This window comes from Mustela lutreola, chromosome 4, assembly GCF_030435805.1.
Source record: "Mustela lutreola isolate mMusLut2 chromosome 4, mMusLut2.pri, whole genome shotgun sequence".
Lineage (NCBI taxonomy): Eukaryota > Metazoa > Chordata > Mammalia > Carnivora > Mustelidae > Mustela > Mustela lutreola.
Window position 1 is genome coordinate 191,151,183 of NC_081293.1, and position 71,813 is coordinate 191,222,995.

Sequence of the window (71,813 nt, forward strand, 5' to 3'; positions counted from 1 at the left end):
ATTTTTTTAAAGATTTATTTATTTATTTGACAGATAAAGACACAGCACGGGGAGTGAGAGAGGGAGAAGCAGGTTTCCCACTGAGCAAGGAGCCTGATGCAGGGCTCCATCCCAGGATGCTGGGATCATGACCTGAGCTGAAGACAGATGCTTAACCGACTGAGCTACCCAGACACCCCTAAATTAGACTTTATTATATGTCTATATGTAAAGGAAAAAATCATAGCATATTCAGTGTTTGGTACTATCTGCAGTGCCAGGCATCCACTGAAGGTCTTGAAACATATACCCCACTGATAAGGGGGGACTACTTTACATTTCATGTAGACTCAGAGAGAAATGTATAATCCAATTTTTAAGAAAATGGAGCTGGACATCTCCTTACACCACACACGAAAATAGATTCAAAATAGATGAAGGACCTCAATGTGAGTAGGAATCCATCAAAATCCTTGATAAAAAACAGTTTTTTAAACTTTCAGTAAATTACAATGATTGAAAACAACCCATACGCAGAAAAACATTGACATTTATCCCTACATAAGTAAGGATAGAAAGAAAAAGACACAGAACAACAACAACCAAAAAAAAAAAAAAAAAAAGAGTGTTCAATGGTACAGAAGGGTTAATTTTAAAATTTAAAAATTGTGTTTTATTTCCATAGTTTGGCTCTCAGAGACATTGTTGCTAGAAACATTCAGGTGCACGTGCCCCTTCAGATCACTACATTTGTATCTTTAGGGTAACTACCCAGTAGCACAATTCCTGGTTCATAGGGTAGCTCTACTTTCAACTTTTTGAGGAATCTCCATGTTGTTTTCCAGAGTGACTGTACCAGCTTGCATTCCCACCACGAGTGTGGGAGAGTTCCCTTTTCTCTGCATCCTTGCCAACAGCTGTCATTCCCTGATTTGGAATTTTAGCCATTCTGACTGGTGTGAGGTGGTATCTCATTGTGGTTTTGATTTGTATTTCCCTGATGCCGAGTGATGTGGAGCACTTTTTCATGTGTCCGTTGGCAATCTGGATGTCTTCTTTGCAGAAATGTCTGTCCATGCCGTCTGCCCATTTCTTGATTGTATTATTTGTTCTTTGGGTGTTGAGTTTGCTAAGCTCTTTATAGATTTTTGGATACTAGCCCTTTATCTGACATGTCGTTTGCAAATATCTTCTCCCATTCTGTCAGTTGTCTTTTGGTTTTGTTAACTGTTTCCTTTGCTGTGCAAAACTTTTGATCTTGATTAAGTCCCAATAGTTCATTTGTGCCCTTACTTCCCTTGCCTTTGGTGATGTTCCTAGGAAGAAGTTACTGAAGAGGTTGCTGCCTGTGTTCTCCTCAAGGATTTTGTTGGATTCCTTTCTCACACTGAGGTCCTTCATCCATTTTGAGTCTACTTTCATGTGTGGTGTGAGGAAATGGTCCAATTTCATTTTTCTGCATGTGGCTGTCCAATTTTCCCAATACCATTTGTTGAAGAGGCTGTCTTTTTCCCATTGAACATTCTTTCCTGCTTTGTCGAAGATTAGTTGACCATAGAGTTGAGGGTCTATTTCTGGGCTCTCTATTCTGTTCCATTGATCTATGTGTCTGTTTTTGTGCCAGTACCATACTCTCTTGATGATGACAGCTTTTTAATAGAGCTTGAAGTCTGGAATTGAGATGCCACCAACTTTGGCTTTCTTTTTCAATATTCTTTTGGCAATTCAAAGTCTTTTCTGGTTCCATATAAATTTTAGGATTATTTGTTCCATTTATTTGAAAAAAATGGATGGGATTTTGATAGGGATAGCATTAAATGTGTAGATTTTAGGTAGCATAGGCATTTTCACAGTATTTGTTCTTCTAGTCACTGAGCATGGAACACTGGGTGTGGTGCATAAACAATGAATTCTGTTATATTTTTCCATTTGTTTGTGTCTTCCTCAATTTCTTTCATGAATACTTTATAGTTTTCTGAGTACAGATTCTTTGCCTCTTTGGTTAGGTTTATTCCTAGGTATCTTATGGTTTTGGGTGCAATTGTAAATGGGATCAGATCCTTAATTTCTCTTTATTCTGTCTTGTTGTAGTTGTATAGAAATGCAACTGATTTCTGTGCATTGATTTTATATCCTGACACTTTACTGAATTCCTGTACAAGTTCTAACAGATTTGGAGTGGAGTATTTTGGGTTTTCCACATAAAGTATCATATCATCTGAAAAGAGTGATAGTTTGACTTCTTCTTTGCCAATTTGGATGCCTTTAATTTCGTTTTGTTGTTTGATTGCTGAGCTAGGACTTCTAGTACTATGTTGAATAGCGATGGTGATAACAGACATCCCTGCCATGTTCCTGACCTTAGTAGAAAAGCTTTCAGTTTTTCTCTATTGTGAATGATATTCGCTGTGTGTTTTTCATAAATAGCTTTGATGATATTGAGGTATGTACCCTCTATGCCTACACTATGAAGAGTTTTGGTCAAAAAAGTATGCTGTACTTTGTCAAATGTTTTCTCAGCATCTATTGAGAGTATCATGTGGTTCTTTTTATTTCTTTTATTAATGTATTGTATCACATTGATTGATTTGTAGATGTTGAACCAACCTTGCAGCCCTGGAATGAATCCCACTTGGTTGTGGTGAATAATCCTTTTAATGTACTGTTGGATCCTATTGGCTAGTATTTTAATGAGAATTTTCACTTCTGTGTTCATCAAGGACATTGGTCTGTAATTCTCTCTCTCTCTTTTTAAGATTCTATTCATTTATTTGACAGACAGAGATCACAAGCAGGCAAAGAGGCGGGCAGAGAGAGGAGGAATCAGGCTCCATGCTGAGCAGAGAGCCCAACGTGGGGCTCAATCCCAGGACCCTGGAATCATGACCTGAGCCGAAGGCAGAGGCCTTAACCCACTGAGCCACCCAGGCTCCCCTATAATTCTCTTTTTGATGGGATCTTTGTCTGGTTTTGGGATCAGGGTAATAGTGGCCTTATAAAATGAGTTTGGAAGTTTTCCTTTCATTTCTATTTTTTGGAACAGTTTTAGGAAACTAGGAGTTAATTCTTCTTTAAATGTTTGGTAGAATTCCCCTAGGAAAACATTTGGCCCTGGGCTCTTGTTTGTTGGGAGATTTGTGATGATTGTTTCAATCTCCTTACTGGTTATGGGTCTGTTCAGGTTTTCTATTTCTTCCTGGTTCAGTTGTGGTAGTTTATATGTCTCTAGGAATGCATCCATTTCTTCCAGGTTGTCAAATTTGCTGGCATATTGTTGCTCATAATATGTTCTTATAATTGTTTGTATTTCTTTGGTGTTGGTTGTGATCTCTCCTATTTCATTCATGGTTTTATTTTGGGGAGTCCTTTCTCTTTTCCTTTTGAGTTTATCAATGTTATTAATTCTTTCAAAGAACCAGTTCCTAGTTTCGTTGATTTGTTCTATTATTTTTTTAGTTTCTATTTCATTGATTTCTACTATGATCTTTATTATTTCTTTTCTCCTGCTGGGTTTAGACTTTCTTTGTTATTCTTTCTCCAGCTCCTGTAGGTGTAGGGTTTGGTTGTGTATTTGAGACCTTTCTTATTTCTTGAGAAAGGCCTGTATCACTATATATTTTCCTCTCGGGACTGCTTTTGCTGTGTGCCATAGATTTTGAACCATTGTGTTTTCATTACCATTTGTTTCCATTAATTTTTTCAATTCTCCTTTAATTTCCTGGTTGACCCATTCATTTTGTAGAAGGATGCTCTTTAGCTTCCATGTATTGGGTTCTTTCCAAATTTCTTTTTGTGATTGAGCTCTAGCTTCAGAGCATTGTGGTCTGAAAATATGCAAGGAATGATCCCAATCTTTTGGTACTTGTTGAGACCTGATTTGTGGCCCAGGATGTGATAGATCCTGGAGAATATTCCATGTGCAGTAGAGAAGAATGTGTATTCTGTTGCTTTGGGATGGACTGTTCTGAATATATCTGTGATGTCCATCTGGTCCATCGTGTCATTTAAGGCCTTTATTTCCTTGTTGATCTTTTGCTTGGATGATCTGTCCATTTCAGTGAGTGGGGTGTTAAAGTCCCCTACTGTTATTGTATTATTGTCAATATGTTTCTTTGATTTTGTTATTAATTGGTTTATAGAGTTGGCTGCTCCCATGTTAGGGGCATGGGTATTTAAAACTGTTAGATCTTCTTGTTGGACTGACCCTTTGAGTATGATATAGTGTCCTTCCTCATCTCTCATTATAGTCTTTGGCTTAAAATCTAATTTATCTGATATAAGGTTTGCCACCCCAGCTTTCTTTTGATGTCCATTAGCATGGTAAATTGTTTTCCATCCCTCCACTTTAAATCTGGAGGTGTCTTTGGGTCTAAAATGAATTTCTTGTAGATAGCATATTGATGAGTTTTGTTTTTTATCCTTTCTTATACCCTGTGTCTTTTGATTGGGGCATTTAGCCCATTTACATTCAGGGTAACTAACTATTGAAAGATATGAATTTAGTGCCATTGTATTGCCTGTAAGGTGAATGTTACTGTATATCATCTCTGTTCCTTTCTGGTCTACTACTTTTAGGCTCTCTCTTTGCTTAGAGGACCCTTTTTAATACCCTTTTTAATACTTCCTGTAGAGCTGGTTTTGTTTACAAATTTAAAAATTATTTTAGGTTTTTTGTTTTTTGTTTTTTGTTTTTTGTTTTTTGTTTTTTGTCCTGGAAGCTTTTTATCTCTCCTTCTATTTTCAATGATAGCCTAGCTAGATATAGTATTCTTGGCTGCATGTTTTTCTCATTTAGTGCTCTGAATATATCATGCCAGTTCTTTCTGGCCTGCCAGGTCTCTGTGGATAAGTCTGCTGCCAATCTAATATTTTTACCATTGTATGTTACAGACTTCTTATCCCAAGCTGTTTCAGGATTTTCTATTTGACACTAAGACTTATAAATTTTACTATTAGATGATGGGGCATGAACCTTTCTTATTGATTTTGAGAGGGGTTCCCTGTGCCTCCTGGATTTCGATGTTTGTTCCTTTTGCTGTATTAGGGAAATTCTCTAGAGCCCCTCCTGAATGTCAAGTGACAAATTTTAAAACAACAACAATGGGGCGCCTGGGTGGCTCAGTGGGTTAAGCCTCTGCCTCTGGCTCGGGTCATGATCTTAGGGTCCTGGGATTGAGCCCCACATCAGGCTCTCTGCTCAGTGGGGAGCCTGCTTCCCCCTCTCTCTCTGCCTGCCTCTCTGCCTACTTGTGATCTCTCTCTGTCAAATAAATAAATAAAATCTTTAAAAAAAAAAAAGTAAAACAACAATAATAATAGTACAAATTAGACACATAGTAGAAAAACACAGGAAATTTAAAAATATAATCTTAAAACTATCAGAGATACAATGAAAAAGGATAATAATAAAGAATGACAATGTATTTCTCATCAACAATAATAAATACCAGAAATAAGAAGCTAACAAATCAAAATATTCAAAGTGCTAAGAGAAAATAGCTGTCAACGTAGAATTTTTTACCTACTCAAATTCTTATTAACATAAGAGCAAAATAAAAATATACTCAGGCATCCAAAAGCTAAAAGAACCTCACTCATATGGAAATAATCTTCCAAAGATTCATAGAAAGCTGCTAAAAGTCTTTACCAAGAAATACATGACCAAATCAAAGGGAAGCATTAACTTAGAGGAAATAGTATGTCAGAATATGGAAACTTCAGAAGACAATTAAAAATTCCCTCATGCATGTATCAAGAGCAGAGCATTATTAAAGGAACACTAGAGGGGAGAAGGTCCATATGAAAGTTTAAAATATGATAGTAGAAATTAAAACATTCAGTGGAATGACTGGAAAACAAAGTCAAAGATGAGCACCTGGGTGGCTCAGTAGGTTAAGTGTCGGCCCTCAGCTCAGGTCATGATCCCAGGGTACTGGGATCAAGCCCCACATCAGGCTCTCTGCTCAGTGGGGAGCCTGCTTCCCCCTCTCTGCCTGGCTCCCTGCCTACTTGTGATCTCCCTCTCTGTGTCAAATAAATAAATAAAATCTTAAAAAAAAAAAATCAAAGAAATCTCTCAAAAATTAGAACAAAACACTAAAGAGATAAAAAATGTTAAGGTCTGACAATGAATATGAGGAATTCAGAAAAGAAAGAAGAGAGAAAAAAAGTAAAGGGAATCATTAAATTAATGACCAATATAGGGGTGCTTAGGTGGCTCAGCAGGTTAAAACTTCTGCCTTTGGCTCAGGTCATGGTCCCAGGGTCTTGGGATCAAGCCCTGCATCGGGTTCTCTGCTCTGCAGGAAGCCTGCTTCCCCCACCTCTCTCTCTGCCTCTCTGCCTACTTGTGATCTCTGTCTGCAAAATAAATAAATAAAATATTTTTAAAAAATCCATGACCGATATATTGCCCAAGTTGGAAGATATTGTTTTCCAGATTGAAATCCCATTTTAGTGGGTAAAACAGACATCCAGCAAAAGACATTATCATGAAAATTCAAAGCAAAGGTATTTCCTAACTCCAGAGAAAGGTATGTAATTTACTTTCACAGAAACAAAATAAGGGGAAATAAGATGTGGTGGGGAAAGGAAATAGGACTTTTTTTTCTAATAAATAAAACAAAAAGTACATAGAAGTATTTGACTTAACTGCATTATTTTTTTCTGTGTCAAGGTAACCCTTTACAAGATCAGTAACTGAGGTGAGCTATACCAGGAACAAAGAGAGACTGATTTACTTTTATTTATTTTTAAAGATTCATTTATTTTATTTCAGAGAGAGAGAGAAAGGGAGTTTGTGAGCAGGGTGAGGGGCAGAGGAAAAGAAGAAAGAGAATCTCCAGCAGACTCCCCATGGAGCACAGAGCCCAATCGTGGCCCAATCCTACAACCCTAAAATCACAATCCCCACTAAAATCCACCAAAGCTTAACTCCAGAAGCTTAACCAACTGTCCCACCCAGATGCCCCAAATAGACCACCCATACTGGACACTAACCATGGTCGTATTCACACAAGCTCTTTGTTTAACCATTGCAGTCATCTTGATTATTTAATACTCAGGTTGCCTCAGAGTCCTACTTAACATCCAACATGCTATGCCATGGAGTGCAAATTCCTTTTACAACTGTAATATACCAATAAGCCTTTATCTTTAGAGTTTCTTGAGGTAGGATCCTGTGTTTCACTTCTGTACTCCAAGTGCCTGGTATACAATATGTGCTCAAAAAAATGTATTAGTGTGCTCATGTTTTACCCACTCAAAAAATTTCATTAAAAGGAAATCATAAGGGACGTTACAAAATAGAAACATATGACAATAGAAGTACTACATATCAAATTTGAAGGGCTTCCGTAACATGGTACTAGCAGTATATGTATACACTTCTTTCTTTAAAAAAAAAAAAATTAAGAAAAATTGAAAATCATTTTGTTAGGTGTTCAACTCAAGAATCAAAAACAGTGACAAAACAAAAGGAAGATGTAAAGTTATATTAAAGTGAGTGAAGAATTTAATGCAATAGAATTAAAGGAATAATGAAAGATAAACAAAACCCATAACTGAATCTTCAGGGAAGGGGGTGGGAAATCTAGTAAAATAGCAAGTGTCTAATTAGAAAACAATGAGAAAAGACACAGAAATATTAGAAAAAGAAGAAAAAATGCAGTAACTATGGAATAAATAATGGAGATCTACTCCAAACTCATATGTGTAATATTATGCTAAAGAATTTTGAAAACGTACATGAAATAGAAATTTTTCTAGAAAAAAGAAATAATTAAAATTAGTCTCCCTTCCCAAAACTGACAAACTAATTAACCAACTAACTATTTTTAAAAATTGAATTTGTAATCAAATGTCCACCCTGCTGCCCCGCCAAAATAGAATTCCTCTTTATCCAATATAATAGAACTTTCAATCAGACACTATTATGTACAAAAAGATTGCATTTCCAAGCCTCCTTTGTGGGCAAATGCTGCAGTATGACTACAGTCAGCATTTTGTAGTTTATGGGAGTCCTACTTTAGGGTCACTTCATTGTCTTTCATCATCTTCTTTTGCCCTTCTTCCACACTACCTCCCTGACTTCAGGTGTCATCAGCTGGTGAGGCTGAGGTGTGGACCTCAAAGACATGGAGCAATAAGCTCAAAGAACCTATCCCTGGGGCGCCTGGGTGGCTCAGTGGGTTAAGCCTCTGCCTTTGGCTGGGGTCATGATCTCAGGGTCCTGGGATTGAGTTCCACATTGGGGGGGGGGGGTCTCTGCTCTGCAGGGAGCCTGCTTCCCTCACTCTCTCTCTCTGCCTGCCTTTCTGCCTACTTGTGATCTCTTTCTGTTAAATAAACAAATAAAACGTTAAATGAAAAAAAAAAAAAACTATCCCTGAGGACTCAGTTAAGTGAAGTTACCATGTCAGTCACAGATTACTTATTTCCAGACTAAACTCTTCCCTTGTGTAAACACTGTTGTTGCTATTGTTGCTACTACGTGAAAAATGTCTTTAGACTGCTTTTAAAAACAGTAAAATATCAAAAAGGATTTTTAAGAACAAATATGAGCCAAGTATAACATACAATAAAGGATTTGTTGTTGTTGTTGTTATGTATAGTTGACATACAATGTTATATTAGTTTCAGGGGTCCAACATAGAGATTTGTCTAGTCTGTACATTACTTAATCCTCACCATGAAAAGAGCAGTCACCACCTGTCACCATACAACATAATTACAATATTAGTGACTATATTCCCTATGCTGTACTTTTCATCACTGTGACTTATTTATTTTGTTACTGGAAGTTTATACCTTTTAATTCCCTTCATCTAATTTACCCAACCCCCTACCTTCTTCCTTCTGGCAAACACCAGTTTGTTCTCTACATTTATGAGAAAACTAAAGGGGTTTTATTTAGGGCAAAATGTTTATTATTCTTTCATTGCTTTTACAAATAATTTCAAAATAAAATGTGCAGAAATTAGATAAATGCAAAATACCTAATACAATAGTCATCGCTAAGTTACAAGATTGAGTATTTTTTATTTTTATTTAAAATATTCTGTATTTTTCATACATAAAAATTATTAATATCAAAACTATAACTGACCACATAGTATATTTTCATTGAATCCCTGTAAGTAAAGAGAGTCATAAGCATTCACACTGGGAAGAAAAGAAGCTCAGGGTTTACTACATGATGAAAGATAATTGTGCCATGAACAAAATAAAACAATCTTAACAACAAAATTAACCATGGGGATCTCTAGAATATAATAAATGTGAAATGCAAACCTTGATTATATTATCACATCATCAAGGACAGATTACTTTTTGCCTCTGGATTTAGGATGAAGAAGGCATTTTTAAGATTTTATTTTTAAGTAACACTCAACATGGGGCTCAAACCACAACCCCAACATCAAGAGCTGCACGCTCCACCAACTGAGCCAGCCAGGCACCCCTGATGAAGACATTTTTTTTTTAAATAAAGAAAGAAGAGAATGTCTGATCTTCACCTCAATCCAAGAAAAGAATGAAAGATGTGGCAGTTTCTGTGGCAGGAAACAGAAACCAAAGGAAGAAAACACTCCTTTGAAATGCCGTGATAGTTACTATGGAAGACAATATCCTCAAAGTTTTGTGTTTTGTTTTGTTTTGTTTCCCCAGAGCCTCCACTTAGAGCAAAACAACTCTGAAAAGTATGAACAAATTTGGAGGATTCACACTATACAATTTCAAAGTTTATTAAACAGTTATAATCATTGGTAGAGTGCATTATTCACAAAAGGGTAGGTACATAGACCAGTGGAACAGAAGAGACAGTTGAAAAGTAGACCCACACAAATACAGACAACCGATTTTTTACTATGATGCCAATTGTTTACTATAATTGCCAAGGCAATTCGATGAAGAAAGGATATTTCTATCAACAAACAATTCTGGAGCAATTGTTATTCATATGCAAAACAAAATAAAATACCTTGACACATTCCTCTCCTCTTATACAAAAGTTAAATTGAAATGGATCATGGATGGACCTAAATATGAAAGACCAAATGATACAACTTCTCAAAGAAAATAAGAGAAAGTTTTTGTGGCCTTGAGTCTGGCAAAGTTGAAGAAAAATTGATAAAGTAAAACTTATCAAAATATCAAACTTTCATTCTGTAAAAGATATTGTTAAGAGGATGAAAAGAAGCTATGGACTAAGAGAAAATATTTGCAAAGCATTTAGGTCATAAAGGACTTTTAACTACAATATATAAAGAATTTTTAAAATTCAGCAATAAGCAAACAACTAGATTTTTAAAAATAGGCAAAAATCTGTAAACACTCTACCAAAGAAAATATACTTTTGTCTAATTAGTATATAAACAATGGTCAATGCCACTAGTCATTAGGCGAATGCAAATCAAAATCACAGTAAAATATGCCACTTCTAAAACATCTTTAAAAAAACCCAAAACAAACCAAAAAAAGCCCTGCACACATAACACCAACAATGCTAGGAGCGAGTTAAGAAGCAACTAGAACTTACATACATCGCTAGTAAAATTAAAAACATGGGGGACCTGGGTGGCTCAATTGGTTCAGCATCATACTCTTGATTTTGCCTCAGGTCATGATCTCAGAGTCCTGGGATTGAGGCCCACATCAGGCTCTGCACTCAGCAGGGAGTCTGCTTGAAATTCTCTCTCTCCCTCTGCCCCTCTCCCTGCTCACACACTCTGTCTCTCAAATAAATAAATAAATCTTTAAAAAAAGAAGAAAGAAAGAAAGAAAGAAAGAAAGAAAGAAAGAAAGAAAGAAAGAAAGAAAGAAAGAAAGAAAGAGTATAATTACTCTGGAAAATAGTTCAGCAGTTCCTTTAAAAGTTAAGTGCTTGGTTGTGGTACATAAACAATGAATCTTGGAACACTGAAAAAATTAAATTAAATTTTAAAAAAAAAGTTAAGTGCTTACTGTACAACCCAGAAATCCTATTTCTAGGGATTTGCCCAAGTGAAATGAAGATGTTGCATGTGAATGTTTATAGCAATTTATTCATCATTGCCAAAAACTAGAAATGACTCAGATGTCTTTATAAGAGAACAGATAAACAAACTGAAATAACCACACAATGTAATTCTACTCAACAATAAAAGTAGCTGAACTATAAATTAACTTAAATGGTTAAATCTTAACTACATTTTGCAAAATAAAAGAAGCCAAACCCAAAAAGCTAGATACTGTATGAATCCATTTATATGTCCTCTGGAAAAAGCAAAAGTATTGGGACAAAAAACAAATTAGTGGTTGCTAGGGACTTTGGGATTGGGCTGGGGAGACACAGATAACTCTAGGGTTGGGGCAGGATGACTAGAGCATCCCATAATGCCTGAAAGTAAGGAAATAAAAATAAAAATGGAATCATAACAAAGACATAAGAGCGTACATGAAAGAGTTTCCAATTACCAAAGCTTGAGAAATTTGAGTAACATTATAAATAATAAATATTAGATTGTAACAGAATATAAAATCCATGAGTATATACTAATGCAAATTAATGTTTGATTAAATAAATGATGGAAAAAACTCTTTTTTACAGAAGAATTCTAATTAATACAAGTAAAAGGAATGAAGAAAATAAAAAATTAGAACAGCACAACAATGTAATAATTGTTGCAGTCAACATCTGCTAATGAATGCTGACATTAGTGAAGAGGGGTTTAAGGAAAAACAAGATATTTGCATAGCTGCAAAGTAACTCCTCCAGAATATTACTGTGAAGGTTTTAAAATATGTCCACAAATTCTTTGAGTTTCCTCCTTCCAGAAAGCAAAGTTTAATTCCTCTCCCCTTGAGTATGGGCTAGATTTCAGTGACTCACTTCAAATGATGAGATTATAAGGGGGGGGTGGTGAATAATCATGGTGGAGAAAACTGGCAGATAGATGTCATTTTTACCAAGGATGCTCAAGTTTCCCGTCACTACTACTAAGACATTGGCATCATGTACCTCCTACAATGAGAAGGGTACTTCACCTTTGGAGTATTCCCCCAAATCCATAACTCCAATGTAATCATGAGAAAACATGAGACAAACCCAAACCGGACTGCTCTACAAAATACCTGGGCCAGTATTCTTCAAAATGGTCATGGTCATGAAAGAAAATGAAAAACCAAGAATCTATTACATATTGAATGAGACTAAAAATACACAATGATTAAATGCATCATGGAATTGTAGATTGGATCTTGGAATAGGAAAAGGACATTAATGGAAAACTGGGAAAAATCCAAATAAAGCCCATAGGTTAGCTACTAGTATTGTTGTAACCGTGCTAACTTCTTAGTTTTGGTCATAGTGCCACGGTTAAGTCAGATAAAAGCATTATGGGCAGCTAGATGAAGGGTATATAGGAATTCTCTATACACAACACATATCTATGTCAAAATTATTTTGAAATAGTAAGTTAAAAATATACCAAATAAACTGAAATTTTTAAAGCCGTTTTCTCTGTCCTTAATGGTTCAAATTTTTCTTCATGAGTTTTCCTTGGTTAAATACACACTTGGATATATTTAGCAAACTGGGTATGTCATTCAGGTTCTAGTAATTCCACTGGCTCTGCTTCTAAAAAATCATCTCTTTGCCTAGAAAGGCCACCTCACCCCACTTCAGACTGCCCCTGGGAGTTCCTATCAACAACATTCTTTTTTCCATTGTAGGAAGAAACCTCACCATAAGCTGTGACAAACAGAGCCTCTTTTTTTTTTTTAACATTTTATTTATTTATTTGACAGAGAGAGAGATCACAAGTAGGCAGAGAGGCAGGCAGAGAGGTGGGGGGAAGCAGGCTCCCTGCTGAACAGAGAGCCCGATTCGGGGCTCCATCCCAGGACCCTGAGATCGTGACCTGAGCCGAAGGCAGAGGCTTAACCCACTGAGCCACCCAGGCACCCCTCAGGTAATTTGTTTTGCAAAGAATTTCTGTCTCTTGAAAATTAGCATCTTCTTGCTTTACTATTGTGATATTATGATTTATAATAAGAGATACATTTGGTCTCTGTGCCTTTTTTCTGTCAGAACTCCTAAAACCTTCAGAATTCCCAAATCCATAAGCATTATAAAGGTGTTTTTGGTTGTTGATGAAGTGACTTGAAAACCACACCTAAACTGGGGTGGTTGTCAGGAGAACCAATCATTGACTAGAAGCTTGGAATTTTCGGTCCCACCCCCTTATTTCCAGAAAGGAGAGAGGGGCTAGAGTAGAGACAATCACCAATGGCCAATGATTTAATCAATCCTGCCTATAGAATGAAGCCTCCTTGGGTTCAGAGAGCTTCTAGTGAACATGTGATGTTCACTGGAGAGGGCATGGAAGCTACATACTTTGCCCTCCTCATCTCCTCCACCTGAAAGTTCATTGGTAGCCTTTATCCTATCCTTTATTATAAAGTTTATTATAAAACTGGTAAGCTATTTTCTTGAGTTCTGTGAGCCACTCTGGCAAATTAATGGGACCTGAGGAGAGAATCCATGAAAACCTCTAATTTACAGCTGACAGGTCAGGAGCACAGGTGACAACCGGGATATGTGATTGCCATCTGGTGTGGGGTCAGTCTTATGGGACTGATCCCTTAACCCATGGGATCTGATGCTATCTCCAAGTAGATAGTGTCCAAATTGAGTTAAATTGTAGGACACTGGCTGGTGTCACAGAATGACCTGGTGTGGGAAAAAACACATACACAAAAAACAAAAACCCACACATATAGTGACCTGAAGTGTCAGAAGTGAAGGGTTCTGTTTAATTAGTAAGGAAAATTTCACAGATAGAATGCTGGGTTGCCTTTTTTTTTAAACTCAATTATTCTTCCTTTAAGTAGTGAAGACATCATAAAAGACTATCAGGAAAAAAAATGTTAACAGTCAAGTCAAACCTGAATTTAGTCTTTGGCTTAAAGGATCCACACAAAAGGATCCACAGGTCCAGGAAGTATAAAGTATAAATAATGGGAAAGAACATGGACTCTGGCACCACGTAACTTGTGTTAGAATCGCAACTCTGTCTCTCTCTAGGTGTGTGACTTTGGCATCAGTTTCCACATCTGAAAAGGTAGGTAATAAAGGCACAATCTTAAAAAAAAAAAAAAAAAAAAAAGTATATTCTTCATTGGGTTGCTGTAAGGCTTAAATGTGATTATAGAAAGTATTTGAAAAGTGCCTAGCACATAATCAGAACTACATGTCTCTATCTCTGTGTCTTTGAATTTATTATTATTATTATTATTATTATTATTTTCAATCAGTTCCCTGAGGTCACAAGTAAAATTAGTTAAATGGTGACTTGGTGGGAACCTGGGTCACTCAGTCATTAAGTGTCTGACTGCAGCTCAGGTCATGGTCCCAGGGACCTGGGATTGAGCCCCATGTCGGGCTCCCTATTCAGCTGGGAGTCTGCTTCTCCCTCTCCCTGCGTACCTCCACCCCTCTCATGCTCTCTCTAGCTATCTCTCTCTCTCTCTCAAATAAATACATAAAATATTTTTTAAAAAATGGTGACTTGGTGGGCAAATGTTCAGCTTAAATGGTGCTAGTCAAAGCCATGGCCTTCAATGCCATGTTAGTGGTTTATAAACAAGCATCCTCCCCAGCCCCATAATTGAACCACTACCAACAAGTCCAATGGGCATGGAAGAGGATTAAAAAGCAAATCCTTCCATCATTTGCATCTCCAGATTTAGAGCTAACAATTGTGAGATAAACAAATGGAGTGAATTTGGAAATGATGCATCCAAGACTTACTCCTATGACATAAAGAGTGGGAGCTATCAAAGATCTGCCTAACAAATGCTAGAGAGACATTTTCCTCCAGACACAAAAGAGGGGTAACAACTTAAGATGACCAAAACCTGCAATCCCCCAGAAAATGAACTGTCACCATTTCAGATCTTACCGATTTTAACAATTATAGGCACTGAATGCATCACTGGTATCATTGCAAATGGGTTCATTATGACTGTAAATGCAGCTGAGTGGCAGAATCCTGTTTTTCTTGAGTGTATCCAGAATAGCTCTCCAAAGCTTCATGATGCTAGAGTTTACCTTCAGCTCAACATTCCCACGTTTTTATAATGAAGACCTTATATATGACATGTTCAAAGTAAGTTTCATGTTCTTAAATCATTGTAGCCTCTGGTTTTCTGCCTGGCTCAGTTTCTTCTACTTCGTGGAGATTGTTGATTTCTCCCACCCCCTTTTCCTCAAGTAGAGAATTTCCAGATGGATGCCCTGGCTTCTGTGGCTTTCAGTGTCTATTTCCCTGGGCTACGGTGGGCTCTTCCCTAAAGACATCTACAGCGTGTATCACAATTCTTCTATCCCTTCCTCCAACTCAAGAAAAAATACTTCACTGAGACCAATATGGTCAACCTGGTTCTTCTCTATAACTTGGGGGTCTTCATTCCTCTGATCATGTTCATCCTTTCAGCCACCCTGCTGATCATGTCTCTCAAGAGACACACCCTACACTTGAAAAGCAATGCCACTGGCTCCAGGGATCCCAGCATGGAGGCTCACATGGGGGCCATCAAAGCTACCAGCTACTTTCTCATTCTCTACATTTTCAATGCAGTTGCTCTATTTCTCTATATGTCCAACATCTTTGACATCAACAGTTACTGGAATATTTTGTGCAGATTTATCATGGCTGCCTACCCTGCTGGACACTCCATTCTGCTGATTCGGGACAACCCTGGGTTGAGAAGAGCTTGGAAGCAGGTTCAATCTCAAGTTCATCTTTACCTAAAAGAGCAGACTCCATGACTGACACCCAAAGAGTACAACAGCACCCAGCCCAACAGCTCTACCTTTCCCCCACCCATACCCCTCTCCTTCTACCCCCTTTCTTTCCCAAACCTGATTCTTTTATCTTCTATGAATTTTTTTAATACAGAAAGCTGATTTTCACTTTTATCTTTTGCTTCATGTGCACAATCACAGTGATGCTTGACATTCTTTACCTGAGCCTTTCATTTCTACCTCCCCTTGCTTCATCTAAAGCAGTGATTCTATACATTAAATCTCTGGGAGAGATTTTTTAAAGTATCAATGTCTAAGCCTGACCCCTAAATTAAGTCAGAATTTTTGGTGTTAGAATTGAAACAATTCTTTCAAGTTCTCGAGTGATTATTTTCTAAAACAAAAAATTTTTAAGATGGTCATACTGGCTTATAACAAGAGAAAAATTAAGACTACTTTGAAGTGTAAGTTTTCACCTATCAGATTAGCAAAGATCAGAAAGTTTGGTAACACACTATGTGTGATTATGGAGACCAGGCAATCTCATAAGTTGATGGAAATACTAACTGCTGCTTCTTCAAGTACAGTTTAGTGATACTTCTGAAGGAACATACTTTTAATTGGCAATTTTACTTGGGGGAGTTTATCTTATATTTCAGTACATAAAAATTGACAGGTACCAGTTATATATTGCAATATTTTGCATCTAAGATGGCCATATTCATTATTAAATATGGAACCATATTGAGGGTAGCAACCAAGGTTGAATCACCAATCTATGATAAAAACTTAACCTACTTTCTCTCCCTATCTGTAATAACCGGGTTAAATTCCTCCTGAAATAGAAACATTATTTCTTTCTCTCTTCAATAAGATGCAGAGACTCTTCTTAAAGGGTCTTGTTTTCTGAACTTCTATGTCCTTGGGACTCTAAGACAAGATAAATAAGGTAAAAGAACAAAATGTAAGGAAGACCTTGAAATTTTGAAATGTTCAATACGGGAGAGAGATGTCAGCACTTGAATCTATTCAGGGCAGGTCTGGACTTTGGGCTGCTTTATTACTGCTTTATTATTTAGGACCTGTAGTGGAAAGAGCCACCCTGAGAGAAGAAAGGGTAAACTACCCTCCCCCATTTCATAACCAGTCTACAGTCTGTAGACATGGACACCTCTAGGGCAGTCTTCACTGGGCCAAGTACTCCTCACATGTACCAGCAAGTAAATATGACTTGCTATTGAAACCATGAAAGTCTTCCAGGAAGGAACATGACTGTTTCAGTTGTGAACATTAGATGTTCATCACTATTTGTCATTTAATCCTTATCAAGTATTTTGTTGTTTTAAAAAAAAATGTTTGATATTCAAAATGATTTCATCCTTCTTTGCACATTAACAAATGGATTCTGGAAAATATACTGGATGCTAAGAAAACTGGTAAACCTGTTTTGTAAACATTCTCAGGAGCTGAAGACATTAAGTCAGTGAGTATCAAAGCATAGTTATCAGGGTCTCTGGGTGGCTTGGTTAATCGACTGCCTTTAGGACAGGTCATGATCCCAGGGTCCTGGCATTGAGCCCTGCATCAAGGACCCTGCTTCTTCCTCTCCCTCTGCTTGCCATTCCCTCTGCTTGTTCTCTCTCTCTCTTTCTCCCTCTGTCAAATAAATAAAATCTTTAAAAACAAACAAACAAACAACAACAACAACAAACAAACAAAAAAAAAAAAAACCATAGTTATAGGCAGCTGGAAATAGACCATCAAAGCCATGACTGGTGAGAAAATATTGATGGAAATGATTAGATTACTCACTGAGCAGCTCCCAAAACCCAGTAACAGATAATTGGGGAAATACATATCACATGTCACAATTGTTTGTCACTATTTCTGGTAATGTGGTAAGGTTTATTTTCTTGTGAAATAACCCTGATTGCTACAAAGCTGTCTATTAAAAGCATCTTAACTCAATGCCTGGGTTTTGTTTTGGTTTTTTATGAGACTGTCAATATTAACAAAAAACATAATACTGTTACTCATTTCTAAAACTCCACCCAAAGATTACAGAATTAAGAAATTAGAGTTATTTCAAATTTATTTTGTAAGTTATTATTATTATCAAAGTAAAATAGCTTTTGTCAAACAGACAAGCAAATAAATCCTGAAAAGGTATTTTGTGAAAAGTAAGTCTCCTGCTCACCCTGATTTCCACTTCCCACAAGCAGCAGTTCTATTGATTTCCGGCTTTAGCTTTTGTGGTGGCTACTTTTATAGCTTCGAATGCAGACACACACACACACACACACACACACACACACACGCATTGTTTAACCCATCTGTAAACAACACCCATTAACTCATCACTGTAAAAGATGAGGACAGAAGTGTCTCTTACATTGTCCTCAACTGTTCCCTGGTCCTCTTCCCAAATTTTGAGAATTGCATTACTACTTTTAGCTCCTATTCTCATTGCTTTTAAATTATTGAGTGATCATCTTACATTTCAATGTTTTGTTCTAATATTTATAATCAATGCCTATCAACTCAGCATTAAATAGTGTTGGTGCTCCTATCCTTCCCTCTACTACTTTTCCCTTTTCTGCCTTTTTTTTTTTAAAGATTTTTTTTAATTTATTTATCGGGGTGGGGGGGGTGGAGAGAGCGAGCACAGGCAGACAGAATGGCAGGCAGAGGCAGAGGGAGAAGCAGGCTCCCAGCCCAGCAAGGAGCCCGATGTGGGACTCGATCCCAGGACGCTGGGATCATGACCTGAGCCGAAGGCAGCTGCTTTTAACCAACCGAGCCACCCACCTTTTCTGCCTTCTAACTTCGAAAAGCAACATGCTCTTTTTACACTGTCATATGCTATTCTGTAACTGTAGTTCAGTCTTCTGTGCTTTACCTTTGAATTTATTTTAAATGTAGAAAAATCGGGCTCCTCGGTGGTTCAGTGGGTTAAGTCTCTGCCTTTAACTCGGGTCATGATCTCAGGGTCCTGGGGTCAAGTCCCTTGTCAGGCCTCTCTCTCTGCCTGCCTACCTGCCTACTTGCGATTTCTCTGTGTCAAATAAATAAATCTTTAAAAAATTTTAAAAAATAAATATAGAAAAATCAATAAACAGCATTTCTTTCTTTAAAAAAGGTTGTATTCACTTATTTGAGAGAGGGGGAAAGAGAGAGCGGGAAAGCGGGTGAGAAGAAGAGGAGGAAGCAGAATCCCGGCTGAGCAGGGAGCCTGCTACAGGACTCCATCTCAGGACTCTGGGATCATGACTGGAGCCGAAGGCATAGGCCTAACCAACTAAGCCACCCAGGCACCCCAATAAATAGCATTTCTAGTGCTATTACAAAAGCTATTATTGAACTCGGGACCAAAAAGTGCTTTCCATTAAGTTCAATGACACAATCCATAGATCCAAGTAAAAGGAGACTATTTCCAGCATAAAAATCAGATACATTTTATTTTCTGACACTTCATCGTTCACTCAATAACATGCAAGAGTTTAGTTTAGATTTATGATAATCCTGCTCAACTGCCTACCTTTATGTTGTTTAGACCACCCTCATCTCCCAGAGATAGTATATTCCTTACATCTTCTCAAAGGAATTCTGTACTTTAATCATGGTACTCTTGGCTGGATATAATCCACTAAGTAATTTCCTCAGAAAGGTCCTTTGGAAAATGCGAAATGTTTTCCTTTTTTCCTCACTTTTGATTGGTAGTTGATTGAATATATAATTCTAGGTCTAAATAATTTACCTTAAGTAATTAGAAGAAATTTCGTTATCTTTTCACATTTGTCATTACTAACTGGAAGTGTGAAAGCAACCTGTGCCTTTTTCTTTTTTCTTTAGAAGTTTTTAGAATCTTCTTTTAATACTTAGTGATTTACCAGGGTTGCACAATTGCATATAACAGAAATCTGACTAAAGTGACCATATAATGCTTTTTTTTTTTTTTTTAACGGACCAAATTTTATTTTTTCACTGTTCCAAGATTCATTGTTTATGCACCACACCCAGTGCTCCATGAAATACGTGCCCTCCATAATACCCACCACCAGGCTCACCTAACGCCCCACCCCCTCCTCTCCAAAACCCTCAGTTTGTTTCTCAGAGTCCACAGTCTCTCTTGGTTTGTCTCCCTGTCAGATCTCCCCCAATTCACTTTTCCTTTCCTTCTCCTAATGTCCTCCATGTTATTCCTTATGCTCCACAAGTAAGTGAAACCATATGATAATTGACTTTCTCTGCTTGACTTATAATGCTATTTTTTAATATAACTTGGGTTCTAGAGGCTGAAAAAAATGCTCTAGGAAGTCACCAATGACCCAAGATCTTTCAAGCTTCCTCTCCAGACAAATCATGCTGCTGAAGTTCATATTCATGGTCACAGGATGGCTGCTACACACAGGCATCATTTCTACATTCTAGGCAGAACTGGGTCATACGGACACCCCCACAAGGAAATTTGTAGAAGTTATTTTTTAATTTAAAGTGCACACTTCCACTCTAATCCACCCCAAGCAAAATCAGGGTACTAATAATGAGGAAGAGGGAAGAATGATCTTCTCTAAAGATATAAGTTCAATTTTTTTTTAATTTTTTATTTTTTATAAACATATATTTTTATCCCCAGGGGTACAGGTCTGTGAATCACCAGGTTTACACACTTCACAGCACTCACCAAAGCACATACCCTCCCCAATGTCCATAATCCCACCCCCTCCCCCCCAGCAACCCTCAGTTTGTTTTGTGAGATTAAAAGTCACTTATGATTTGTCTCCCTCCCAATCCCATCTTGATGTCCATCAACAGATGAATGGATCAAGAAGATGTGGTATATATACACAATGGAATACTATGCAGCCATCAAAAGAAATGAAATCTTGCCATTTGCGACAACATGGATGGAACTAGAGCGTATCATGCTTAGCGAAATAAGTCAAGCAGAGAAAGACAACTATCATATGATCTCCCTGATATGAGGAAGTGGCGATGCAACATGGGGGCTTAAGTGGGTACGAGAAGAATAAATGCAAGTTCAATTTTTTTTTAAGTGTTCTTCTTTGATTTTTATTTCTTCAGGGGTCACTTATTTTGAATATTTATCTTGCTCTTTCTCTTTTAGGCTGTGAATTTTGTTCTTATTTCTGATAATCCTTGATTACTAATTCATGAAGGAAAATGAAAGGCTGCCTTTTCAAATAATAAGTAAGAATTATTTCCCAGTAGGACATTCTTTTGAATGGAAAGGCTGATTGGGACCTCCGTTTTGCAACTGGGCCATTCAGTTCATCGGGATTAGCTTCTGATGGTTTTTTGGGGGGGTGGGGGTGGCTGAGGTTTTTTTGTTTTCTATGTGTGTGTGTGTGTGTTTTAGGTATGTGGGTAAAAAATCAGACGTTAGCCTAGAAATCTAAATGTCATAATAACAAAAGAATTTACTCTCTGCAGACAACTGTACTGGAAGCCCTAGTTCTTCCTTGGAAATGTGTTCAATTTCTCTAAAAAAGAATTGTCAGTATGGGGGCTGCCAACGGTTCTGTGTGCAGTGGTGGGAAAGGGTTGAAACACTGAAGGAGCTACATGACAGACAGAATTATAGCAATTATAGCAATTGTATATTCTATAATTCAGAAATATAGCAATGACTCTGGTTTTACACCCTGCCTGCCTCACTCCTACTAGCCAAAGCTAGTAGCCAAAGCTAAGAAACATACATCAAGGGACCTCAAGACTATCAGCAAGCTGATCAGCCACCATATTCCCAGAGGTCCACCATATGCATATCCTGTGTATCCTCTATGTCACTTCATCCAAAATATGTTTCCGTTGATAGTTCATATCCAAGAGATGCGACGAAATCTCTAGTCTGCCCTTGGCCATCCCCATACCTCTTTCTTAATTATTATGGGATTATGATATTTTTTTTCTCAATGGAGTCTCAGAAGAATGGAAGCTTAAGTGCATTTGTTTGGTCTAATATTTAAAATCAGAACACTTATACATAACATTTTTTTTTATTATACCTCTAAGCCTATTTCAAAGTGCCATCTTTGGTTCCCACAATGTTTTATCATGGACAATCTTGAATTGCCCAAATCTTAATTTAGGGTCATAAAAATCCCTGAAACTGGTTTTCTACAGGAGATTTCTGAACTGGAACATTAGCTCTATGGATAACAGGCTTATCTTATTTTTGTTTTATGCTAGTGTTTTACTGACCTGTTAAGAGCCCTGCTAATTTTATTATGTGACTGACACTTTGAGAAGTTTATCAGTCCCTCCAATTGATTAAACAGTGCCAGTACCCAATTCCTTTTTCTTAATGATTTGATGGAAAATTTCCAGAAAGCTTAAATTGGTGAAAGCTGATTATTGGGCTAGAAATAAGAGATTTTCATCAATAAACTAAGTGGTCTGTATACTTAAATAAAGGAAAACATCTATATGGACCTCCCTGCACGAACTCCACACAGCTGTGTGCATGTCCTCACCATCATCTTGGGAATTTTTTCATAAGAACAAACACAGAAAAGATAAAAGCAAGATTTAGTCTATCCCAGCCAACTCTAACTTGCCTGCCAAGTAGATAAAAAGATATGGTAGCTGATTCCCTGGGAAGACTTGTGCCTGCATCACCATGGAGACACTACTCCAACCATCAAGTAATGGGATTCTGTACAACAAACATAAATGAACACAAAGATGGAGCTGCTAGCACCAGGAGAGTGAGCAAGAGAAGGGGCAGGCTAAGGAAGAAGAAAGGGCACCAGGCTGAACATAGGTGTCACAGTGAGAGGAAAGGGGGTTGCAGCAATGACTGTATATGGGAAAGACATGTATATGGGAAAAACTGTATATGGTGACTGGTCACTTGGCTTGGAGAACAGCCCAAACCACCTTCCTTCCACGTTTAAGGAGTAGCCAGGCTCAAAGCAGGAGAGAAAATCTTGAGTGGGCTGAGTGTAACATGAAATGAGTGAGTCTACCCAGAATTATGTTTTTACCCACCAGGTGGATTGGGGAAGGGGGGGGGGGCTATGCAGCTATTAAACTAATTACTTTTATTTATTTTTTTAAAGATTGTATTTATTTATTTGACAGAGAGAGAGAGAGCACAAATGGGGAGGGGGTGTCAGGCAAACAGAGAGGGAGAATCAGGCTCTCCACAGAGAAGGGAGAGCCTGATGTGGGCAGGACTCAATCCCAGGATCCCAGGATCATGACCTGAGCCAAAGGCAGTCACTTAACCAACGGAGACACCCAGTCACCCTAAACATAATTACTTTTTTTAAGATTTTATTTATTTATTTAACAGACAGAGCTCACCAGTAGGCAGAGAGGCAGGCAGAGAGAGAAGAAGGGAAGCAGGCTCCCTGCTAAGCAGAAAGCCCGACGAGGGGCTTGATCCCAGGACCCTGAGATCACGACCTGAGACGAAGGCAGAGGCTTAACCCACTGAGCCACACAGGTGCCCCTAAACATAATTACTTCTAACATACAAGTTGTTCTTCATTCCCTCGGTTTGCAAAGTTTAAAATTCATTCCTACTTTATGTGGGAGCTCACCCAGGATTTTGAAATATCCACAGAGCATATGACTCCACATAAGCCAATTCTAACCCTGGACTGGAATTTGGAGTATAAAAGCATCTCCAGACAAGGCCCAGCACTAGCAAGAGAGGAGACTAGAGACCGAGAGGTGGTGAGAACAGAGGAAAAGGGCTCTAAGGCACCACCACTGGTGTCAGAAACAGGGATGAACTCTAATGAGACTGACTTTAAGAGAGAACAGAATGCTTAAAATGCCCTTGGAGGTCCAAAATGCATTTCTCTCTTTCTCCCTCCATGCTCTCCCTGAACAAGTCCCTACATTCTCATTGTTCAAGTCCCCAAAAAGCCAATGTCTTCCAAATTTGGCCTGTCCCTATCTCACTCCTGAACCCCCAGCCCTCTCTATCTCCAGAGTCCCCTTTCCTTACCCCTTTTTGGTCCAGATTTTTGCTAAACTAATGACTCTGTCTCTAACTATCCTCTGCAAATGAAAGCTCTTTCGGTTTTAAGAACTATTATGGACTGGCATTTATAGCTGAGATTAAAAATAACCTTCACCAGACTGCCTGTATAAGATGTGATTTCCTGAGAACCTGCAGGCCTTGGGAATGCAAATCAGAATCGGATCCAATTGCCACCAACACTTACCAGAGAAAACTGCCATTTGCATCTGCACTCCAGATCCTGGATGGCTACAAATAAATCAGTGGCTCATTCAAACCAGAACCAGGCACAGATTGAAAGCCCTGGGGGAGGTAGATTTGGAAGGAAGAGTGAAAAGGACACAGCTCTGGAAACTGGGACTGATGAGTCCCTATCACTGCCAAAATAGAAGGCTGGGCAGTAAGTTCCCAGGTGTCTAAGCCTAGGCTGACCCTGAATGTTATGGACAGCATTCCTTCTGCTTAGAGAGTGTGGTTTCCAACTGCTAGTCCTCCCGCTGCACCCAAGGATAAGTTCTTACACTTTTGTTAACTACACTCTTTCTAAGGTCATCCTTGCCAGTGGCCTGGATACATTTTCAGGCCTGGAGAAAAACAGAAGTGATTTTACTGGAAACATGGCAATATCATATGATAGTAATACCTACTACGGGCACAAAGTAGAAAAAAGCGTCCAGTTTTATCTTGATTGGGAAACAGATTTTCGTGAAATTACTTCTCTCCATATGGTAACTCCCTTCCCATAAACCTGTATCTGGGTCCCTAAATATCATTTCATATTATATATTATTATGATATGATATATATAATATGATATATATTATACATCATATTATATCACAAAATATCAATTAAAGGATCAAAATCTGTTTCCCTTAAGATTCTAATCTCTTGGGGCACCTGGGTGGCTCAGTGGGTTAAAGCCTCTGCCTTCGGCTCAGGTCATGGTCCCAGGATCCTGGGATCAAGCCCCACATCGGGCTCTCTGCTCAGTGGGGAGCCTGCTTCCTCCTCTCTCTCTGCCTGCCTCTCTGCCTACTTGTGATATCTGTCTGTCAAATAAATAAATAAAATCTTTAAAAAAAAAAAAAAAAGATTCTAATCTCTCAAATTCTGAGCTGGTTTCCTTGAAAGCACTTTATGACCTCTGTCCTGCTGCTTCTCCAGTCTCTATTAAACCTTCCCCATTTAACAATGCCATGAAGGTTGTCTGTATTGGTCTAGAATAAGCTATGCTATGCAGCAGAACACATGACCCTAATGTCTTTGTTTTGGGGGAACACAGTGAAGTAGTTATAGATGAAGGGGCATCATATCTGCAGCTTTCTCTCAAACAGTTCAGAAAAAAGTTACTTCATATATAAATGTATATGTATGTATATATATATAGAGAGAGAGAGAGAGGAAAGAAGCAACGCAGTAAAACGGCAATATTTGGGCAATCTGGGTAAAGGGTATGCAGGAATCCTTTGTGCTCTTCTTACAATTTTTCTAGAAGCCTGAAATTTAGTCAAAATAAAAGTCAAAAGAAAGAAAAATTACCTTAGCAGCGCAGTGAACTTTAAAGGAAATATCTATGAAAATATGCTTCATAAAGTGCTGTGTAAATGTTTTTAAACTAAAAGTTATACTATTTAAGGTATCGACTTAAATTCATTTTCCTTAAAAATTTAAAAAGAAAAGTTTCAATGGCTTAAGAAAAAACACATTTAAAAAAAAAAGAAAGAAAACACACATTGATTCCTTGCACATTCAAAACCCTCTGCAGGTCCAAGGACTCCAAGGGTAGCTGTTCTCCACACAGTGTCTCAGGGATCCAGGCCGCATAGAGCTAGTGAGCCACCATCACAGACAAGGCTCCAGGGTTCACCTCAGCAGATGTAACTTGTGAAGTTGTCCCACTTGCTTCTTGGTGCCATAGGGAGGATGTCACACATCACCTTCCACTCATAGCCCACTGGCCAGAGCGAACCATACAGCCCCAGCTGACTGGGAGCAGGCAGGAAATACAGGGAATGTCATGCCAGATTTGTGGAGCGTTCTTGTCTCTGCTCCAGGATCTCCTTGAGCTCCCATTTTCTGCTGAACAAAAAAACACTTTCTCACAAAATGTGAAGAAGAATAGGGCTCAGACTGTGACTGTGTGCTAAGTAAAGTGAAATTAAAAAAAAAACAAAAAACAAAGATTTGAAGGAAAGGGAGAAGAAAGGTATCTTACCTATCTTACTTTATTCCCTCCTTTCTCTTCTTAATGGCTTCCCAGTGCTCCAACCTAGACTTAGTCACAGAGAGGAGGGAGCTCTGCATTCTTTAGGGATCACCCAGACTATGCCACACTTCCTCAGAAATGTGGTGGCTTACACTTGTCAAGATAGAAAATGTTCCTCTTGATCATGGGGATCAAAGACTTCCGGTCTTGACTGGAGAACAAATGAAGACAGTATTAAGGACAACGAAAGGCAAATAGTAAAGAAGCAGCATTTAAGTGTTTTCAAGATCCACAGATATTGATCAATGCCCACTTTACACCTAGATTCTTCACATTTAATATTCGCAACATCTCTTATTTACACCCATCCAAGTTCCAGTCACCTTAGAACAGACCCATCTGAAAATGACAGTACAGAGCCAAAGGTATTTGTGAAATGAGACCAAAGCAATCTCTCTGGGGATCACAGGATATAGACAACCTCCCCCTCAAAAAAACCAAGTGCAGGGCACAAGGCTAATAATGCCCACCATGCAGCCAGGGGACAATGAGGCTCCAGGGGGAGGATAAAGGGATCTTAAGGCAGGCCAGTAAATGAAGCCAGCATAGGGTCCTTGGGTTTCACTGTGTTTATGCCCCCAGAGACAGGTGTTTGGGCAGTTCTTGGGGAAGATCTGCATTACCAGGGTCCACGAGCTCACAGGTCACAGGAGCGTTTCTCAGCCTCACTCTCAGAATAAGGACAGCTCTACGCCCCCTTCCCCACCAACACACACCTTAAAGATCTGGCACCAAAGTACCCTCCTTGCTTCTTCTGTCATAACTCAAAGGTTTAGAGTTCCCTGCTAACCTTCTCCATAATCTTCTGTGCTACTTCTGGAAGCAAATCCATGTGACAGAGCATGGAAGCACACACACAGAAAGGCAAAGCTTCATTTCCTCCCTCCTTCTGTCCTTTGGTCTACTCTTCCTCCATTTTCCCATCCCTCTCTCCTTTCTTTCCCTCTTTCCTTTCCTATTTCTTTCCTTCCCTCCTTCCTTCTTTCTCTCCTTCCCTTTTTGCCTTTCTCCCTCCCTCCCTTCCTTCCACTTTTCCTTCCTCCTACCTTTCCACCTTCCTTCCTTCCCTTCTTCCTTCAACAGATTACTTATGGAGAGCCTCACAGGTGGCCGGGGACAATCTCTTTAATTTAGAAAATGAATCTTTATTACATTCAGCTTAAAAGTAAAAAGCACCTGTACCCAGGTGCATTGCTACAAATACATGGAGAGAGACAGAACCCAGCTTCAGTGGGATACTTCTGCCCACTTCTCTAAGGAAAAATCCAGGGTCTTTTTGTTGCCAGACAATCCTGGGTAAGACTTTGGGCATGAAGACAGCATGAGGGAAGCACATAAATAGCGTCTGACTTCCAGGATGTGCAGTAAACCTGGAGTAGGGTTTTAAAAGTTCACTCCTATTTAGCATCTAGAGAAAGGTGAAATTCTGCTTAAGGCCCTGCCCCCTCCCCATCTCTCCTCATGTCAGTCTTGAGTGGGTTCTTCTCTCTGTACCTGCAGCTCTTTTTAGGGGTGGGCCCTCTTCTCCTGCTTCATAGCTCCCTGAGGTCCTGTACTGACATGGAAGACACTAAGTATTACTGAATCAGTTGCATTACTGAATCACCTTCATCACCAGCTCCACTTTATCTTGAGGAGTCTACCCCACTCAAACACATCAGTGACTCTTTTCCTGCACAACACACACACCCAGGGGCACCTGGGTGGCTCAGTAGGTTAAGCATCCACTCTTGGTTTCGGCTCAGGTCATGATCTCAGGGTCTTCACATCAAGCCCCACGTCAGATTCTGTGCTGAGTCTGGAGCCTGCTGGAGATTCATTCTCTTTCCCTCTATCCCTCTCCCCACTTGTGCATGGACACTTATGCACTCTCTCTCTTTCTAAAATAAATAAGTAAATCTTTAAAAAACATACACACACACATTTTTGGTGCTCCATAATCTTCCCCACCCTCCAAAATTTTTCTTACCCCTTGATAAGTATGTCATTCTTGTATTCTTTAAATGGTCATTATAATCATATATAAATAAACCACATATAATTCAAAATCAGAGAATTTTTGTTTTAGCCTGATTGGCACTCAAAGTTTTGAATCTTTGTGTGTGGCCTCCTCCACTGTGTGTCCATGTCTCAGGAGAGAAGGAAGCAGGCTCATCCAACCATGAAGGGAGAAACCTGTGTTTGGGATATTTAATGGTTGTCCTCAAGAAACCCATGAAAGTTTTCCAGTTACAGTTTAGGGTTCAGGCAGGTCTTACACTGACACACTGTGAAGCACTTTAAAGTCTGACTCAGAGCCACGGAGCTGCAAGCTGTATCCCTCTCCATGCAAGGGCCATATGCCCCAGCTCCTCTTGCCAGCACAGATTTGAAACACTGTCTGCTCGATCTTACCCAGACGAACGTTGGTAGTTACCAGCCCAGACCTGACTACCTTTTTCCCACTCCTTTCTCTCCTTCCTCTACCTCTCTCCTTAAATTTCTAGGCAAAAGCAAGATCATCCAACATTCCTGGGAGAGTCATGGGCTTCCCGAGGCCTCCACATCTTTTGGCCTGTGGGTACAGACACATCCAACACTCTGCCACCTCTCCCCCTCTGAGAAAAGGATCCTCTCAGTCATGGGGTGATGCAATAGAATTTTGAAATCCTCTCTCCCCCAAAACCCTCTTGTAGCAGGTTTATCCAATGAGCTGGATTCTATGAGGGACTATGAGCTGTGACCTTTTTCTCTCTCCATCACTGCCTTCGGTTTTACTGATTAACAGACTCTTTTCTAGCCATGAGTGACCTTCCAGGTAGAGCCTGTGGCCTTCCAGACAAGTGGGGAATTAAAATAAGATATAGTAGGTACTTATGTGTTTGTCGAATGAGTAAGATTCCAGTTTTGTTTAGAAACAACAGTCAGTATCTGTATCTAGACCTCCTAATTTTCCATTTTTAAAAAAGTTCCATCCTACTGTAATCAAAACCATTATCTCCCAAATGATCTCGAGGTCTCTCCCCAGCTAGACCTGAGCACACCTCAGCATTCGGTTCCAGTGATGGGGAGGGGGACGGTGAGATCTCTTTCTCTCACTTTCTTTGCCCACTTGTTCAACTGCTTCTAGCTCGTGGGAGGAGGCAGAGGGAGAAGGAAGTAGAAAGCCCAGGGTCTTCCTTAACTAGTGCTGGCACATCTGGCCACTCAGTGTCATCTGGTTGGCTTAAGCCCAAATACTGACTGTGGCACACAGAATGCCTTCCCCAAAGATGTTCACATCCTAATCTGTGAAACCTGTGAATACATTACCTCCCATGGTAAAAGGGACTTGGCACATGTGATGAAGTTTAGAACTTCCAGATGGGAAGATGAACCTGTACTACCCAGGCGGGCCCAATGTAATCAAAGGGTCTTTATCAGAGGGAGGCAGGAGGGCAAGAGTCAGAGAAGATGTGATGCCATTGCTGGCTGGGAGCAGGGAGTCAGGAACAAGAGCAACATTGAAAAGCTGGCAAGGAAAGGCATTTTCCACCAGAGCTCCCAGAAGGAATGCAGGCCTGCCAACACCTTGATATTAGCCCAGTAAGACCCGGGTTGAACTTCTGACCCCCAGAATTGTGAGATCAGAAATGTGGTTTTTTGTTTTTTTTAATTTATTTTTTATTTATTTTCAGCATAACAGTATTCATTATTTTTGCACCACACCCAGTGCTCCATGCAATCCGTGCCCTCTCCAATACCCACCACCTGGATCCCCCAACCTCCCACCCCCGCCCCTTCAAAACCCTCAGATTGTTTTTCAGAGTCCATAGTCTCTCATGGTTCACCTCCCCTTCCAATTTCCCCCAAATCCCTTCTCCTCTCTAACTCCCCATGTCCTCCATGCTAATTTTTTTTTTTTCTAAAGATTTTATCTATTCGACAGAGAGAGATCACAAGTAGGCAGAGAGGCAGGCAGAGAGAGAGGAGGAAGCAGGCTCCCCACGGAGCAGAGAGCCCGATGCGGGGCTCGATCCCAGGACCCTAGGATCATGACCTGAGCCGAAAGCAGAGGCTTTAACCCACTGAGCCACCCAGGCGCCCCCTTCCATGCTATTTTTAAACCATTTTTTGGCAATCTATTGTAGAAGCAATAGGACACTGAGGCTGATGTGTGGTTCTTTGTGGGGTTTCTTTGTGGGGCTCCTTCTCAACTAGGGTCAATTTTTGACAGTACCCTCTCCACGGAACATTTGATAATGTCTGGAGATATTTTAGATATCACGACTGGGGGAATGTCAGTAGCACCTAGGGGGTGGAGGCCAGAGATGCCAACTATCCTACAATGCACAGACAGGCTCCTACAACAAAATATCAGGTCCAAAATGTCAAAGTAGACACTACAAAAGTAGTGTCAATGTTGAAAATCCTGATCTAAAGCAGGCAATGAGCTCTTTGGCCTATTGTAATCTCTCCAGTCCAACAGACACTACCTCCCCCACTTCTAAGAGGGTCCTTTCAATATAGCTTGAGCCTGATTCACTTTTACATTCACACCACCAATGTATAAGCGTTCCAATTTATCCAAACCTTGTCAACAATTGTAATTGTCTTTAGTTTTGCCATCTTAATGGGTTTGATGAGATGTACTTTGATTTGCATTTCCCTAATGACTAATGGTGCTGAGTGTTTTTTTCATGAGCGTATTGGCCATTTGTGTATCTTCTTTGGAAAAAAGGCTATTCAAATCCTTTGCCCACTTTTTAAATAGGCTGTCTTTTTATTGTTGAGTTGTAGCAGTTCTTTCTGGATACTAAACTCTTACCAGATACAGGATTTGCAAATATTTTCTCCCATTACATAACTTGTCTATTTGCTTTCTTGATAGTACCTATTGAAACACAAAAGTTTTTAAATTTTGACAAAGTCCAATTTCTCCATTTTTCGTTGTTTATGCTTTAAGTGTCATATCTGGGAAGCCACTGCATAGTCCAAAGGCACGAAGATTTATACTTCTGTTTTCTTCTAAGAGCTTAATAGCATCAAGTCTTACATTTCAGTCTTTGATCCATTTTGAGTTCATTTTTGTATATGGTATGGGGTAGAAGTCTAACTTCATTCTTTGGCATATAGATATTCAGTTGTAGGTGTTCAGCTTTGAAAGGACTATTCTCCCCGCATTAAATAGTCTTGGCACCCTTGAAAATCAATTCTTTACTTTTTTATGGTAGTTATTATCTGAAATTATATCGTCTGTTTACTTGTTTATTTTCTGCCCTTCCCAAACTCTCTCACTCCCTTTGCCCTCCTCTCCTTCCCGTCCCCTGCCCAGCAAAGTTAAACTGCAAAATTCATGAAGACAGGAATTTGTCTGTTTACTATTTCTCTGCAGTGTCCCAGACACAGTAGGTAATTATAGATTTGTCGAATGAATAAGATTCCAGTTTTGTTTAGAAACAATGGTCAGGGGGCGCCTGGGTGGCTCAGTGGGTTAAGCCGCTGCCTTCGGCTCAGGTCATGATCCCAGGGTCCTGGGATCGAATCCCGCATCGGGCTCTCTGCTCAGCAGGGAGCCTGCTTCCCTCTCTCTCTCTCTGCCTGCCTCTCCGTCTACTTGTGATTTCTCTCTGTCAAATAAATAAATAAAATCTTTAAAAAAAAAAAAAAAAAAAAGAAAGAAAGAAACAATGGTCACTGTCTGCATCTAGACCCCCTAAGAGCAGGAACTCATTTAAGGTGGGGAAGAAAAAGGTTGGTGACCACTGGGCCTAAGTGAGCTTTCATCACCCTTTCCTGGATTGGTTAAGAGTCTAATTAGTCAGGTAATTATGCATTAGTAAAGAGAGAGCCTGCTGAGAAGTTAATAGAAATCCAAAGGCAGGGCACCTGGGTGGCTCAGTGGGTTAAAGCCTCTGCCTTGGGCTTGGGTCATGATTCCAGGGTCCTCGGATTGAGCCCCACATTAGGCTCTCTGCTCAGCAGGGAGCCTGCTTCCTCCTCTCTCTCTCTCTCTGCCTTCTTCTCTGCCTACTTGTGATCTCTCTCTGTCAAATAAATAAATAAAATCTTAAAAAAAAAAAAAAAAAAGAAAGAAAGAAAGAAATCCAAAGGCAAGTGTAAAGGGACCACCCAAGAAGCATTACCTGATATTCCAGTAATGAGTGCAGCAGGTGAGTGGCCTTGGGCAATTCTCCTCCCTGCTGAAGGCCTGCATTCTCTCATCCCCAACACCAGCTCTTGAGTCACCTGTAGTATTGGTATTCTGGTATTCTGATGTTCCAGAGTCTTTAGAAATGGGCTCTGTAGGCAACTGCAGTTAGTCTATTTAAGGAATACAGTTTTTATTTGCAACTTATCTTTCAAAAATAAATATTAACCAAAAAAATTGCTTTATAAGAGACAATGTGAGTTTCCTCATGAAAACTGTCTGGCCATGACCATAACTTTGACCCTGAGTATAAAGATTCAGAGGTCTTCCTGAAAGTGGGTGGAGAAAACTCTTAGCAGATTGCCCAAAATAGAAAAAGGTTTTCTAAGTTTTGCTAGATGCTCCTATTTAAAAAGAAAGAACATGCCCGCCCACTAGTGGAAAAATTAAGTAATTGCCCAATTTTCCAAGGATTCCCAGGCTCCACCTTATGGCTGCTAAGCTTTAGAGCCACCATGTATCTGCCTACACAAGACACACTTTAAAGAGGTCACTGAAAACTCCAGGGTCTAAAGAAGCCAGGGACATAAAAGTCTATGGGTAAACATAGAAGAGGGAAGAAAAACACAACAAGTGCCAGGAGCATAATCAAACTTTATTTTTCTGAACTATGATTATGACCATAGCACATAGTGCATGCACGTATGATATTCATGATTGCAACATAAATTCAAAATTGGGGGGGGAAACATAAAACAAATATTTTACTTTTAACATTTTCTTTCACAACTTGTTAACTTTTGTTTTGGAACAAGAAATCTGAGGCTTTTTCTTTAGCCTGTCATGGTTAAATCTTGTACCAAGTTCAGTGCCAACGCAGAATTCATCCTTGACCGGTAGCCTCAACCAGGAGTGATATTTAGTCTTACTTCAAAAACTGAAAAGAGCTGTTCACAAACGTAGGCATTTCCTAATATTTTTTTTAACAATCGTTGCACAATTGTTCAGATAGTTGCAGGAGTTTGATGCTCTCGTGTCCCTGTGCTTACTGTCCCGTTCATGTATCTTACCGTGGATCACCTTCCACACTGCAGGTATGAAGAGATAACAGAGCACTGGGCAGGGGGAGGTCATCTTCACAGAGCTGGAACCAATAAGCTACTTGGCATGCCATCAGCCTTCAGCCTAACAGAATTCTCATCGCGGGGTTCAGACCATCAGTTACAGTGCTAGAACTAATTCTAGACCAGAAAAGAGGACCAAGTAACACTATGCCAGATAACTTTCTCATAATATTTTATAAGTACAGTGGATGCCTTTGCAGGGCATTCAAAGTGTTAGCCAATTATGGGATAACAATCTTCGCTGCTTAGCATAAGCAGAAATTTTATTTCTCAGTGAGGAAGACATGAGCTCATTTCAACAGTTTAACACCTCTCCTTAGCTTCTGTGCTGGCTCAGCCTCCCAACCTATGTGCAGTGAGCAGGCCGCTGTGTTAGGTGTCCGATTCATCCAACGCTGCTTGCGACGCTCCATGCCCCACGCCCCAGGGGAGATCCAGCTTACAGGTAGTAAGCTCTGTGTCTGTGATGGGTTCCACTTATAACTTCAAACAGAAAGCAATTCCTGCTGAATAACGCAAATGAGTAGAGGTAAAGTTGTGTCCTTGCATGACTTGCCAACGGAATTTAAGTTTTACTGCAAGTCCAATATTAGCACCATCTATCCCAGGAAGATCATCTATATTAAATTTTTTGAAAGTTTCCTCTGTTACAAAAATGAATTTCTTAATTACTTCCTAGTGTTGTGCCTGTCATGGACACACTGTGAAATATTTTCAGTCATAGAAAAATTCTTGAGCCCACAGTGAATAAATAGAGCTAATTATTACGTCTAAGTATTACTAAATATGTACCCTCATCAGCTGCAAAAGCAAATGTCACAATGTTTAAGACTTTTTTCACACAATTTTTCCTTTTAATTTCTCAGCCATATTTCTAGTACATTGAGCAACAGTGTTTCTGATTACACTTGTATTTGCACATGCTTATATCTTTTCAGGACCCACAGTTTCCATCACATTCAGAAGACACTCTTTTACAACTTGCACTCTGTGAAGAAGGTCATGTCCTGGCAGATTTTTCACTGAAATACATAACTGCATGTTTCATTAACGACCAAAACAAACCTTGTTGACTCTTCTGTCTCTGTGCAGCTCATTAGGATTTGATCACATCTTTTCCACATCCCTGGCCTTTGTGCTTATGGTGGTTTGCTTCATAATGGCACCGTAACGGCTCTTCTTGTACCTTACTTCCTTTGCCAAATAAGCACATAGGAGTGGTTTTCAGTTTATAAAGTAGAAACCTATGACTCTTTACATCTATGTTCTTTTTCCTCCTTTTCACAGAGATCTGAGAAATATTTGCTTTTCTAATACTTTACAGTAGAAGTGACTTTCACAAGGCAAAAACTCAGTTTTGCAAAATATTGTAACTGAAATTCAACCTCTGGATCTGATCTCCCTCTACCTGATGGAAGGACATGTCCTCAGTCTTATCCAGGAAGTCATTCAGTCACCTCTACAGCCATGCTGAGTGCAGGGTTCCTGTTGTCCCAGAATTGGCCTTAGAGACCATACCATAAACCATGTGGGTAAATACCCCATGCCCATAGTGGTTCTCAACTCTCCCCTGCTCCCACTGGAATTGCAATGGGGAGCTTCAGAGATGCCAACACTTAGCTTTTCTCCAGAACAATTACTCAGAATCTTCGAGGATGGGACATGGGTATGGATGTTTTTTAAAGCTTCACAGTGTTAGGGAACTCTGGTATATACACAAGGTTGAGAAGGCCAGATCTAAAACAGGCAGCCAACGGTGGGGCTAGATATTGACCTGCAAAGCTTATCAAGAGGTGGCAATGCCAGCCCTACTATAACCAGTGGTGGCCCGCCATCTAGAGCTAGACTTATCAAAGTAGGAGGGAAGGGTTACTGGAATAAATAAGGACTGACTCCAGTGCTGCCATGGAGCCCTCTAGGACTCCCACATGCTCCTCATGCTAGTACACAATGCTTGGCCCTCAGAGGTACACATGGCCAGATGGTGTCAGGACAGTAGTCGCAACCATGAGAGAATGCATTTAGCGCAGCAGCCAGTAAAATAAAGAGATAAAATAAATCTGTCCCCTCTCCCACAGCAGCACCCTAGAAGAAGAAGAGGAAGACTCAGGTGTCCCAGACCCATCCAGTCCCCCTCCGATCTGAGCAGATGGGGTCTCAGCTCAAACTGTGCTTGGGTAAAAGGGAGATGGTAAAGATTCAACCCACACATGAAACCAAACTGGATCAAATATTAATAACCCAAAAAGGCCAAAAAAGATGAAATCTGCCCAAGATGTCACTGTGGGTTGGGAAAGGGAGAGACAGCAGCACAGAGCAGGGTGCTATGATTGAAGGAAAGAATCTTGGTCAGGTTTTATCCTGCTCACTGAGTTCATGCCACCTTAGGAGCCAATTATACTTTAGTGTTTTCTCAGTCATACCAGGTTTAAACACTATGATTACAAGATTTTCTCAGGATTTCTCCTTCCTGTCCTCCAGGAGGTGATATCCATGTTCCACGATCATCAAACGGAAGTGGAGGGAGGTGGGGAATGGGGAGCCTCTTCCTTGGCCATTCCTTTGTCCTTGCACTGGCTTCATCTGAACCCAAGCTGGCAAAGCCTCCTGGCTAAGACCACCACACACCTCCTTAGAATCCACCAACTCCCTCGGCAAATTTCAAAACCCTTTGTGTGAACACAAGGAAGGTTTAGCGACTGTCTCGAGTATGCCTGGGGAGACTCAGGAGCAATCCTGCAGCCCCACTCTGTCTTTGCCACCCCATGCAGCCCCATGGTGTGCCCCACACAAGGCAGGATGTGGAGTCACTTTCATGGAGATGTTTCAACATACTCCAACTCATCCCTGCACTTATCACCCCTCCCCAACTGAGAAAGCTTCCTAGTTTGCATGGCAGTGCCTGAGAGAGAAGTTAGAGGAAATGATTTTCCTAATAACATATTCTTCCAAATATGATCTATGCTACAACAGCACCAAATTTTTTGAACCCAATAGCCAAGAATATGAAGCCTTTGGCCTTTGGTTCACCCAGAGAATTTCCCTAGAATAAAGGAGACTCCATTCTAGCTCCCTGAATGAGAAATGACCACAGACTAAAAAATGAATTGGCCCCACATCCCTATTAATATCACACCTGCTCACCAGACCCCACTGCTCTTGCATATTAAAATAGAGGAAAACATGAATGATCATCAACAGAAGATGGTACCAGAATAGCAGAAATCCATTATGTGCAAGAACTTTAGGAAGACATTATTTATAAAAACTTACATAAGTTGAAACAAAATACACAAAAAGATGAGTTTGCTGCATTGGAATTCGTGAAAGCTGCTGATAAATACTACTCTCAATTTTTTTTTTTAAGGACTTGTTTCTTTATTTTGGAGAGAGAGAGTGAGAGCAGGGGTAGGGGCAGAGGGAAAGGGAGAGAATCTCAAGCAGACTTCCCAATGAGCATGGAGGCCGACTTGGACTTGATCTCACAACCCTGAGATCATGACCTGAACAGAAATCAAAGAATCAAACACAGGGCACGTGGGTGGCTCAGATGGTTAAGCGTCTGTCTTCAACTCAGGTTATGATCTCCAGGTCTTGGGATCAAGCCCCATGTTGGGCTCCCAGCTCAGTGGGCAGTCTGCTTCTTCCTCTCCCTCTGTCTTTCCCCCTGCTTGTGCTCTCTCTCTCTCTGTGTGTGTGTCTCTGTCCCTGTATCTCTCTCAAATGAATAAATACAATCTTTTTAAAAAAAGAAAACAAGTGTCCAATGCTTAACCAACTGAGTCACCCAGGCACCCCAATATGACTCTCTCTATTAGTAGAAGTAACCGAAGTTGATTCTCACTGGATATGTAGAACTTGTCAAGGAATCTTGTTTCTTCTTTCTGGCTATTATGAGTAAAGCTGCTATGAACACTTGTACAAGGCTTTGTGTTGACATGAGCTTTAATATCTTTTAACATTTTTTTCATAATTTTGCAATATATTGCTTTTTCTGATGTTATTTTTACACAAACATGATTTAATAATAAAAGGAAAGTTTATAATAAAAATATATCTCTGACTTTAATTTGAAATAAAATTAATTTACGGAAGGAAAGGAATTTTCATCATCTCTACACCTCTATTATAGAGGTTGTAACAGCGTGGGTTGGTCCACCATGTTGGAAATCAACACGATGTCCAACTCTTGATTTCTACTCAGGTCCTGATCCTCAGGTTGTGAGATCGAGCCCTATGTTGGTTCTGCACTCAGTGGGAAGGAAGTCTGCTTGAGATTCTCTCTCTCTCTTCCCCTCCCTCTGCCTGCCCCACCCCCACTCATGCTCTTTCTTTTGCTAAAATAAATTTCTTTCTTTCTTTCTTTCTTTCTTTCTTTCTTTCTTTCTTTTTTTCTTTTTTTGGGTTATAACAGGGCCATCACACTGGCATGAAGCCTCAGAGTCAAAAGATACTAGGAGTGCAATTGCAGGGTCATAGGGAAGTTCTATTTTTAATTTCTTGAGGAATCTCCACACTGTCCTCCAAAGTGGCTGCACCAACTTGCATTCCCACCAACAGTGTAAGAGGGTTCCGCTTTCTCCACATCCCCTCCAACACATGTTTCCTGTCTGCTAATTTTGGCCATTCTAACTGGTGTAAGGTGATATCCCAATGTGGTTTTAGTTTGAATCTCCCTGAGGGCTAGTGATGATGAACATTTTTTCATGTCTCTGATAGCCATTTGTATGTCTTCATTGGAGAAGTGTCTGTTCATATCTTCTGCCCATTTTTTGATATGATTGTCTGTTTTGTGTGTGTTGAGTTTGAGGAGTTCATTATAGATACTGGATATCAACCTTTTGTCTGTACTGTCATTTGCAAATATCTTCTCCCATTCCATGGGTTGCCTCTTTGTTTTTTTGACTGTTTCCTTTGCTGTGCAGAAGCTTTTGATTTTGATGAAGTCCCAAAAGTTTATTTTCATTTTTGTTTCCTTTGCCTTTGGAGACATATCTTGAAAGAAGTTGCTGTGGCTGATATCAAAGAGATTACTGCCTATGTTCTCCTCTAGGATTCTGATGGATTCCTGTCTCATGGTGAGGTCTTTTACCCATTTTGAGTTTATCTTTGTGTACGGTGTAAGAGAATGGTCGAGTTTCATTCTTCCACATATAGCTGTCCAGTTTTCCCAGCACCATTTATTGAAGGGACTGTCTTTTTTACACTGTATATTTTTTCCTGTTTTGTCGAAGATTAATTGACCATAGAGTTGAACTTCCCTATGACTCTGCAATTGCAATCCTGGGTATTTACCCCAAAGATACAGATGTAGTAAAAAGAAGAGCCATCTGTACCCCAATGTTTATAGCAGCAATGGCCATGGTCACCAAACTGTGGAAAGAACCAAGATGCCCTTCAATAGACGAATGGATAAGGAAAATGTGGTCCATATACACTATGGAGTATTATGCCTCCATCAGAAAGGATGAATACCCAACATTTGTAGCAACATGGATGGGACTGGAAGAGATTATGCTGAGTGAAATAAGTCAAGCAGAGAGAGTCAATTATCATATGGTTTCACTTATTTGTGGAGCATAACAAATAGCATGAAGAACACGGGGAGTTAGAGAGGAGAAGGGAGTTGGGGGAAATTGGAAGGGGAGGTGAATCATGAGAGACTATGGACTCTGAAAGACAACCTGAGGGATTTGAAGTGGCAGGGGGGTGGGAGGTTGGGGTACCAGGTGGTGGGTATTATAGAAGGCACAAATTGCATGGAGCACTGGGTGTGGTGAAAAAAAAACTGAATACTGTTATGCTGAAAATAAATTTAAAAAAAAAAGATACTAGGAATTGGTGGATACTGTGACAAACTGAAAAGTACACATATACCTTTTTTAAATGTATAGCCATTGTTCCACTTCAACCAATTCACCACACAACCCCAAAATTGCCCAATCTTCTAATTTTTCAAGGACTAATTTTTTTGTGTGTGCATATATGCAATCTCCTAAATTTAAATGTTGACCAATAAGAAGTATTAAGCACTAATGCCGTCCAGGATTAGGCTGCACAAAATAAAACACAACCACAGGCCAGATTTGGCCCAAAATTCATTAGTGTCTAGCTAAGATTTCGGTTCTCACTCTGGTTATGAGCAATACGAACTACTTTTAGCTTTTTATTTTTTTTTTTTAAAGATTTTATTTATTTATTTGACAGACAGAGATCACAAGTAGGCAGAGAGGCAGACAGATAGAGAGGAAGTGAAGCAGGCCCCGTGCTGAGCAGAGAGCCCGCCGTGGGACTGGATCCCAGGACCCTGAGATCATGACCTGAGCTGAAGGCAGCGGCTTAACCCACTGAGCCACCCAGGCGCCCTACTTTTAGCTTTTTAAAAATACAACCTGCCTGGGCCCTATCTCAGATCCTACCTTACTAGATCTGTAATAAGTCCCAGGCATCTGCATATTGTTTGAAAATGCCAGGGTTCAGTGTGTTTCACAGTGTGAAGAAGTAAGGAATTAAATTTCAAGATAACAGTGTTTGGTCACATGTCCAAGTTCAGCACTGTGTTCAGAATACCCTGTCACTTTCCCAGGGTAATGCTACCTGTTCCAGCTTTCAAACACTGATGTGCATATCAGTAAATTATAATTGGTGATACACAGGCAAATAAACTGTAACAGGGCAGTTTTTCTCATCTCTAATTAACCCAAATAGCATCAAATTTTGGTTCTTCTTGTTCGGGTACATTATAATAGCTGAACTTTGTGAAGGAAACTTGATTCTAAGTAAAAATGTCCATATACAAGCTGATGGGAATTTCTTATTCGTAAACATGCTAGCTCTAGGATAAAAACAACTCCACAAATAAGAGAGAAAATAAAGGAAGCCGGAGAAGGCAGATCAAAGGAGCTGTTGCATTTTAAAGACAATTTAGCAGGTAACAGGTCTTGTGAGATGAGTACAAAGGCATGGGAACAGTTAAGATTCCTAATCTGGGACTCTTGCCTATAAGGTGAATATGGGCTTAAAGTTAATAAGGTAGAAAGATGCTGTGATAGGAATCTCTTCCAAATTTTTTTTCCAATGAGCCTCTGCAAGCCCGAGGCAAATGGGTCTTTATGAAAAATGGAGACGGCCAGTAACAAGATCCTTCCATCATTTGCATTTCAAGCCTCTGACTTGTAGTTAGTCATGCAGCAAGTAAATGAAGAAAAACTGGAAATAACCATTAACTGGAAGAAAAATTACAATAACACTGAGTGAGGGTCAGAAGTTTGCAGAACAGGTACCAGTCCTTGGTGTGGAAACCTGAAAGTGAGGGCCAAAGAGAATGGCCACGGTGAGCACAGATGCCACAGATAGAAACACATCCAGGTTTAAAATCATCCTCACCCTGGTGGTCTCTGGAATAGAGTGCATCACTGGCATCATTGGGAATGGCTTCATTACAGCTATCCACAGGGCCAAGTGGGCCAGAGGCAAAAGACTCCCTGTCAGTGACTGCATTCCGCTGATGCTCGGCTTTTCCAGGCTCTTGCTGCAGATCTGGATGATGCTGGAGAATACTTACAGTCTACTCTTCCTGGTCACTCATAACCAAACCACAGTGTTTATACCCTTCAAAGTCGTCGTCATGTTTCTGAGCTATTTCAACCTCCGGCTTGCTGCCTGGCTCAGCATCTTCTGTTGTCTTAGAATTGCAAACTTTGCTCACCCTTTGTTGGCTTCTGGGACTATCACCATTCATCTCCTTATGCTTCAGCTTTCCCTTCTCTATAGATACCTTCAAAGTGTATGGAAGTAGTTCTATTCCAGAGAGGAAATGGTAGTAGAAATGGTAGTAGTTCCATTTCCACTGAGAGGAAATACTTCTCTGAGACCAATATGGTTAACCTGGTTCTCTATAACCTGGGGATCTTCATTCCACTGATCATGTTCATCCTTTCAGCCACCCTGCTGATCCTCTCTCTCAAGACACATACTCTACACATGGAAAGCCATGCCACTGGCTCCAGGGACCCCAGCATGAAGGCTCACATGGGGGCCAACAAAGCTATCAGCTGCTTTCTCGTTCTCTACATTTTCAATGCAGTTGCTATTTATTTCCATGTCCAACATCTTCAACATCAACAGTTCCTGGAATATTTTGTGCAAAAAGCGTCATCATGGACGCTTCTCCAGCTGGCCACTCAGTGCTACTGATCTTGCGTAACCCTGAGCTGAGAAGAGCTTGGAAGAGGTTTCAGCACCATGTTCATCCTCACCTGTAAGAGCAGACTCTGTGACTGGAACCCAGAGAACCACAGGACCTGGTTCAACCAGTTCTGCCTCTCCCCACCTAGACCTCTCTCTTCACCCATCTCTACTGCCCTAATCTTGCTCTGACACTTCTCCTCAGGTTAACTGGGCCCTTTCATGAAAGGGACGCTGAATTTTTAACATGAGATTCTAAGAAAAAGTAGCTAAGCAACTCTAAGATGAATCTGTGAAATCTTCTCAATCTATGCTCACTCAAGTCCTGCCCTTAGCTCCTCCTTGCATCTCCTCCCCTGAGCCTGAAAGGAGAGGTTGGCCAGACATCTCCATTGGCCTGGGATGATCTCAGTTTGTGCCTGTTGTCACTGAGCACCCTTTCATTCTCAAGGATAGCTTGGTCTGGATGAAAAATTACATGGTCACCCTAGTTAAGGCACCCTAGTTAAGGCACAGTGAGGAAAAAGGAGAGCTAGTGATGAGTGTAGTATGCAATCCAAGAGGTAGAAGGGAAACTGGAATATAGGGAAAAGGGATTCTGGAAAGAAAGGCTGGCCAGAATTATCAAACGCCACAGAGACTTTAAAGAGAATGGAGGCTGGGGCGCCTGGGTGGCTCAGTGGGTTAAGGCCTCTGCTTTCAGCTCGGGTCATGATCCCAGGGTTCTGGGATCGAGCCCCACATCGGGCTCTCTGCTCGGCGGGGAGCCTGCTTCCTCCTCTCTCTCTGCCTGCCTCTCTGCCTACTTGTGATCTCTCTCTGTCGAATAAGTAAAATCTTAAAAAAAAAAAAAAAAAAAAAAGAGAATGGAGGCTGCATACACTATTAGTGGCATGACAGGTGATATTCTGATTGCAGAAGTTTCCGGAGAAGGTGAGAAAAACAGTGAGGGAGTTTGTAAGGACCAATAATTCCAGGACATTGTCTGGAGAGAAACATGAAATACAGGGTGGCAGGTGGGGTGAATGGATGGTCAGCTGAATGCTCCATTTTTCCAAATGGTAGGGAGATGAAAGGAGAAGAGAGGACGACTGAGGGCAAGAGTCCTGTGTGCAGCCGCAGAGAGAAAATAGGAGGAGTCCAGAGTAAAGAAATGTCTGTTTTGCTGTGCTCCTGAGTCTGTGGCTATGCAACTGCCTCTGGCGTTGTCAGTTCTAGATCTCCTTGAAGCAATGGGTGGTACAGGGGCAGGTGACCAGGGAGGGCCTGTTTGAGAAGAAGGAAAACATCATACTTCACTGTCAATCTTTAGAATGATGGCATAAACACGGTCTTAAAGGGCTGTGCACAAAACAGGACACCCCCTTCCTAGATATCTTGGAACCAGAAAGTTAGGAACTGGGGGGTTTCTTGTATTTGGTGTTTTTTAAATCAAAATTATAGAGGAAAATGTGAAAAGAAGGCTACTGATCACACCAAGGCCCCCAAATGAAAATGAAACATCAGTAGCAAAGAATAAATGCTGAGTATCTGGGCTCTCAAGCACGTTTTTCTGAGAAAGTCCCTTACATCTGTGAACAGTAAAAAAAATTATACACATACACACACACACACACTCAAGTACATCTCTTTGAAGTTCCAACAGTATGGGATTTATTCAACTAGAAAAGAAAAGATTCATGAAAATAAATAAACATTTTTCATAGTTTTCCTAACTGATATTTATTTCTGTGACTATTTAAGGCTGGGTTGGTTGGTATGATAAGACAAATCAGATTCTGAAGTGTCATTCCAACTCCTAAACAATAGAGAAATGAAATTCTCTCGTATTTTTCACTCACACACTCTTTACTTTGGGCTACTGGGAAAGAACCTTCTATTGAATAAGGGAAAAGGAACTACACATTCAACCAACCAGTGAGTCTTGAGTTGTGGGGAGGAGAAAAGAAACCAAGTGGAAAAACCATGGCAGAATGGGAAGAAAGACGGAGAGTCCCATTAGACTCCTGCTTCTTCCCTTTGGACACAAGTGGACTCCTTAGAAGAGAGGTAGGAGGAATGTTAATTCCTTACATGCTCAGAAAGGTTGGTTTGCGGGAGAAGGAGTAAGGGTAAACAAGCTGGGGCACCAGTCCTTAGTGTTGTAAGGCTGAGGGAGCTCTCTGGGCCCCTTCACTAGACTGGGGCAGGTTGCTTCAGATATCAGAGGCAAAAGTCAGAGGAAAGTGTTCATCCCCATCCTCTTTGAGGAGAGGTGATGTGTTATATGATTAGAAACTTCTACTGGAAGCAGGACAGAAGCATCTTAGAGCCTAGAACGTGGCCCAGGAAGGGCAAGTGAAGGCAGAAAAGAGCAAGGGGCAGCACAAGAGGTGTGGCGTGGGAAACCAGAGCAGAAGGATTGGGAAAGGGAAGGGGTGAAAGTGCTAAGTGCTTGGCCAGGTTCAGTTGGAAGAAGTACTCTACAGATCTTACCTGGCCCTTGGGAGTGATCCCTGTAAGCAGTAAAATGTCTTCCAAGAACTTGCCAGAGGAACATTTCTGGACAGGGCCTTTCAGAGTTCAGAGTTCAGCATGCTATACCACCCAGGAACTCTGTGTCTGTGAAGCTAGCCTGTCAGCCAGCCTCACTGTGGGGGGGAGCAGGGGGACTGGATTTTTTGTAAAGTTTCTTGTTTATCTCTCATTTGATTTTTCTTTCTTTCTTTCTTTCTTTCTTTCTTTTTTTTTTTTTTTTTAAGCAAAGTGTCTTATAAATATTCTGTGCTATCTCAGTTGTGTCAGGAAAAAAATAAGAGAAAAGTGATTTTGGAAACAGTTGAAAAGAAAAAGAATCAACAGTCCCCTGGGTTGGGTTGGGTTGGGTTGGGTTGGATTTGACTGTGGGAGCAGCAATGAAGGCAATTCAAGGAAAGAATTCCAAGGCAGAGCATTACTGGGAAAAATCTCACTTCTGGGCAGCTGCCCCCTCCCCTCCTGCCAGGCAGTTCCTGGAATCACAATGACTTCAGCCCGGGGTTGGGCTTTGCTATTTCCTGGCATTTGATGCAGGCATGTTGTTGCACCTTTCTGAACCTCAGCTTCTGTATCTGTAAAATGGGAATAATAATAATAATACCTCCCTCCTAGAATTATCTACCTCACCCTAAGAAATGAGAGAGATAAAACACAGCACAAGCTCTCAAACAGACAAAGGGAAGGGATGCCAGGCTGAGAGGCCAGGAGTCTAGAATGAGGATATTTAGAACAGGCCAGTTGTGAAGAGACCAAGACCTGGGAAGGAGCCGCACAGGGGGCTTAGCCTGTCCCACAGACTCAGGGGGAAATGTGGCACAATCCACAGCAGCTCATTACCCCAAGCAGGGTGGGCAGGGTGGTACCCTGAAATACTTGGCTCCTGCATACCCTTCTGGCAACACCAGAAAGACATCCAGTATTCCAGAGTTTAATCCCCTGGCCATTTTGAATGAAGCAGGGCACTAGGTCAGGGCTCAGCAAACTTCCTGTCAAGGGTCACACACAACAAATATTTTAAGCTCTTGGGCACATACAGTCCTGGCCACAAGTCCTCAACTCTTCTGTTGTAGCACACGAGCCACCAAAAGCAACATGTAAAGGAACAGTCATGGCTGCACTCTAATAAACTTTATTTACAGACACTGAAATGTCAATTTCATAGAATTTTCACACATCTTGAAATATCCTTTGATTTTTTTTTAACCATGTAAACATGCAAAAAGCTTTCCTAGTATGTGGCCTCTACAAAAACAGGCAGTGAGTGTAATGTGATCCCCAAGCCACAGTCTGCCAACCCTGTACTTGGTACTTTCTCCAACACAAGGAGGGACCAAAACCCACCACCAAATCCCAGCTACCTTCACTGAAAACCAGAGACACTCATCATGGCAATTTTGACATGTTTTGAATGCAACTTCCTGAATATTTCGCCACTTTCAATTCCTCCAGCTTTCGCCCACCCCTTGGTCATCCCTAAACCACAACCCTTTAGTTGTTTGTGAGAAACAAACAAGGAGTGCCTAGTCCCTTGCTCCTATCACCACCCCCCTGTTACAGACACATACAAGGCCCCAAAGGAGTTTGCATCTAAAGCTTTAAAAGATACTGCCTTGAAGCTATTCTGTGCAAAACAAAGAGTAAAAATCATGAAACAGGTTCCTGCAGGGTCCTTGGGAACATCTGGATGGCTGCATCTCTAGCTCTGAAATGATCATGCTCCTCCAGACTCCCACTGTGAGACTGGACTCAAGGCTGCGGGTTCCTGAGGTTCTGACCCAACAGGGCAATGCTGACATGTTTGTGTCCTTTTTGGCTGGTTTATTAGACGATGATGGGAAATGTCTAGAGTCAGTGTGGCACAGGGGAAGAAATCTAGATTCAAAAATCTAGATTCAAGTCCCCGCTCTAAGTGATCTTTGGAAGGTCACCAACCATGTTTTGGCCTCAGTTTCCCCATGCAGAAAACAAAAATGATCATAATATTCACCTCACAGGGTTGCTTTGAGGTTCAAAGGAAACAATATATCTGTGCATAATAAACGACAAGCCACCATAAGAAGGTGAGCTTGTAAATTCATTCAACAAGAGTGCACTGAGAGCACAGAGAGTGCCCACTGAACGATAAAACAAGCATTCAAAGGTTAACACAGCTAAACTGTCAATCTCCAAGGGCTCGGAGACTAGGAAAGAACAACCCATTTAATTACAAGGTGGGAAACACTTCAGTGGAGGTCCCTATACTGTGGGTGCAATGTTCATAGTTCAAATTCCTCTCAAAAAAAAAAAAAGACAAAACGAAATAGGAGTGCCTGGGTGGCTCAGTCAGTTAAGTGGCTGCCGACTCTTGATTTCAGTTTGGGCTCTGTGCTGGGCATGGAGCCTACGAAAAAAAATATAATAAATAAATAAAATACATTTTAAAATAAAATAAAACTGTTGGGACCCCTAAGTGGTACAGTCAGTTAAGCCTCTGACCCCTGGGTTTTGGCTCAGGTCATGATCTCAGGGTCTTGAGATGAGACCTGTGTCAGGCTCCACACTCAGCTCAGAGTCTGCTGGGGTTTCTCTCTCTCTCTCCCTCTGTCCCTCTCTGCTCATTCTCTCTCTCTCTCAAATAAATAAATAAATCTTTAAAAAAAATAAATCCCAATCTTTCTGCTTTCCTTCTCGGACAGAAAAAGGGGAACTCAAGACAATTCTTCTCAGTCCCACTGGACCAGTTAGGAAAGACCAGGGCCAAGAGAAGAATGTTCCACTGAGCATCCCTAGAAATCCCCACCACAGCCAGAGGATGCAAAAGAGAAAAGGGTCCCAATACATCCAGTCCTCCCTAATGACAGCTGAGGTTTGCTTCTCCTCCCTAGAGCCCTCAGAGACCACAGATAAATCTATGGTTTATTCAAACCAGATGCTGGATAATAAATTATTGCTGGTGGCCCTGAGTGCAGCTGGGACCAAGAGTGACAGAAATGCTTAGCAGGGAGATGGGGCAATTTGACTCTCCAAAGACTGGAGACCTCATAGGATCCTGGTCGGGTTTCCTGTTCATCTTACTTCTCAATGGAACAGGACCTGACACTCACATTCCATTCATGAATGCAGAGAGAAAAATTTGCCTCCCTTCAGATTTAAAGGCCAGAAATATGCCTCAAAAAACTCAGTCTAGCCACTTGGAGGTTGTGGTTGTGTCTATCCTGGGCCCTGAAGCCACCCTCCCCTTCCTCTTAGCCTAGGAAGAACGGCTAATCTGCCTGGAGGACTCTACAGGGACAGGGAAGAGGAGCTGGATTTGGTGACCTTCGCTGAGGTTGGAAATAGGAGGAAACATGACTTCACTCCTAGCTCCACCCCCTCACTCCCCATCAACTACCCCCCAACTGCCTGCCCTCACAGTGTGCATGGATCCCAGATTCCCCACCTAACCTGAGCAGGTTCTGACAGGCAGTGGCATCTGGAAGTATTACTGGGGGAAGCATGTGTTTTCTCTGCACTCACAGAGTGTTGGAGATAGCAATGGGAATAAATTACACCAAAGGTAAGCTCTGGCCATAAAGTGACTGAGGTACGGGAAAGAAAAAGCCGTAGGACTTTTTGGGTCTCTGGCTGAAGTGTATCTGAGAAGACAGGGCAATGCTCCAATGAATCAGTACCTACCCAACTTTGGTGAATGAACCTCAGAGTTCCAACTGCAAACCCGAGAGGACTAGAGAGCCTGGGATCTCAGCACTGGGCCGGCTGACAAAAAAAGACATGCACAGTCATACTGGATCTCTCTATTCCCCAAAACCCTTAGCCGAAGACTTCATTCACAGTGCAGCGCAGCTAATGCCAAACAGACTCAATTAATTAAGTAGCTAAAATTAGCAAGCAGGGATAAGATACTTGCTCTGGAGTATATAAATTTGCTATACATGTTTATGTTTTATATTTATATTTATGTTTTGACTAATATTTGCTCAGCTTTATGTGAAATTTAATATAGGAAAATAATATGAGAAAGTAAATCCTACAAGGGACTGCTTTAATCCATTTATGAACTGATCAAATTATTAAATGATAAAATGCCTTTGCCTTTGCAGTTTACCTTTTCATGAGTTACTTAACTAATTAATTTCTGAATCTGTATTCTAACACCAAAAAGTACTAATGCAATTACATGTTTGGCACTGATTAATTGTACCTGATGTTAGTTTTGGCTTTGGTTGTATATGGTTTCCAAAGGGTGGGTAACTGAAGAGTATGTCTGGCAAGTCCTGATCTGAAGAGGTCATCCTTAAACATCCGATTCTATGGCCTGAGTATCCATCCTCTCCAGTTCTCCATGGCCTGGGGCAATGGCCAACCACCTGTTTAAAAACTCTTCCCCCTGGCTTCTGCATCTGTTCAGCTGCCTGGTCTTTATCCTGTTTCCTTACCCATTAAGCACCCTTGAAACAAAGAACCCACTCACGGTTTGCACACTCTCTGTTGCCATCACTAAGGTGACCAACTATCAAGGTTTTAAAACTCAAAATCCCTCATCTCAGGAAACCCTCAGTCTTGGGCAAACCAGAGCAGTTCATCACCCGAGCACCACCCAAATGACTGAAGCGACATTCAGATTTCAAGTACTACCTTTCAACGACGGCTATATTCGCTCCTGTCTCATTCCTCTAAAAGCAGAGACTTGAACTTCACGCACAAACATACACACAGGTGCTCACTTACGACCTGTGTCAAATCCTCCAATGGCTTCCATTACCTATAGACCTGCAGATGGGCTGCAAAGTCCTCCGTACCCCGTCTGAGACCTACCTTTTCTAACAGATTTCAATGCTCTATTATATTCACTGAACTGCATATAATCATTTGAAAAATCTGATGGTCTGGAATTGGTTTTTCTTTTTAATTATGGAAAATTTCAAACATATAAAAAAGTAAAGAAATAGAACAGTGATCCTTTATGTATCTTAGGCTTAGCAACTATCAACTTTCTGCCAGTATTGTCTGTGGAAGCCTTTCGAAAGAGGCTATTATATGACTCAAATATTTCTTGGAGCTTTAGCCTAGATTTTGTGGGTTTTAATTTGGGAAGTTACAGCAACTTTGTGTCATTTCCCCTAAATGCCATGGCCACTCTCCCATCTGTGATTTGATCCCCTTCAAATTGACATACATGTGTTTGTTCTCTAAACTTTCTTTTTTTTTTTTTTTAAGATTTTATTTATTTATTTGACAGAGGGAGACAGGAGAGTGATCACAAGCAGGGGAAGGAGCAGAGGGAAAAGCAGGCTCCCCACTGAGCAGGGAGCCCGATGAAGGCTTGGTCCCAGGACCCTGGGATCACAACTGACGGACCAGAGCCAAAGGCAGACACAACTCTTCGTGCCACCCAGGTGTCATGTTCTCCGAACTTTCTAATCCTACTTCGCACGTTCCACAATCCTTAAGTAGGTCCCGCTACATTTAGCTTAAGTTCCTCTAGAAATGGTTCTGCTCACCTTTCCTGACTCATCTGTCTCTTTGAGCATATTTTTAAGTAATCGCTATGCCCAGAGTGACACTCAGACTTAGGACACCGAGATGTAGAGTCACATGCTCTCCCTAACTGAGCCAGGCATCCTTCTGCAGCCATGTTTAATGTGTGATCTGCAACACAGACTGTGCAACTGTTTTGCCTTCTTTCCTGCTAAAGCAAGTGAGCAACCCTACATTACTCTTCAATATGTCTTCATTTTAAGGAGTTCTACATTAGTCATAAACTACCTGTTTCTGTTTTAATACCAAGAAAATGAAAAAGTCCCAAGATCTCTTTACACATTTTTCCCCCAAAACCGGTGTTGATTACTTTCCAAATCTCTTGCCCAACTTCTCTAAAGAAAGCCTAGGGCTATGCCTCTGAATTCTCAGTTCTCCTCACCCAGGGTATGTTGGCAAACCAGTTCTCTGGGAAAGAGTATGGGGGAGGGAGGAAAGAGAGAGAGAGAAAAAAGAGACACAGAGAGAGAGAGAGAATGAGGGCCTGATGTGTGGAGTAGTCTGATTTTCATTGTATAAATACTCCTACCGTGATGGAATTTGAACTACCACCGTGACGTCACTGAATGGGAAGTTGGGAAGAGATGCTCACCATCCATACTGTCTGTCTGGTAGGAGCCGACTTTGGCACACCATTCTCAGGCAAAATAACAGGCCAAATAACAAAAAGACTGAACATACCAAAGCTATAGCCAGCCACCCACTGCCAAGATTTCAACATAGTACTAGCTCTGTGACCTTGGGAAAGTTACTTAATTCCTCTGAGGCTCAATTTCCTCACTTTTACAATAGGGGTCATAAATACCTCTATCTCGTGGGTTTTGCTGTAAAGTGCACAACTCTTACAATGGTCCCTAACATCGTGTAGGCACTCTAGTGTTTCCTGTTATTACGGGGACTGAAGATCAAATAGTGTCGTGTGGAGTTAGTGCCACTAGATGGCAGCCTCCTCACTGCCGAAGTACAATCCCTTTTCAAAGACGAATTTGCAAGTCAGCATTGAACAAGTCACTAAGGGAATAAGGTCATTAACTAATAAGACTTTTCCCCTCTCTAGTCTCCTGGCTCAAGCTTCCTATTTTCCTCTGAAAATCCCATTAGGAACCCAGCTATTGACCCTTGTGTGCAGCCACCTTTAAAGTTCGATGCAGAAGCTATTTCCAATCAAGAATTTCTAATCTTATTTAGTAATTACAGGAAATAAATAAATAAATACTAAATTGTAATTTGGTAACTACAATCAAAACAAAAGCTACAGCTGTCCTTGTGACACAAGGGGTCAGCTCTCTGATCTTTGCTCTCCTCATCTTTCTCCCCTCACTCAAGACAATATGGCTTCAAATGCAACATCCATTATCATCATCACATTGCTTCCTGCACAGTCACTTTGAAAAGGGACATAAATCAGTCTAACAATAGTTCAGGTCTATAAATACTGAGCTACTGGACACGTGAGATACTGTGCCAGGTAATAAGGACATAAAGGTAAATAAGAATCATAGAAGGAAAGAATTTGCCTATCGACAAATCTAGATCTTTCCAGAAATAAAATATTGATTTTTTTATGAACTCAACAACTTAGTTTAAAACTTACATAAAAGAATAAAGGCTCTTGAATAACTAATCTCTACCAGGTATTAAGGCCTACTACTAAGCTATTGTTAAACTAATATAAGAGGAAAACGTGCATAAAATATACTCATTCATACAATGGGAACTTAAGATATGATAAAAAGTGAACCATATGTAAGTGGGATTATTTATTAAAAAGTACTGGTGGGGGCGCCTGGCTGACTCAAGTCAGTGATATACACAGTCTTGATTTGGAGTTGTGGGTTTGAGCCCTATGTTGGATGTCGAGATCACTTAAAAAATTAAAATCTCTTAAAAATAAAACTAGGTATAATAAAAAGTATTGGGAATGAGGTTTACTGTTTGGAGAAAAATAAAGTTGGATCCCTTCCTCTTACTTTATACAAAGGAAAATCCAAATGGATAAAAGATCGAAATGTGAAAGGTAAGATTATAAAGTTAATAGAAGAAAATATGGAATAATTTTGTCACTACAGGATAGAGAATGGCTTATTAAACAAGAACCTGGAAGCTCGAAAGTTGATTGGATTTCCCTTCAGTGAAAGATAGGGATAACAGTCAGGCAGAAAGCATTTACAACAACCAAAAGCCACAGGAGATCACTAATGAGAGTGTACAAGGAAAACTGGTATACACACATGCACACACATAAATATGAACAGGCAGAGAAAACTCAAGTGGCCAACGGGTAGAAGAGGTGTTCATTCCCACTTGTAACCAGAAATATACAAGTTAAAACAACCATAAGAGAGGCGCCTGGGGGGCGCCTGGGGGGCTCAGTGGGTTAAGCCGCTGCCTTCGGCTTAGGTCATGATCTCAGGGTCCTGGGATGGAGTCCCACATCGGGCTCTCTGCTCAGCAGGGAACCTGCTTCCTCCTTTCTCTCTGCCTGCCTCTCTGCCTACTTGTGATCTCTCTCTGTCAAATAAATAAATAAAATCTTAAAAAAAAAAAAAAAGAGAGAGAGAGAGAGAGAGGCACCTGGGTGGCTCAGTCCATTAAGCTTTTTTTTTTTTTAAAGATTTTATTTATTTATCAGAGAGAGAGAGGGAGAGCGAGCGAGCACAGGCAGATAGAATGGCAGGCAGAGGCAGAGGGGGAAGCTGGCTCCCTGCTGAGCAAGGAGCAGGATGTGGGACTGGATTCCAGGATGCTGAGATCATGACCTGAGCCAAAGGCAGCTGCTTAACCAACTTAGCCACCCAGGCATCCCTCCATTAAGCTTTTGACTCTTAATTTCAGTTGATCTCTGGGTCCTGAGATCAAGTCCCACGTCAGGCTCCACAATGGGTATGGAGTTTGCTTGGAGATTTTCTCTCTCCCTCTCCCTCTGCCCCTACCTTCCCCCATCCCTGCACACACACGCTCCCCTCCCCCCCAAAAAACATAAGATACTATTTCACATTCATCAAAATAGCCCAAAATTACTAAGTGTTGGCAAGGATGTGAAGAAAGGAAACCCCTGATGCTGGCAGGGTGGGAAATTGTACCACCATTCCAAAGACCAATCTGTCAGTACTGGGGAAGTAAAATATTCACATACACTTTGACTTAGTGATCCACTTGCTCCTAGGGACATCCCTAAGAGAAACTCTAGCACCAGACTTGAGGAGACCTAGATAAGGTGTTCCTTGCAGCACTGTTTGTGGAGGGAGTGAGCTGTAGGCACCCCAAACAAGGAGAATGGGTCAGAAAGATGTGGAAGATGTCCAGGGCAGAACAGCATGCAGCAGTCAGAATTGGTGTGCTGGAAGTACAAACAGCACTGCAGGTATTTCCAAGAGAAAAGCAGAAGAACAACAACAGAAAAAGTGGGGGGAGGGGGAGGAGGAGGAGGAGAAAAACAAAATCCATAGCATGTATCTGGGAGTATGCACCACACAGTAGTTAGGAGCAGGGCTGCTGGAGAAACACCACTTAGATTCAAATCCTGGCCCTGCGGCTTACTGGTTCTGTCGCCTTGGGCAACGTCCCTTAAACTCTCTGGTTAATCAGTGTCTTTGTTTGGAAAAGGGAAGATCCTAAGAGCAAGTACTCTATATGCTTGTGAGGATTCGATGACTTGATACAAGTATATAAACAATGCTTGTCAGTTAGTGCTCCCTCGGTGTTACTGTTGCTATTATTATCTGTAATAATATGAGAGGGGAATCAAGAGTGGAAGAGAAAAATAAAATTTTAAAAACTACGGTGAGGGGCACCTGGTTGGTTCAGTCGGTTAAGGCGCAGACTCTTGGTTTTGGTTCAGGTCAGGATCTCATAGTTACGGGATTGAGCCCCGCATTGGGCTGGGTGCTCAGTGCGGGTTCTGCTTCAGATTATCTCTCTCTCTCTTCTCTCCAGCTCGTACACTCTCTCTCTCTCAAATAAATAAGTAAATAAATAAAATCCTTAAAAAAAAAAAAAAAAAAAAAAACTAGGCTGGAAACCTGCGTGTACGATAATAGTGAGCTATATATAGAAGGGAATGTTTAGTTCAGCTCTCTCTGTACCTGAGGTTAAAATACACACACACCCCTCCCTCCCTGCACCAGCTTACAATACAGGGGAAGACACTGAAAATGTTGATGGACTGTGATAAGGGCTACGGTAAGAGAATGCACAGGGCAGCACAAGAACCCGGAAGAGAGACAAATGAGCCTATAGCTTCACAAAGGGATTCTGCAGGAAAGGAGTGTTGGGAGGCAGGATGATTCAGAGTTTAAGATTTGGGACTTGATGGGATGCCTTGGTGGCTCAGTTGGTTAAGTATCTGCCTTCAGCTCAGGTCATGATCCCAGGGTCCTGAGACCAGCCCCACATTGGGCTGTCTGCTTAGCAAGGAGCCTGCTTCTACCTCTGCCTGCCCCTCAGCCTGCTTGTGCATACTCTCTCTCTCTCTCTCTCTGACAAATAAATAAATAAAATCATAAAATTTAAAAAAAAAAAAAGATTTAGGACCTTAGGAGTGTCTGGGTGGCTCAGTCAATCAAGTATCTGACTCTTAATTTCAGCTCAGGTCATGATCTCAAGGTCATGATCTTGGGGTCATAATCTCAGGGTCATGAGACTGAGCGCCTCATTGGGCTCTGTGCTCAGTGGGGATTCTGCTCAAGATTCTCTCTCTCCCCCATCCCCCAAGTTCCCCACATTCTCTCTCTAACTCTCAAAATAAAGAAATAATTTTTTCTTTTAAAAAGGAAAAATATTTGGGACCTGAGTTAGAATCACAGTTGTGCCTTTAACTATTCTGTGTGATTTTTGGCAAGTTACATTCCTAGAGGAACTACACCTAGAAAACACTCAGGCCCTAAGAATATATTACTGGAACTCAAAGACCCCAGCAAAACCTCTCTATAATCTCAGCTTTAACTAAGCCTCTCTCAAGTAGTTCATATCTCTTTAAGAAAAACCCCCCAAATCGCATATTGCCCAGCATGTACAAGTTAATCTAAAGGCCTGAAAATGCATCTGCCCACTGATTTGTTTAGAGTACATTGTAAAGCAAGCTGTTGCCTTATTTATAATTCTCAGCAAAGGAAGGGTCCTAAGGGGGGGTGATCACATCAGATCTTAAAAGCAGAAGGGGGTGATGATGAGGCTGGTCTTTAAAATCAGGAGGAGGAAGGGGTGCCTGGCTGGCTCAGTCAGTTAAGCGGTGAAGCTTCAGACTCGATTTTGGCTCAGGTCATGATCTCAGGATCTGTGTTCAGCGGAGAGTCGGCTTCTCCCACTGTTTCCCCTCTCCCTCTTCCCCTCCCCCTCCTCTCTCTCTCTCTCTCTCTCACTCAAATAAATAAATAAATAAAGCTTTTTTAAAAAATCAGAAGGGGTGCCTGGGTGGCTCACTGGGTTAAAGTCTCTGCCTTCAGCTCAAGTCATGATCATGGGATCGAGCCCTCGCATGGGGCTCTCTGCTCAGCAGAGAGCCTGCTTCCCCCACCGCCCCCAACCCCGCGCCCTCCGCCTGCCTCTCTGCCTGCTTGTGATCTCTTTCTGTCAAATAAATAAATAAAATCTTAAAAAAAAAAAAATCTGGAGTTGGTATTATTAGTCACAGCCAGAGGGTGTTTTGAACGACTGGCCTATGAGTGGCCATCAGCCCACAAGCTATTATTGGCAAGTGCACTGCAGGATAGCAGCAGCTGCATTGAAAGGAAATCCAGCAGGCATACACTGATTCAGTAACTACAATGTCATGTTGCCCTAAGAAGGTGGTTCTTGGTCCAAGAAAGAGGACTTGGTCACTGGAGAGTTTACAAATCCCAATTGCAAAACACTTGCTAGTTTTGTTCATTTTTCTCACGAAGAAAAACAAAAATAAAAATACTTGAGTGGCCTGAAATTTGCTTAGGGAATAACCTTGGAAGTAAGGAAGAAAAAGGACATCATAGACATTCCTTCAGGCATGATTCCCATGGACAGAGCTGAACAACATGTTCTCCAGCAGCTTGAAACCAAAATCAGGTGAGGGAAAGCAGACATGCCTCATTCTTTGAAACTGAGAATAATTTCCAACCTAGGAAGTGGCCACCAAAGTTTAGTGTCAAGGTCACAGATAGGACTCCAGACCACATGAGTTCAACTGCCACCCCCCACCACTTACAGGCTTTATGACCTTGTGCAAGTTTTTGAATCTCTCTATGCCCCCAGTTCCCCATCAATAGAATGGGAATCAGTGTGACAATAGTACCTACCTGAAGAGACAGTAGGGAGTACAGGTTCTATTTCTTTCTTTCTTTCTTTCTTTTTTAAGATTTTATTTATTTGAGAGAGAGAGATTGAGAGAGAGAGCACAGAGGGAGAGTAAGAGGTAGAAGCAGACTCCCTGCTAAGCAGGGAGCCCAACTTAGGGCTAGATCCCAGGACCCAGGGATCATGATCTGAGCAGAAGACAGAAGCTTAACCCACTGCACCACCCAGGTGCCCCGACAGGTTCAGTTTCTTAGAAAGTTAAAGTTAAACTTACCATTAGGCCCAGAAATTGCACCCCAGCTATCTACTCAAGAGAAATGAAAACACATGCCCATATCAAGACCTGAATGCAAATACTCATAGCAGTATTGGTCATAATGGCCAAGACTCGGTAAATGCCCATCAACTGGTGAAAGGATAAACAAAATGTGGTACCAGTACATCCATACATGAAATACTATCCAGCAATAATAAGTTAAAAAAAAAACCTACTGATATATGCTACAACATGGATGAACCTCAAAAACATACAAAGTGAAAGAAAACAGATGCAAAAAAGCTATACATTATATGATCCCATTTACATGACATTTTCAGAAAAGGCAAATCTATGGAGACAGAAAGCAGATCAGTGGTTTCCTGATCCTGGGGGAGTGGGGGAGAGGTCAGGGGGGAGGAGTAGTTTTAACTGCAATCTGGTCCAAGGGAACTGTTTGAGGTGATGGAAAGATTCCAAGACAGTATCTTGGTGATGGTTGTACAACTCTATATAATTAATAAAATTCACTAAATGGTACACTTATAATGGGTGAATTTTATATATGTAAATTATACCTCAACAAAGCTACTAAAAAATAGCACCTACGTTGTAGGGTTGTTTAAATGATAAAATGAGTTAATTTTTAAAAAGATTTATTTACTTATTTTAGAAAGAGAGAGAGCATGAGCAAGAGGGGCAGAGGGAGAAGGATAGAGAATCTCAAGCGGACTCTGGGCTAAGCGCAGAGCCAAGGCAGAGCTTAATTTCATGATCCTGACAACACAGCCCTCAGATCATGACCCTGAGATCACGACCTGAGCCAAAACCAACAAACGCTTAACCAACTGTGCCATTGAGGCACCCCTAAATGAGTTAATTTTTATAAAGCACAGTTTCTGACATCTAATAAGCAATTCTACATGTATTAGCTAAATAATAAAAATAATTATTTGTGGCTATGTGATTCATCACAAGAGTAAATTACTGACAGTTTTTAACATGAGTTCCTTCACCACAGGAAGCATGACAACTGAGTACTCAAGCAATGGAATTACTGCTCTTCCATAAAATGTTTTAAAAATCAGAGGGCACCTGGGTGGCTCAGTTGGTTAAGCATCTGCCTTTGGTTCAGGTCATTCAGGTCATGGTCCCAGGGTCCTGGGATCAAGCCTCATGTCAGGCTCTCTGCTCAGCATGGAGCCTGCTTCCTCCTTTCTCTGCCTCCTGTCTGCCTGCTTGTGATCTCTGCCTGTCAAATAAATACATAAAACCTTTTAAAAAAAAAATATGCCAGCTAATATGTCGTGGCAGAACGATTAGTGCAGGCTGGCCTCTAGTGACAGAAAGGCCTTCAGCGGTTGTTTGGGAACGGAGGGCAGGGATCGCCAAGGGTCTCGAGGAAGTTTGCAGCTCTGTTTGCTACCTTGATCATGGTGATGGTTGCATGGGTGCGTGCGGATGTCAAACTTATTAAGGTACATTTTAAATATGTGCAGTTTATTGTATGTCAGTTATAACACAACAAAGCTCTTCCATAAAAAATAAAAAAGACATTATCGAAGCCTTAAGGAGAGTCTAGGAAATTAAGAAAAAATTAGCTTTTTGACTATGAAATGAACCCAAGTATTTTTCCCAGTTATTTTTTGACTTACTAGAGTTTGCTAAATTTTTTAAATTTTATGTAATTGAATGTATAAATCTTTTAAAGTTTCTGCATTTAGTATCACAGCTAACAAAGAGGTCTCTACTTTTAGATTTTTTTTTTTTTTTTGAAGATTTTATTTTTCTAAGAGAGTGACAGAGAGAGCACAAGCAGGGGGAGGGACAGAAGTAGAGGCAGAGGGACAAACAGACTCCCCACTGAGCAGGAAGCCTAATGCTGGGGCTCCACCCCAAGACCCAGAGATAATGGCCTGAACTGAAATCAGACACTTAAACCACTGAGTCACCAGGTGCCCCAGTTACTCCCAGATTTTTTTAAAGGTTTTTCCATAAGTTCCTCAGGCACCTCAGAGGTTTCTTTTTTTTTAAATAAAATATTCAATCAGGCTAGCCATGTTCCTTGCGTAAGGTGTGATGTATGGGTCCAGCTACATTTTGTTTAAACTTCCCAGTTGACCCAAAACCATTTATCAGACAATCCATCTTTTACTTATTTGGGAAGGCAGTTTATTTAAAGCATTTGTGGTTTCAAATACTTAATTCCAAATTACATGATCAAAGCTCTAATGATGATTCAAATGGAGACAATATCATTGACCATGAAAGATAAGGATTTGGTTTACATATCCCACCCCTTTTCCACCCTTCCTAAGTTTGATGATCTCATCACATTTAGTCTCTTTATTAGTTACTTTTGTAACTGTAAATAATTGGCTTACACCACTATTTCTTGTTCCAACAATTCTAGTCAGTACCTCGGCACTCCTCTCAGCATGTGTAAAGAAGTGTAAATATATTTCTGTTATTCCTACTCAGAGCCCAGTATAATAATAATAATAGTAGTAGATGGAAGCAGGATGTAGAGACTTAGATCAATGTTTTACCATTTTATGATTCTTAAAATATTCATCAGTTCATATGATATAAATAAATGACTGAATTAATAGATATATACATAAATGGAACAATTCTCCTTTCAGAATTTCAATTAATAAATGAAGAAACAAGGGAAATAGAAAATCACCATTAGAACACCATAGTAATAATTGCTGCAGGCAAAATCTTCCCTACCTTGAATGATCAAACTGGCAGGTGAAAATTTAAGGAGAAACAGGACATTTCATAGCTTCAACATATCTCCCCTCAAAATATGGGTGGTTTTATAAAACAGTCACAAATTCTTTGATGTCCTTCCCTCCAAGAGATGGGCTTAATCTACTCAGCCAGTACTCCCACCTCCAAACTAGGCTGTACTTAATGACTCCCTTCCAAACAATAGATTATGGAAAGGCAGAAACAATGATTTCTCTGTAGAGAAACCTGACAGTTTTTTCCATCTTACCCAAAAGGTCAAGGTTAACATCATGGCTAATAAGTTATGTTAGTATCAGGAACCCCTGACATAATTCAAGGAGAAGGGCACTTCACCTTTCTGGTATACTTCCATAATATCCCAATCCCAACCTAGACATAAAAAAACATCAAACCCAAATTGAGGGACATTCTACAAGACACATGACCAATACTTTTCAAAAGTGTCAAGGTCGAGAAACACAAGAGAAAGTCAAGAAACTTTCACAGATAGGAGGAGACTTAAGAGAAGGACAACTAAATGCTAGGTGGTAGCCTGGAATGAATCCTGGAACAGAACAAGGATAAGTGTGGAAAAATGAAATCTGAATGAAGCCCATCATCTAGTTAATAGTAATGTACCAATGTTAATTTCTTAGTTTTGATCATCATACCACAGTTATGCAATGTGTCCCCTGTTAAGGAAAGCTGGATAAGGGGTATCTAGAAACTCTCTGTACTATCTTTACAACTCTTCTGTAAATCTATAAGTCATGCCTAAATATTAAGGTTTTTAAAAATAAGTGGTGATTTATTTTTAAAATAAAATATTATTATGAGGCTAAATTTGCTCTTGGATACTTTTAAATAAAAATTACTGGAGAAATGTGTAAGTTTTCAGTTTCAGTTATTCCAAAGCCATTAGTTCAATTTGCAAGTGGGTGAAAATAGCACCCTTGTTTCATTTCGTACGTTCTACTCTATGTAAATGTTTACAGTCTTTGTGTTCTAGTAGCTTAAGGTTGTTTTTCTAATGAATACAAATGAGAAGTGGAATCTTTATTGTTATGTTTTCCAATTCATAAAATTAGTAACATTAACAATAATTTTAATAAAATGAAAAATATATTTTAAGAAATTATTTCCCTGCAGTAAATGTGATCCCAGTGTAAGAGGATATGACATATTCACAAACAGAAATAGGACACACCATTCTCCGTTATCTTTCCGATTATCGTGGCAGAGAGGCCTCCTTCTCTCCTGCAATCACTCTCAGAAAAGTACAAAAAATGTCTAATTTGGGCACTTCTTAGTCTGCCCCGGTCTCAGAAAGTTCCTGCAAGTGCCAAGTCACGCCAATAACTGACATGTATCCATCCTCACAAGGCTATACGAGGTAGGGGTTATCACCACGTAGGTCCGTTTTAAAGAGGAATGACGAAGAAACTGAGGTTCAGAGAGGCACTGGGGCCTGCCAAAGCAGCACAGCTAAGTGAGAGGGACAGTAAACAACTCAAACACCTGCTTGGGCCCCAGAGGCCGGCGGAGACCAGGAGGCGCGCCGAGCGGCCGGAGGCTGCGCAGGGGTGCTGGTGGGGGCGGTGTGTCGCTGGGAGCCACGACCTCCCCAGGGGGGCCAGCCCCCAGCGCCCTTTGGCCAGACTTGGCCCCGGGCGGCTTTCCTCGCGCCGGCTGCGCAGCGGAGGCGGGGCCGGGGGCGGTCCTCCGGGGCAGGCCGGGAATCGGGGCGGGGTCGCCGCGCAGGCACAGGGAAACGCGCGCTGCTGCAGCATGGGACCCCTGCCGCGAACCCTGGAGCTCTTCTACGATGTGCTGTCCCCCTACTCCTGGTTGGGCTTCGAGGTGACTCCGGGAGCCCCCTTGGCTGGGGCTTGGAGGGCAAGGGCGGAGGGGATGGGGAGGCGGGGCGCGGGGACCGTGATCTCGTGAAATTCTTGGCACTGCCAGCCAGGGGTGAAAGTCATTTTGTGTCTCTAAACGGGATACGGTCGCTGGCTCCAGATCGACCCTTTATAGCCTAAGGCAGTGGTTTCCCACGACGGTTTGGAATAAGGAGGGTAACTCCAAAGAATCAAGGAGAAATCCATGGTACAGCCCTCTTAGCCTACTCCGAAGTTAGTTTGGGGGCGGCGGGGGGGGGGATGCCGTGCAGAATAGGATGGTAGGGTAGCCGTCCACTGAACAAAGATCCTGGGATCGATCTCTTGGGATGGGGCAAAGTTCATGGTATTGATTTCTGGTAGTGGAGTTTTGCCGTTTAAAACCAAAGAGTGTAGGGTGTTCGCATATCCCTTACTCTTCTGCACTTAGAGCCTCTGGCTAATCAGTTGCCATAGAACACCCCTTCCTCTCCCTTGGCCATTTTCACTGTGTCCGTCTTACACACTGGCTCCCCATCTCCACCTCTGCTCCCTCAGGTCCTGTGCCGGTATAAGAACATCTGGAACATCAGCCTGCAGTTGCGCCCCACCTTCATTGCAGGGATCATGAAAGACAGTGGTGTGAAGGCAAAAGTGTTTGGGACAGAGATTTGAGGGAGGGCAGCTTTCAAAGGTCCAGGGGGGCTGCCCTCAAACGGGTCTTTATATTGGCACCAGCAGCTAGTAATTTGCACTCTGCTGAAAACCCGGGTAGGGGTCCCCTCAGGCCTGGGACCCTTAGGTAGGCTCTCACCAGTGTGCCCAAATTTCCACTTGCAGGAAACCAGCCACCAGCTCTGCTTCCCCGCAAAGCCCAGTACTTGAGAAATGATGTCAGGCTCCTGGGACAGCATGTCCAGGTTCCCGTGCAGTTCCCCAAGGATTTCTTCTCTGTGATCCTTGAAAAAGGTAGAGTGAGCTACAGATGGGTTATCAAGTGGAAGACAGCAAAGGCCAGGAAGTAGGAGGTGGAAACCACATGAGATGAAACAAAGTGTGGGAAAACACAAGTCAGCGCTGAGTGACAGCAGCTTGTGGGGACCTGAGGGAAAGAAGAGCCGGATACACTAGTTATGAGAAATTTGGGTGGGAGGGTGAGGGCAGTTGAGCCACTCCGGGGGTGTCAGAAGCAGAAAAGAGCCGGTCCTCCGTGGGAAACAAGCTAGAAGAGCCCTGCCTCTGAGTACCTCTGCCCCACAGGAAGTTTATCAGCCATGAGATTCCTCACTGCTGTGAGCATGGAACACCCAGAGATGCTGGAGAAAGTGTCCAGGGAACTGTGGATGCGTGTCTGGTCACGAGTGAGTGCAGAGCTCTGGGAACCTACTTAGGAGACCCTCCCCTAGAACCTGATTCCCAGAGTCCTAGTCCTGCCCATTGTTCACTGGCCTGCTGTCCACTCATCTCAACCCTCACTGCCTCCACTCCTGCCGAGTGTTCTCTTCTCAGGATGAAGACATCACGGAGCCCCAGAGCATCCTGGCTGTGAGTATCCTGGCTCTGTCCCCACCCCTCTCACTGTGAAGCTGAGAACAGCTGACATTTAAAGGCAAAGAGGACACAGTTTTCATATTGGGTGGAAGAGGTCACAGTTATTTGGGGAGAAAGGATATCTGTATTTGAGGAGCCAAATTCCTGAAAGGTTGGAACTCAGAGGACTCTCAGAAGAATATATCTCATGGTTAAAGGGAAAGTGCAAAATTCTACATGGGTGGATTTTATTTCATGAAAGAACTCAGTGGGAGGGAGATGTTATATGTTGGCACCCCCAGGTGGGGAGGGATGAACTATTGGCCCCAAACACTCCCAACACCAGACCTCACTGATAATATCCAGAGTAGAAAGCAGGAGACTTTACAGACAGGCTTTAAAAAGAAAAAAAACAGAGAGAGAGAGATAACGGACTCAAGCCAGAATCCCACAGAAGCCTGAGTGGAAACACATGGAAATAGCTCAAAACATTTAAATGTGTGCCAGCCATAGATGAGGGTATAAAAAGTAAGTTTGAAATTCAAAATGGTATTTTTCCTGCAGTTTACAAAAGATAGTTGAGGCATATTCAAATTTAATACATAAAATGGCAAATCAACAAGGAATGGCCAATATGTTCCTCCAGTGTTTTTATTCCTGCAAAGTATATGCACAGGCTTGTCTTGCCATTACTAAGAAACAATCATTTTCCATACCATTGTAAATTCTTTGAAAGTATCATTCTTAGTTTCTACACAGCAGTCCATTCAGTGGGCCTCCTTTTGCTTACTTAACTGTTTCCCTGTTGTTGAACATTTGGTCTGGGACACAATTCTCTCATGTAGCCAACTCCAAGACCCTGTCACATCAGAATATACCTCATGACTTCCTGTTTCCCCCCTCCAAGTTGAGGAGGTCAGACTACAGTGGTTCTCAACCTTGGCTGTATATTTTAGTCACCTGGAGCACCTGGGCACTGCCTACCAAAAATCACGATGTAATTGTTCTAGAGGGTGACCTATGAGTGGGATTTTTTTAAAAGTCCCCTCGGAAGATGCAGCCAAAATGGAGAACCACTAACCCCAAATGATACCGACAAACCCCCAATAGAAATGCTTATTCTTGTTAAGCCCTGCCAGTGACGATCTCCCTGTGCCTTGCTCAAAAGTCCTTGGGAAATGCCATAAGAATTATAGCCCAGCCCTTGATTTTAAAAAAAGCACAAGATACTCGGGAATTCTGAGAAGTAGAAAGGCAAGAGCCCAGACTTGGATTCCAGTGTTGGCTCTGCCACTAACAAGTTCTTGAATGCCAACCAAGTCAGGTACTGCCTCTGGGCAGCAGTCCCCTCTTGGTTAATAAGTTAGAGAGCTTGTTTCTAAGATGCCCTCTGGCTTTAAATTTCTGTACCCTGTTCTTTCCACCAATCACAAGATTTTAAGGGGGGGCAGGGCAGAGAAAAACAGGCCCTGTTAGCAAAAATGGACCTCTGTGGGTGGGTGAGTAAAGGCCTTACCAGGAAAATGGGAGCAGAAAATAAAGACCAGAATTTCTTCTGAGCCCTACCTCACTAATACACAGTTGTGTTCCCCGCCGCCTTCCCTCAGGCTGCAGAGAAGGCTGGCATGCCTTCAGAACAAGCCCGGGGACTTCTGGAAAAGATCTCAACACCAAAGGTGAAGAACAAGCTCAAGGAGACCACTGAGGCAGCCTGTAAATACGGGGTGAGCGATTCTTGATGTGGGTCCCCCAACCCCAGTGCTAAAGACTGAGGCCAAGCATCTGCTGGGTCCCCATGCTCCTGTTCTAAAAGTTGCTCCCAACATGAGTGCTCGCAGCTGTCCAGACAGCCCTTATCCTTTCCCTTCCTGTCCCAGAGTCCCAGGAAAGGAAGGGAGGGAGCTCGATGGTGAGAGGAAAGACAGAGCATCTGAGAATTAGAAACAGAAAACTCCTAAAGCTGTGGAGCCTCTTAGCAGACACCTCTTAGGTGTCTGCTTTGCTTATATGACCTCAGACGAGTACCGACTCAGCCTTCCATCCCAGCCATACTGAACACCTGCTCCATCACCTTCCTCCCTGCACTAACTGCTCTCTCCAGGCTTTTGGGCTGCCGATCACAGTGGCCCATCTGGATAACCAAACCCACATGCTGTTTGGCTCTGATCGGATGGAGTTGCTGGCACACCTGCTGGGTAAGTTACAGGTTCATGGTGAGCTGCCCTCAACCCCAGCCCACCCCCATTTACCAGTTGACCAGGACAGATACAGAGCAAAAAAAAAAATATTCTATGTATTTCCAGCAATGAAGCCTTATACACAGAGGTTCTCAGGGCTAAATGTGAAAAAGGCCACATTTACCCCCCTAGAAGAGAATGATGCCAAACAGAGCTCTTCCTAGAAAACCACTGGGGGCTTGTGGGGCCAGCCTCTGATTGATTTTCTCCATCTAGGAGAGAAGTGGATGGGCCCTGTGCCTCCAGCCACAAACGCCAGACTTTAAGGATGGCCAGGAGAAGCAAAACTATTGGGATAAAAAGCAGACCTTCTGCTTCCCCTTCTTCCACTGTGTGACACTGGGACTCTGGTTTCTCTGATAGAGGTTCCTCTGTGGTCCTGGGAGTTGCTGTAGAGGGGGTCGCGTAGTGCCCCAAACTCTGCTTTCCCTCAGAATAAACATAATGCCATGAGGCATCATATTTCTGGATCTGTGTCCTCTCTAATGTTTGTATGTTCTTCCTGCAGTCACCTATCCACTCTAGGTGTTTGTGAACAGCTCTTTCCATACTGTGAGCCCTGCTGCCCATCTCAGGGCAGCTTATGTGGAAGGAGAGGAAACAGTCCCTCTTCAGGGATGGAAAAAAGCCAGATGTATTTTGCAGCTAAACAGTTTGGAGGTTACTGTCTTCTGACCAGCCACAGTGCCTGAGACAGAGCTGGGATCAGAAAAAGCCAGAACTTGGCTGAGCTTCTGCCCAGATACTTGAACCAGCTCCAACTACACTGACTAGCAGAACCAGAGCAAGGTGGCAGCAGAGGGCCACAGGCTGAAGTTGCCGTGGCCTGGGAAGTTGCTCACCCACAAAGCAGATCCTGAGCAAACCCCAGGGCCTCTCTCCCTAGCCTAGTATAACCCCTGTTCCTTCCCACACAAACCTACAGCTTTCCCACTCCCTCAATTATTTATCCAAAGGCCCTTCTTGTATTGCCACCTGTGCAATAATCAGTTGTTTCAGTAGTCTTTTGACCTGGTTGACAGTACCCTAAAACCATACTTGGACATCTGTTGGGAAGCAGGAACCACTGTTGGCTCAGTGGCTCCAGAGGCATTAAGAGGGGATTCCTTGCCCCTGCCCTCTGGCTTTTTCTGCTCTCAGAGCTCATTTCCCCCTCTTAGCCCCCTTCACTTGCTGTTTTCCTCTTCTCCCCCCTTCTGTTATTCCAGCACACTCCAGGATTTCCAGTGATCCTTACTAGGCTAATCTGCTCACCAAGGCCAGAAGTATATCTCCAAATACACACTCCCTTTTTCAAAGACTTCATGACATGTACAGTTAATATAAATTTAAAATATGGGAAAATGTCCAATAAGAAATGAGCAAATTAAAATGTTACTTCTCATATATTGAAATCACATATTTAAGCATATAGAAGTTCTCATATATGCTGACAGCATGGTGGTAGAGGAAAAGTTTTGTGAATAAAGATGCTTGTCTCAATAGTGTCTGTGATATCAAGTGACTTAATATAAACAATAGGATGTTTGAATAAGTCATGGTACATCCTGGATATAAGGTTTCATAGCCATCAAAAATTATATATGGGGGCGCCTGGGTGGCTCAGTGGGTTAAGCCGCTGCCTTCGGCTCAGGTCATGATCTCAGGGTCCTGGGATCGAGTCCCGTATCAGGCTCTGCTCAGCAGGGGGCCTGCTTCCCTCTCTCTCTCTCTGCCTGCCTCTCTGTCTACTTGTGATCTCTCTCTGTCAAATAAATAAATAAAATCTTTAAAAAAAAAATTATATATGTTTTGGGGCACCTGGGTGGTTTAGTCATTAAGTGGCTGCCTTTGGCTCAAGTCATGATCCCAGGGTCCTGGGATCAAGCCCCAAGTCGGGCTTACTACTCAGCAGAGAGCCTGCTTCTCCCTCTCCCTCTGCCTGCTGATTCCCCTACTTGTGCTCTTTCTCTCTCTCTCTCTCTGTCAAAGAAATTAATAAATAAAATCTTTAAGAAGTTTTATACATATATATATATATATATTTATTTAAAGATTTATTTGAGAGAGAGGGAGCATGCACAAAAGTGGGAAGGGCAGACAGAGAGGCAAAGAAAAATCCGAAGCGGACTCCTCACAGAGTGGGGAGCCTGACATGGGGCCCGATCTCATGACCCTGAGTGCATGACCCAAGCCGAAAACCAAGGGTCACTCAACTGACTTTGCCACCCAGGCACCCTCAAAAATTCTACTTGTAAAGAATTTCAACATTGGAAATTCTTAGAATATTATTTGGAAAAAAGATGAAACTACCTAGTATGATCTCAGTTATGTCTTGATGTAATAAAAATACATTATAGAGGACACAAATATATTAATCCTGGAATAAAATATGCCAAAATGTTTCTATTTCATTTGTACACTTTTTGAAATGATCATTTATTCTGACATATGAAAAATTATATAATATTTAAATGAAAAAATAAAAGAATTTTTAGATTCACATTTGGGCACAGTTGTTTTTGAAATGTTATCATTTGCTTAACTTAATCCTAAATCTTATCCCAGGCTAATGTGACATAATCTTTTATTGTAGATTCATATCTGCCAGCTCTGCCCAATCTTCCTTCAAGGAGTCTAGCATTCTATTTTCCTAATCTATAGCAAATTTAATCTCTGGAGGAATGAGACAATTTCTAGACTAAACCTTACAAATATAGTTTAGATTACAATGTCTGAACTTCTGAGTAAAATCCAACAGTCAGGGTTCGCCAAAGAAACAAATAATAGACCATTTATAGGTATATATAAAAGGAGTTCTGTTATCAGGGATTGGCTCACATGGTTATGGAGGCTGAGAAGTCCCACAGTCGGCCATCTGCAAGCTGGAGGCCCAGGAAAGCGGGCTGGTGGTGTAGTTCCAATCCAGAATCTAAAGGCCTGAGAACCAGGAGCACCTGTGTCTAAGGGCAACAGAACACAGATGTTTCAGTGCAAGCAGAGAAAGCAAGTTTGCCCTTTGCTTTTTGTTCCGTTCAGGCTCTCAACAGATTGCATAATACCTCCACACACACCACTGAGGGCCACCTTCTCTACTCAGTCTGTGGATTCAAATACTAGTCTCTTCTGGAAACACCCTCATGGACACACGCAGAAATGTTTTGTCAGCTCTCTGAGTGTCCCCTACTCAGTTGACACATCAAAGTAACTATCAGTGAGAAAAGGGGAAGCCCCCAAAGGCAGCTGTATTTTAAAATAAAAGAACTTTTTTCTAACCCAAAGAGTTTCATACTATTAGCTTCTTCCTCTCCGCCCCTTCCATCAACAGTCCTAGTGCGATATAAAATTTGCAGTTACGTCAGTACTCAGAGTTCACTGAACCACTTTTTTGCATTGCAGTTCAAATTTGAAGCTTACCAAAAAACATGCTTCTAAAACAAACTCCTTAAGTAAAATTTCTAGAATTATATTTTTTACAGGCCCAAAACAAAAGCATTAGTTAACAACAGAAGGTTTCAGAGGCATGTGGTAAAACAAAAGGGAAAAAAACCACAGTACCAAGTGAAAAGTCTCCCCTTTGTCATTCCCATTCTCTGGTTTTTCTGTATGTGCAACCAGAAATGTCCATGTGTTTTAACATACAAATGTCAGGCATGATTCAGAGGACTCAGTCTACCCTTCATCCAGTTTCCCCAGCAGTAACATCTTGTGCAGCTACAGCACAATGACACAACCAGGAAACTGACCGCGATTCACTCCATCAAACCCTGTTCATATTCCACTACTTTCTTGTGCACTCATTTGTGTCTTTTTTTTTTTTTTTTTCTGTGTGATGTGTGTGGGACCACCATCACAGACAAGATACAAAATATTTCTAGCATAAGAGGTCTTCATGTTTCCATTTCATAGCGAGGCTACCTTCTGTCCTCCCCACTACCCTAAGCCCTGGCAATGACAGTCTGTTCTTCATATAGTTTTCTCATTTCAAGAGTGCTATATTAATGGCGTCAGACTGGCTTATCTTCACACGCAAGGTATTGTGTGTCTCAGTGGTTTGTTCTTTTTATTGCTGAGTAGTATTCCATGGTATGGATGTGCCAGAGTTTGTTTGACCTGTTGAAGGACATTTAGGTTGTTTTCACTTTAGGGCTATTACAAATAAACCTGCTATGAATATTCTTTTTTTTTTTTAAGATTTTATTTATTTATTTGACAGACAGAGATCACAAGTAGGCAGAGAGGCAGGCAGAGAGAGAGGGGGAAGAAGGCTCCCTGCTGAGCAGAGAGCCAGATATGGGTCTCGATCCCAGGATCCTGGGATCATGACCTGAGCCGAAGGCAGAGGCTTTAACCCACTGAGCCACTCAGGTGCCCAAACCTGCTATGAATATTCTTGTACAGGTTTTTGTGTGCATGCAGATTTTCATTTTAGGGGGTTCAGGAATACAGTTGCTGGGTCATATGGTAAGTGTATGTTTAATCGTACAAAGAACTGCTACGTTTTTCCCAAGTGGCCAAACCATCTTAACCTTCCCAACAGGTATGTGGTGATCCAGTTTTTCTGCATCTTCACCGGCATTTGGTGTCATTACTCTTTTTTTAATTTTAGCCATTCTGATAGGTGTGTAAGTGCTGTCTCATTGTGATTTTAATTTGCATTTTCCTAAGGAATAATGGATATCTTTTTGTGTACTTCGCCACCTGTACATCCTCTTCAGTGAAATATCTGTTCACACCTTCTGCCCATCTTTTTCTTTATTTTTAAAAAATATTCTTTTATTCCCTCTTTATACTCTTCTGCTCTTTTCTTTTTTCTAAATTTCATTTTATGTTTTCAGTGTTCTAAGATTGTTTATGCACCACACCCACTGCTCCATGCAGTATGTACCCTTAATACCCACCACCAGGCTCACCCAACCCCCCACTCCCCTCCCCTCCACAACCCTTAGTTTCTCAGAATCCACAGTCTCTCATGGTTCGTCTCCCCCTCCGGTTTCCCCCAATTCATTTCTCCTTTCCTTTTCCCAATGTCCTCCATGTTTATTCCTTATGCTTCACAAGTAAGTGAAATCATGTGATAACTGACTCTCTCTGCTTAACTTACTTCATTCAGCATAGTCTTCTCCAGCCCCGTCCATGTTGATACAAAGGTTGGGTATTCATCCTTTCTAACTGGATTGTTTTTGAAATGTCCATATTGTCCTTAATAGTTTGTTTCTAAGTAGGCTTCACACCCAGTGTGGAGCCCAACGTGGGGCTCAAACTCACAACCAAGACTTGAGCCGAGATCAAGTCAGATGCTTAACCAACTGAGCCACCCCCGCACCCCTTTTTAATTTTTTTTAAGTAGGCTCCACACCCAATGTGGGGCCCAAACCCAACAACCCTGAGATTAAGAATTGCATGCTCTACTGACTGAGTCAGCCAGTTCCTTAACAGCATATCTTAAAAGAATGTACCAACTATAAGAACACATTTTGAGACAACTGGGGGAAAATAACATGGACTGAATATTAGGTGATACTAAGAAATTAATATTGATTTCATTAAGTGTGATAATGGCAGGGTGGCTGGGCACAGATTAAGTTCTCATCAGTTGGAACTACATTCTGAAACATTTAGGGTGGAAATGACATGCTGACTTTAAAAAGTGGGAGAGGTGGAAAGAGTAGATGAAATGTAATTATTGAAGCTGAGTGATGGGTACATGGAAAGTTCATTATACTGTTCTTTCCTTTTTTATGTGTGTTGGGCTATTTCCATAATAAAAATGTCTTGAAAAAGTACTGACAGCCTGGCTTAGTCAGTACAGCATACAACCTTTGATCTCAGGGTCATGAACTTGAGCCCCACAGTAGTTGTAGAGTTTACTTTAAAAAAGAAAATGTACTGAGATGTCAATTCTGTGATGTTACACATTCTCACCCTGTCCCCACAGTATTGTGCATACAAGGTCAGCCCTAGCTTCATGGACTTGCAACCTGTGCACTCACACAGGGCCTCATGACTGCTTTGATGCTCTGCCTTGTCTTGAAATTCTTAATTTCAATTAAGGGCCCTGCATTTTCCAGTTTTGCACCAGACCTCACAAAGTATGTACTGTGCTGCTCCTGTAAGCACATAATACATGCTGAGTAACTGCATGTCAAATAAATGAGCACCCCCCCACACAAAAAAAATAAATGAAAAAGCAGACTATGGGGACGCCTGGGTGGCTCAGTTGGTTGGACGACTGCCTTCGGCTCAGGTCATGATCCTGGAGTCCCGGGATCGAGTCCCGCATCGGGCTCCCAGCTCCATGGGGAGTCTGCTTCTCTCTCTGACCTTCTCCTCGTTCATGCTCTCTCTCACTGTCTCTCTCTCAAGTAAATAAATTAAAAAAAAAAAAAAAAAATCTTTAAAAAAAAAAAAAAAAAGAAAAAGCAGACTATGAGCGAAAGAAAGGAAAAAGCGATGGGGATGGCAAAGGAGGAGATAACTAGGTCAAGGGGGAGATATGGGAAGTCTCAAAGTAGAAAAAGCTGAATGGGGGCTGCAGGAAGGGATGCTGCTGGGGAGGTGCCTGGAGAAAGCAAGAGTCCAGCCAGAAGACGAACCTAGGGCGTACTATTCATCATTCTCCTCAGAGGAATCACAGTGCTTCATTTGACCACAATTCCCAGAGTTAAGCAAAAGTGGAAGCAGAAAGAATTAGCCACTTCGGACTCCAGGGAAAGAGGGGATTGGTGGCTAGGAGGCCAACTGGACCACTGTTCCTCACACATCCCATGATCTCAATCCCGGAGAGTTCCTTCAATGTCTTTGCAGGGGACTGGGGAAAACTAAAATCCTTGGCCTGCATCAGACCAACTTCCTCCAAGTCCATGTTCAAGGGTATGGCTGGCTCTAGCTGATGCCAGATGAAAAAAAGCCTGGAAAGGTGGGGAGGCAATTGAGGGAGGAGCAAGGGATCGAAAGATCATGAATCATTAACTCAGCAAATATTCACTAATTGCCAGTCAATAATATAAGTATTTACTATCCACTCCAATCATAATGACGAGATGGACGTAAAAGGACTATAAACAAACCCCATCTGTATCCATGATGCATTCAGATCCCCACCCTTGTCAGCCCCGAGTCTCTGCTGGGAAGCACAGCACCACTTTGTTCCTTGTCACCTTGTACCCGGTCTTACAGTTAGTTATATACACGTTTCTCCTCTCACGAACAGTCACCTCTTTATGATAGAGAGTGATATTCCTACACAGGACCTTACAACGTCCTGTGTAGCAAGTGAATAGTAAAAATTTATTGAATCCAAGTCCGTGGGCAAACAGATATTTCTGCAATGTGAGCAGGAGAGTGAATTTTTATAACTCCTTTTGAGAGCAAATGGCAATATATATCAAAAACTTCACTTTCAGGAATTTTTCTGATTTATACAAATGAGTAAAAATA

At 41.4% G+C, this 71,813-nt stretch overlaps 2 protein-coding genes, 1 long non-coding RNA gene and 1 pseudogene across 6 annotated transcripts; 3 read left to right on the top strand and 1 right to left on the bottom strand.

Annotated features, from left to right (window-relative positions):
- Positions 1 to 14,815: 14,815 nt before the first annotated feature.
- Positions 14,816 to 15,790, top strand: TAS2R39 (taste 2 receptor member 39). Its single transcript, XM_059172696.1, is given in 3 exon segments — positions 14,816 to 15,003; positions 15,005 to 15,357; positions 15,360 to 15,790. Coding segments are annotated over 3 exon segments (972 nt in total).
- Positions 15,791 to 24,849: 9,059 nt separating this feature from the next.
- LOC131830463 (uncharacterized) lies at positions 24,850 to 32,526 on the bottom strand. Of its 2 annotated transcripts, none has more exons than XR_009353174.1 (3): positions 32,139 to 32,526; positions 25,984 to 26,185; positions 24,850 to 25,847 (listed from the first exon to the last, which is right to left on the bottom strand). It is a non-coding gene; the product is annotated as an uncharacterized LOC131830463 (long non-coding RNA). The 2 variants fall into 2 exon arrangements; XR_009353173.1 differs by having other exon boundaries at positions 24,850 to 25,844; positions 32,139 to 32,521.
- An 8,065-nt stretch (positions 32,527 to 40,591) lies between these two features.
- On the top strand, positions 40,592 to 41,531 carry LOC131830225 (taste receptor type 2 member 40-like; annotated as a pseudogene).
- Positions 41,532 to 60,447: 18,916 nt separating this feature from the next.
- Positions 60,448 to 64,864, top strand: GSTK1 (glutathione S-transferase kappa 1). Of its 3 annotated transcripts, none has more exons than XM_059172106.1 (8): positions 60,448 to 60,610; positions 61,186 to 61,267; positions 61,468 to 61,596; positions 61,888 to 61,988; positions 62,137 to 62,172; positions 63,765 to 63,881; positions 64,175 to 64,352; positions 64,611 to 64,864. In XM_059172106.1, the coding sequence occupies exons 1-8, from the start codon at positions 60,539 to 60,541 to the stop codon at positions 64,658 to 64,660; spliced, it is 765 nt and encodes a 254-aa protein (XP_059028089.1). In that variant the 5' UTR covers positions 60,448 to 60,538; the 3' UTR covers positions 64,661 to 64,864. The 3 variants fall into 3 exon arrangements, with proteins under 3 accessions (XP_059028089.1, XP_059028091.1, XP_059028090.1); XM_059172107.1 differs by having other exon boundaries at positions 60,452 to 60,610; positions 64,259 to 64,352; XM_059172108.1 differs by lacking the exons at positions 64,175 to 64,352; positions 64,611 to 64,864 and adding an exon at positions 64,035 to 64,163 and having other exon boundaries at positions 60,449 to 60,610.
- The last annotated feature ends 6,949 nt before the right edge of the window (positions 64,865 to 71,813 follow it).

What these genes read in the sequence shown, in the direction of transcription:
- GSTK1 (XM_059172106.1), top strand. Translation starts at nt 60,539, where the DNA reads ATGGGACCCCTGCCGCGAACCCTGGAGCTCTTCTACGATGTGCTGTCC. An exon ending in GGATGCGTGTCTGGTCACGA is followed by an intron (nt 61,989 to 62,136) that starts GTGAGTGCAGAG and finishes TTCTCTTCTCAG; the next exon opens with GATGAAGACATCACGGAGCC. An exon ending in AGGCAGCCTGTAAATACGGG is followed by an intron (nt 63,882 to 64,174) that starts GTGAGCGATTCT and finishes ATATGACCTCAG; the next exon opens with ACGAGTACCGACTCAGCCTT.